This window comes from Chelon labrosus (genome assembly GCF_963514085.1).
Source record: "Chelon labrosus genome assembly, chromosome: 19".
In the NCBI taxonomy this organism is placed as follows: domain Eukaryota; kingdom Metazoa; phylum Chordata; class Actinopteri; order Mugiliformes; family Mugilidae; genus Chelon; species Chelon labrosus.
The window spans coordinates 7,462,086-7,534,174 of record NC_140352.1 but is presented as its reverse complement, the minus strand read 5'-3'; the positions used below and the strand labels follow the sequence as shown (position 1 = coordinate 7,534,174).

The following is a 72,089-nucleotide window of genomic DNA, read 5'->3' as shown; positions in this document are numbered from 1 at the left end:
ATCCGCAGACTGACTGAGGTGATCCCGTGGCTCTCCCCGGCAATGCAGCAGGCTTCCCTATTGTCAGCGGCGCTCAAAGAGGAGAGGGAGGCGGAGGTGGGGAGGCAGCGAGGCAACGGGGAGGTGGTGTCCTTTTCTCAGCCCGGCCTTATGAGAGCTCCCCCCGCCATTGTCCAAAAATTACAATTGCACTTTTCTGATCTTTTGTCCACTCCTGTTGACAGTGGTTATTGACTAAGCGGTTGGACATGGAAAGGATATGACCCCCACCCTCGCCCTCCCTTTCGTCTTTTGGGGGGCCGCCGCGGACAAGAGAGGAAGCAGGTTCGAGGTTTACATGTAGCATTAGACTTAAAAAGGGTTTGAGGAGGCTTATGCGAGAAAAGGGAAGACAGAGAGGGGGCGGGAGGCTTCGGCTCTGACAAAGACAGCGGAAGACACAATGAGCAAGAGAGAAAGTTGGAAGAAGAAGAAGAAAGAACAGACTTTTTCCCTTCAATGTGAAGATTTTTTTTCCCCCTTCCACTCAAACAGATGCTAAGGCAGATGGCGGTGAATTAGCAGAAAATGGGCAAAAAAAAAAAGAAAAAAGGAATGAGACGGTATATTAGAGGTCCGCGGAGGACGGACATGACGAAATAAAGATTAAACCGCCGCTGCAGAGGGGAGGAAATCTCACCCAGGGGTTGTGGGAGGTCTGAGGTGTCAGCTCGGAAGCATAATGTACAATGGCTTTGGTGATGAGCGATATGCTCTGGGCCTCGTGTTGCAAAAGACCCATCATAGGGCAGCAGCAGCAGCAGGACGTCGTGTTTCTCAGTGTGGGGTTCTCCGGGTGGGGAAAAAAACATCTTATTAATATAATAGTGGGGTTGAATTAGATCGTCTACATTTGGACTCCAAGCACAAGATGGATTTAACACACTAGCAGCCTCGAAGCAACAAAAAACACCCAGTTAAACGCTTTTAATTAAAGGTAAAATCCCGTTTTGCAGACTTCAAAAACAAAAAGGTACTTTTATTCTTAACCTCTTTTTGGCACTACATTCAATAAATCTATAAATAGAAAGCCGTCCCCAGCTATTTCCGCAGAGCATCCATTAGTTTGAGAGATTGACGGAAATAAAAATAGTGAGAGAGCAGACTAGGTTAAGACTACACAACATTACAACCAGTAATTCTGGCTGCCTATTAGATTTATCTGTTGCAGGCTGAGGGAAAACATGCACTTTGTCTTCAGACATGAAAACAGCATCTCAAGTGTTACAATTCCAGAGGGGGTAAAGTGGAATTGCTGTTTTTACATTTCTGTACCATTTTTTTTTTTTGCCCATAAGGAATATGGATAACAAATGAAATATTCAGCCACATTGTCTGATTTATCTCTTTTATTATCTGCAAATATCACCCCGGCAATTTAAAGGATAGCTCGCCTCGTTCGGGGCCTTTTCGCTGGGGGCCTGACAACCTATCAACTTTATACCGCATAAACAGGTCAGGACTGTGTGAGCGTTCCTATATGTTAAGGTTTTGAGCTCGCAGAATTTCTAAATAGAAATTGAAAAAAGGAAAAAAGGAAAAGAAAGGGTCCTTAAGGGGATGCTACAGAGCCTCTTGCACGGGAAATGATAAATTCGCAGTGTGTCCGCGTTTGAAACGGGGGAACAAAATGTTATTAATTTGAAACCAACTGGAGACCCTCCTATCACAATTTCTCTGTCTGTAAGTAATATGGCTCTCCTGGAGAGGATGATTGACTGACAGGCGCTCCAGTCTGTGGCTTTTTTGTGCCGGGCCTGAGTGTCTCGGAGCATCCCAGCGCCCCAGTTTGTCTTGAAGCAGTCAAATTATATAACAAGCCCTTGTCCTCTTAAAGGGCTCTGACTTTACAAAAAAGACTAATACTATTTCCTAACAGACCGACGATACTCAATTAGGAGCCTGAATCCAGACCTCAGGATAAAAAAAAAAAAGGAGGGATTTGATTAGTAGAATTGGCCAAACCAAGGCCATGTGAAGTGGCAGTCTGCTATATTTATATAGAAGACCTTGCTTGAGACGGTCAAAGCCGGAGCTTATAGTCTGCTAGTTAGCTGTCACTTATACTCAATTCACTTTGTGTTAAACGAGATGATTGGATTGGATAATTAGAGCACTGTTGATTTTTATAAGGTCAGTTTTGTCCTTTCCTTTAGAAAGTATAGTAGACGATACTTACCCTTAATAGTATTTAAAACGAATGTTCAGTTTGAAGACTGCATGAAACCAACAACTATACGTACTTCTTTTCAACTTTGTTTCTACGCGACCTTTTCTAATACTTCTAATCAGGTCTTAAATATAATTTTGAACTGACGTCATTTGATGTCTGTGAAAACATGCATTTGCTCCTTCTTTTTTTTTTTTAAATTCTTAACCAATGCTGCACAGCATTATCCTTTAAAATGCCAATTGAGATAATCTTTTTTGTGAATGGCCTTTTGTAATGGTAACATCCATATTTAGACAAACATACTGCCAACGTCTGTGCATGTCTGGTGCACCCAAAGGGATGCTCGGCCCACATAGCAGATAGATGGTTGTATTTTTGACCCCTTCATTAAGTGTGGTCCCAACTTTATGTTTAAAAGGGTAACAAAAAATTGCAATTATTAATTTTACTCATGAATTAGTAGGTCCATGAAATTCTAATCCATGAGAAAGTAAAGCCCCCTTTCTTTTTGACATATGAAAAGCTGCTCTGAAAGCCAAATAAAACCAGTTTCATTGTTGTTGACCAATAACTGAGATAAATTTATAGGACAATGGCCAGCCTTATAAACATAACCAGCATGCAGTCGGTTAAAAGAAAAAAAAAAAAGATGTATCATAAACTTGGCTGAGAGGAAAAGGTCTGCCCTATGACCTTGAGAGAAACACTCTGCTGCAGGTTGCTTTGCGTCTCTGTTCCTTCCAGGTACTGTCTGCATTTCCAAACACGCTGCATGGCTAAAGATAGTTATTCCACCTTGAACCGATCTACATCACCTCCCCCGAGAGCACAAGTCCCTCTTGTGAAACCTTACACGGTATAGCATTTCTCACTTCCTAAAAGGGGAATAGGATGGCAGGGGTGTGTGTTGTGGGGGGGGGGGGAGAATATTCAGCAAGCCTCACTTTAAATCAAGATAAAAGACTGAAATGGAAAATAATAGGGGGAACAAACCCCTGGATAGCCCAGGGCCCCTAATGGAAACACATGGTTGAAGGCTGAGGTGTTGTCAGCAGCCAACACTGTGACATTCCTTTTTGATAATCTGGCCTGCCATAAAATTAGAATAGCAAATACCTCCTGACAAAGATGCATGTTCCTCCTCTATTGTGCCATCATAAAATAAAAAAATAAAAAAGAGGATAAAAAAAAAAAAACTCCACTGGTGACTCTGAATGCCACAAACTTCAATTTAAATTTACAGCGCTGCGAAAAGAGAAGTGATATGCACTCAAAAATTTTAATAACCTATTAAGTTACGACTTCAATTTCATTTTATGAATATTTTCCTTGGGGAGCGCAGCCATCACCAGAGAAAGATCGAAATTTAAAAAAGATAAATAGTGCCATTAATCTACAACATTTCTCTTCCATTATCCCTGAAAATGAGGAGTTATTTTTGCTCAGATCCTCACGTAATTAGCTCCTTACACTTGATTCACTAGCCAGAAAATGACCATGTTCAGAAAATTAAAAATTTGTCATTAAGTGGAATTTAACATAATATCATTTATCTTTATATATTCCTCGGCTGACAAGCGGCAGCCTTGGATGTTGATCAGGCTTTTGTGTCAGAGGACTTAGCACTGCGTGAGGAGCAGGACTGTTAATGTGTGCTGGGCTACCAGGTGGATATTGGTGATTTTAGCTGCTCTCATTCAGAGTATTTATCCTACTAATGGTGCTGTCATTTGAAAGAGGGAGTTGCCATTTGTGCTAAAATGAGAATAGGACGGCAACACCATGTTATACTGTTTCACTCTATTATGAAGACAGATGTTAACATCTAGTTAGCTGTCCATGTTAGTCTGAAGAGGAAAGCTGTGCACTTACTTTTCACGTGTAAGATATTTAAATTGTGCAGCTTAATGTTTAATTTTAAGTAATAATATATCATTAAACCAAATAATTTTAGGTTGAAACTGAAAATGGATTCAAAGAATAAAGCAGGGAAATGGATTTTTCTTTTGAAATTATAAGTATATTTTGCCTTCAGTGAGTCTGTGGTTGTATCTTACTGTAATTTCATTGGTTCAGTATAGTATGGGGTGGGAAGGCACTAAACATTTGTACAGAATATCACTTTACAAAGGATATACAGGCAGGAAAATCCCAGTTTACACATTGGTGTTGAGGTTACAGGACTTATTTGCCATCATTACAACTGGACCCATGAAAAAGAAGCAGCTAATGCTAAGGCCTCCTTTCCATAGGACAGGATAGATGCAACTTTCAGTGTGCAGGAGCAATTCGTCCTAGAAATTACATTTATGTACAAATAATTTGCAGTAATTTGGTTTTAAACAATGTGAAAGTACCATATATGGCAAGTCACAGAAATTACAATAAAGCCTCTGTCTACTTGTATTTATCCAAAATGTGCCCAGTCTTGACAATTTTTATAGTTACCTTCAAACCCATCAATTTAATCCACGTAAAATCCCCAGTTACTTGAAATGTTACAATAAATGTTGAACTGAAGCCAATCCTAACCAAATGTAGGATTTACATCCAAACAAATAGTGACCTGGATGTAAACCTCAGTCTCTCTGGAGCCAAAACCCGAACGTTGCTCACACTGCCTTGAAATGCTAGGCATCTGTCTCCAGAGGCCAAATAGGTTAATATTTTACCAAGCTAATGAGCTAGTGTATCGTAAGAATTGCAAAAGAATAAAAAAAAAAAAGATACATACTGTATAACATTACACAGAAAAACAACGCGACTACATTAAAATGGATTAGCCATTTATGATTTGCTAAAAATGGCCACTGCCACTTCTGGAAACGTTAGCAAACACGTCACCACTAGCATAGCTTTCAGACAATTTTAACTGTCGAGCTTGAAAATACCACAAGAGGGCGACACTTCAACGAAAATTTATTTTCAATTAACTAAAACTATGAAAAAAAAAAAAAGTCAATCTGCACGTAATTCATCCACTGATTACATCTACCTAAACATTGTAATTTGAAAAACTCTTTAGTGTTGCATAATTGTCCTTTTCTGGCAACATAGTTGGATGTAGGCTTATATGTTAAAATATCACAAACCAAAGACGGAATCAAGCATTTAAGCAACCTTTACTTTTCTGGGTGAGGGCGAGTTAGCTTAGCTTGCTACTTTATGAAAGAGTCGAATTTTTGGATGTAATATAAGAGCAGATGTCCTAAATCAACAAAGGCAACTTCAAAAAGGAGAAATCAAACTGTAGACATGAAACCGTTGAGGTCGACAGGACATCTCTCAGCAACAGAGTTCTGCACCGTTTCAATAAATACATCCAAAAACAATATTAATATACTACGAAAAACTGAAAATGGTGAATGTAGTGTGCAGAAGCAAATAGGGATGAATTCAACTCTCAGTTCGTCTTTGAAGAAAGAGCCGGAAAGGATTTACTGGTGGAGAAACTTTCATTAAACACCAGCAGCGTAAACAAATGATTTGAAAATACTAAAGCAAATCCACTGACGGCACATTTAAAAATGATGTAATCAAGGACTGAAACATACAGATGCCGGGTTTGAACGGGGAGGTGCAGTTGCGTGCTGCTGTGTATGTTTCTGTCATTTACTTAGTTCAACACAAAAACATGTTGGTCATCATCTCACAGCACAGCAGGCTATCCATTAAGATCTAATTGATCATCAGAAGGAATGGAAGGAAGAAATGGAGTTGATAATGGCGAGGGAAACCATTTTGTCTCACTCCCATTACAGAGTAACAACATTCTTGTTTAGTTATTATTCTCCTGTGACTATGAAAACAAGAGGTGAGGGGCCGCATGCTGCACTTTCCTATTGGAAAACTTTTGCTTCTTAGAACAAATTTCGTCAACGTTTAAATGCCTGTAGATAAAGATGTTGAAGAATTTGTCTCTAAAAACGTCTAATAACAAAAGAAACGCGTGTAATTGTGACAGAAGACGGTGTGAGATTCACAATCATTCACTATTCCGACCACTGCTGAATTATTTTGTTCATGCTGTCTGAACCAAATTGGGGGATACGTGTAGCACAATGGAGCCTTCACGTCAAGTGGTTAATGCAGGCTCTCGTCACCCATGCCTGCTCCCCTAAAGCAAAAGCACATTACTGCAAGCTTTAAAACTAATAAACTCATTTCATAATAATATGTGCAGCTGGGCTGGTAATAAATCATTATGGGACTTCTTGTTCCCCTGATGCAGTATTGAGGCATTGACCCCAATCAAGTGCTTGCAACAAATATTTGGAATTACAGGCTGGAGCTGATTAATTTCACAAGATTTGGAGATACTTTGAGGAGATACGCTGGGAATGGGTCTGTCCTTAGAAGAGTAAGTGGGCGCAAATGTTTAGGAACACATCTATACATGCAAAATATGTTGCTTTTTAAGGCAGACAACCTGTAATTTATAACAATAATAATTACCTTACAGAGAGAACTTCAAGCCTAACCTCAAGAATTTAACTTCTTCTTCTTCTTCGAAATGTTCTAACCTATACTGAAGCTGAATAAATTCATTTAAATGAGTTTATTTACGTTTGGGTATCGTTCATTTCTGAACTTTTTCTATTTTACATTAAATACACCAATCAGGCATAACATTATGACCACTGACAGTAGAAGTAAATAACATTGACCATCTTGTGACAATTCAGTGTTCTGCTGGGAAACTTTTGGACCTGGCATTCATTCATGCGGATGTTACTTAGACATGTAGCACCCACCTAGACCAGACCAGGCACCCCACCCCACCCCATAGCAATGACACTCCTTGATGGCAGCAGCCATCCCCAGCAGGATGACACAGCCACACACACAAAAATGCTTTAGGAACAACTCAAACAGACATGAAGAACAGCACAAGGTGTTGACCTGGCCTCCAAAATTCACAAGATCCCAAACTGATCAAGTATATGTGGCCAAACACCACAGAAGGCCCATGTCCATTCTCTGATAAGTCACAACTGTTTTGGAGGCACAAGCGAGACCTACGCAATATTAGAAAGATGATTATAATGTTATGCCTGATCGGTGTATCTCAAGAGTTACAGAACACACAAGTCGTAAAATCTCTGCTACATGAACAGATTGTATTCTGAGCTATTTAAGGAAATATACATTTTAACTTGAATATTACCTACCTATCTAGTTTTAAAGAGAAATCAGAGTTGTCGTGTTTTAAGTCTTGTGCCATATGTAAGAAGCAGCAAAGATTAACCTCAGACTGCATGAAGCTAAAAAAAAGGAAAAGTATTAAAGCTGACATCTTAAGTATAGGAGCAGGGAGGCTGCTTGACACACATTAGGGAAGTGTGAACATGGTAGTCAATCACTTGTAATGGCAGAGGAACAAAAGTGCGTTCCGAGGATGCGCCAAACTCCACTACACACATTTTTCACCAGCCCCTCCCTCTAAAACAAAACCAGGCAACCTTACATGCAAGTCACACATCCATTCAGCTCCCTGGGGTTCAAACCAATCTCTCTTGTCTCCAGCCAGTCTCTCTGCTTCAACCTGCAACAGCCATCAAACCCATTAATCCATCCGCCGAACATGACTATGACTGATCTGGCCGCCAAACAATCAATTTGTACCTCTCTCTCTCTCTTCTGGTGTGGATGTACAAAATATCATGAAAAAGTATCAGCGGTAGTTCCAGCAGAGTGAAATAATAGAGTAACAAGACAATCAGCGTTTGACCTTGGAGGACAGCTAATTCATCTGCCCATCTGTCTTAATTATTTCATCTGAAATGGATACAGAAGACAGCCTGAACATTTCATTTGTTCTCATATGACAATTTCATTTTTTATCTGTCTGCTACGCCTCCATTTTTCTTTCATGATGCAGCATTTCTTTCTCGTGAATTCTAGGAATTGGCCAACAAACCCTACGCCAGTGCAGTAGTTTGCAGTTCAAGGCCAGGACCTTGACTTCTAGGAATACTGTGACAGTTTGGTCAGACTGAGCGGGATTTGGGGAAAAAATAAATTTTTTCATAGTTGTATAATCAAATCATCAGTGTATGATCAAAAAATAAGATGCTTTTCCTCTTCCATGGAATCCACCCTGATAGTCCAATGTGTTTCTACAATAGCCCAGAGTGGACAAACCAAAGGCCTTTTATGTTTTTCAGCAGCCATCATAGGTTCACCTATACACTTGAATGGGGAGGGTATTCAGCTGGCTGTAATCGCACACAGTGGCCCTTTGAATTAACCTTGATAATTGACCCTTTGTTGGCCTTTAGATTGGTCTGCTGATCACCAACAACAGGGCTCCTACTCATTGTCAAGTCCTGACTTAGGCTAGGTTAGACAAACTACAGCAATGCAGGGGGTCCATTCCCATTGGGGAAAAAAAAGGTTGAAAACTTGCAGCCTTGGTTTGAAGCTCTTTATTGCAAATCTTCAAATTAAACGTACATAAAAACGGAAAACTGCTGAAAAGAGAAATTTTTCCAATGTCTGTTAACATTAGCACGCTTGCTAATGTTAGCTGTCTTCTCTCCAGGTTACTTCTAGCCACTATTGTTGCATGTTTGAATTCAGAATCAAAGCCAATGTCATACGTAGTTCAAGATTACATTGCTTGTAAATTGCTTAGCAAGAGGAAGAAACCTTAGTAAGAGCAATGACGAGGTTCGTTTTTTGCCACAGAAGTATTAAAGCAAATAAGCGGGTAATAAATTCTCTGTATATAAAATTAACAGTACTGGATAGATATAATTCTGCATTCAGTCTTTAATAAAGATGTCTCTTGTTACTAAAATGCTGGATAACGTTACCTGCACCTTATGTAACAACCAGGATGTATCTCGCAAGCAGTTTAACATTATGCCCTTCAAATCTAGCACAGTACAAGAAAAGTTATTGAGCTCTATGCTTTTCTTTATTTATAGATCTGGCCCTAAAAAGTTCATATATTCCTTATATTTCATACATTAAATAGTGAAGTAATAATTACTGAGAACAAACTCCCGACCCTGTTCTGTTTTGATGAACTGATTATTTTAGTGGATCTGAAGGCTTTTATGACGGATATGACTGAGGTGTCCTGCTTTTAAGTTTACTGGGGCAATAACTGCGGCTCTGCCCGTCCTTCAGCACTGAATCACTCGAGGCTGAAACTGTCTGCTGTCAGCTACAAAGAGCCGCTGAGCAGCAGTGGGAAGCACTTGTAGCTTGTCATTCTCACTTGGTCTCCATCGGCGTGAGCTTTTGAGGGTCTGACAGATGATTCGACGCGTAGGTTTCGGCGCTGGCTGTCGGTCAGCTGAGGGCGGAGGCAGGTCGGGGGGCTCAGAGGGACTAAGATTTTCTTCAACTAGAATAGAATAGAATAGAATAAAACTTTATTGTCCACCAAGGTCGAAATTTGGCTTCGGCTTACCAACACAGAAGACATACAGTACTAAAATACAAAAGTTGACAAATACAGGCACACAGCATTACTAGTAGATATTTGGTTAACCGTTATGTTTCCTTTATTTGTTCCAACATATCGACCTACCTATTATCTTGAGAAGCCCGTAACTCCTCTTGTTGTCCCATTTGATTTAGCTAAACCTGCTGTATTATTTATTTATTATTTGAACAGCAGTTAGATTGTACATTAATTCAGCAAATTTAAGAAGAAACATGAATGCTGTAGAGGTGAATGCATTTGTTTTTCATGGCGAAAATGATCCTAATCGGATTTCATTTGTAAAATGGTAAAATGATTATATTTATTCTCAGCTGATTATGATTTTATTTTTATTTTATTTTCATGTGTACTCCTGAAAGACTTAAAACCAACAACAATAATAATAAAAAAAGATAAAACAAAAAAAAAAACGCTTAGTGGAAGTCAATGGGTACATCAAGGGAAGAAAAACAAATGTCCTTGTCTTCCAAAAATTAACTAGATAACTAAATTCTTTGATATGACTTTATGAAATTATTTCCTCAACTTTAAATTTGGTTAAAAATCCTCCTTAAAATTCTCAATTGTGCCACATTTATATTTCCAGAACAGATAATAGTTCCCGTTCCTTTAAATCTAGCATAGTTTTTTGTAGCATCAGAGTTGACTAACTGTATATAAATTACAGTACATTTTCTCAACCTGTTACAGATATTTCACTGCAAATGCTGAGACCTTTCACACACACACTGTAATAAAGCCTTAACCGAGAAAACAGCAGGAAGACTTTTGTATAATAATGCCAAAGAGGTAAAAAAAAAAAAAGATATTCGGCAGTTTGGACACAGACCATAACTGTGAGTTTGATATAACCCCGTCTGATGCTGGGCTTCCAGCAGTCGTGGCGATAAAGCCGCTCACAGTGAGCCATGCGAGAATGCAAAGCAGGCCATCTGATAGCAGCGAGCAGAAGGTAGGAAGGAGGCATGTGTCTGGGAGAGGCAGCCGAGGAGCATTTGTCAAGAGACAGTGACAAAAGGGGGTTGAAGGGGCCTTGCTCGACGCTATTCAGAGACAATTTGTAAGCCCGGCTGTTGAAGCCAGGCCAAAGACTCGCGAACAGCTGGAGCCCTGCCGTGATTGATAAATGCGGGCCTCCAAGAACTTCATTTTGATATGAATGAAGACAAAAGCGCGACAACATTCTGTGAGTGTTTAATATTACCGTCATTAAGTGGCGACAGTGGACAAACGCCCTGTCCTCAGCTGGGGATACACAACGCCAAAAGGGAGGTCAGTACCCCCTGGTAATTAACATTTTTATGACAAAATACCCTTTCTGTTGCGGATTTGTAATTAATTCAGGCTTCAAGCTGAGTGATTAAAAGAGCATTTAATCTGGATTTAAAGGTTTGGATTACACCAAGGAATAATTAATAAAAAAACAAACCCTAATGTTAGCCATTTGATGCTAGAACATTATTTAAGCCAGTATTATAAGTTAGCTTTTTTTAGCTTCACAAAATAGTGTTTTTGGATCTTAAGCGCCTACAAACAAAGAGAAAGGCCTGTTTTTTTATGTTAACACTAATCTAATAACACTGCAGGCAGTTTGTCATGCTAATCATGCAATAACCAAATTTCAGCATGTATCGACAGCGCTCCATAAAAAGAGTTTCACAGCTTCCCTGTCACAGCCTTTTGCAGACGTTGTGACCCATGCTCACGTGGGTCACTGAGAGCGAGGTTGACCAGCCATGATCCGTTCACTTAGCGGGTTCACTGACTTTTAAACCTCTTTATCAACAGCTGATTTATATTTTATCACGCTGACAAGAGGACTTTTCTTTTTTCTTTTTTTAAATACAGGAAACAATAAAACAGGAAGGAGGCAGATGAAATTCAACGAGGCAATCCTTTTTTTTTTCTTATTATTGATTATGCTTTTTCAAATAAGCTGTTTTATCAACATAACACAGGATTTCCCATCTCTGTTATAGGACTGAGAGTAAACTATGCACATTCATCCCTGACCTATTTAATGGCTGGATAGTGCCAGAGACCTACACAGGAAAATTGAAAAGTTTTCCATCATTAAGTGATATATATGGCTGTGACCGAAGTCCATAAAAATTGGGAATTGTTCTATTCTAATTTAAAATTCCATTTCAGACACTCCTCACGGTGACAACGGGGGGAACATCCATCCAGTAATACAGTCGAGAATTCGCTGCCAGGATTCACGATGAATGAGTGAATATTGATGAAGTTGAAAAACTCCACCGGGTCCCTGTTTCTACATCACGCCAGCGGAGGATTGGATGTGTATGTGTGGGATAAGGAGGGGGTGGGGGGCGAGCTTTATACTGGGTTTCCATGAAAAGAGGCACCTTTCTCAATATTCAGAATCTCGGTGTTCTGAGCCGAGCCTCAAAAGGAGATCAATCTCACTTTGAGGCACTGGGGGCTTCATTTGTTTGTGAAGGATGTGAGGTGCTGCCTAAATGACTATGCCAATTCTTCAAAACCCACTTGCAGTTGACACTCGGTGCCTCTGCATTCATTGTTTTTTGGGGGGCTCAAGTTCACCGACACATGATTGAATCCAGCCCACTTTAGAGAGGCTTTGCTCACAATAAAGATTTAGACACTTGGCGGACATATTTGTTACTTTATCGAGCTCTAGCAGTGCAGAGATCTCAAAAGTGAAAGAGAATGAAAATGATTTTGGTTTTAAAACAAAAGATTACTACATAAGTATATTTACTACAATAGTAAAGAAGATTTTTCTTGTGTGAGTCCTTTAACATCTTATTTGTGGCTTTCGGAGCATCTAGATGCACAACACGAATATACATACATGTTAAATAAAAATACAGAAACACTGGGATTAATGCAAAATAGTCACCTTTAAAAAAAACTCCAATGCAGTTAAAGTTAAAATCTTATTTTAATCACCATTCAACCGATGGGAAAACACTGAAAACCACACAAATATAACAGTTTTTACTGTCGATACATGATTTATTATTATTTTTTTTTTATGGATTATCACAAAAATGACCATGAATACAAACACAAAGGAAATTGGTTGTTTTCTTACACAGTTAATTTGTCATGTTTTCCAATATGTTTAGCTATTCTTCGTATTGTAGTCCAGCCAATGTGGAAAATGTTCTATTCCACATTTCACTTCTTTTGTGTAAATATCTGTATGTGAAAACATCAGATTTTTTGATTTAATGTTAGTGTAAGTCAGTGATCAAAAAGGCTAAGTCTTTCTGTATTCACCGTGCTTTTAGTGTAATTTATCCTCTATATTTTCCTGCAGGTTTGGATGCCTGTGTTTTGTGACAAAAGTACTCTTAAAACTAATCAGAATGTAGGCTACAAAGCAGAAAAATACTATAATATAATGGTGTTTATGTATTATTTCCAGTAGGATAGGTGGAATTTCTGCAGCCCAGTTTGCGGAAGTGTTTTCACAACAGTGTGAGTCTGCCCAACATAAATAAGTACTCCCTGAGTCGCCAGTGCTTAAGTAACAGCGCGTCAAGCCATTCTTCTTCCAGTTTTAGCAGTGCAATGGCCCATGCGGTTCCCTCACAGTGTGTTTAGAAGAGGACCCTCCATGTCTGCTCAGTTGTGCCTGGTTTACCAACACTATTGATTGCAGGTGATGTTCTGGACAGAGTCCATCTGACCTCTGTTGGGGCTTAAATACATCATTGTCCGGCGAGAGGCCCTCCTGAGACTCTGGTTATACTGTGTGTGCAGCCCTGCGCCTCACTCCCAGACACACTGATGAAGTGGCAACAAAAAAAGTCAACAGGACACATGGATAAGCACTTCTTACTCCTTTTCACTGCTCTGCAAAATCTAAAAATACAGCCAGAGGACAGAAAACAGTGCGGCTTTATAGTGTACTCAACAGTGAAGCAGTTAAGTGTCTTGAGTTTGCCTACTTTCGACCTCTGGACATAGAAAATGTGATAAATAAACGCCTAGTTTATGTACATTGTGATTCACCATCTCTCTTCCTCTCGTCACGACCGAGCCGATGTGCTCTTCCCGTTGCCTTGCTGCGAATTCTAATTGGCGTTATTAATCAGCAATCATGTTAACACTCTCCCTAATCTGTGTGGCAAGCTTTTGTTCCATACACACCTCAGAGCCATTGATGGAAATCCAATGAGACATAGGTTTACCTGCCATGAAAGTAGCTCAGCAGCAGCAGTCATCAACACATTGCGGGGAGTGAGGGGGGAAGTACGCTTTAAATTAATTAACATCAGGCCTCTTGTAGCACTTCATTTCTGTAAACAAACGTTCTAATATGTGGTAATTAATTAAATATGCCAAGCTTCCTCTCTGTTCACGTTGATCTTTCTTTCAGTAGTTTTTTTTTTTGGGTTAAACTAGGAGGCCTATAGAAATGTCAGTCCTATTTAAAGACATGCAAGACTCTCTGTCTTCTTTTTTTTTATTGTTTGTTATGGAGTTAATGCACAGCGTCCTTCCTCAGGTGTAAATTCAGATGTACTTCTTGACATAGATAATGTACAAGAATGGCAGAAAAATACCATCACCTAGCATTATTAAACAATTAACATGCCCCAATTGTCAATCAGGGTACTAATCCTTAGGAGACTAGCAGCGTTGTGTTGATAAGATACCATGAAGTATTCTCCAAAAAGTGGGCGGGTACCAAGTTGAACAGCTTTGAGACAATGACCAATGGGAGCAACTGACACAACTGATTGAAAATTTACTTTCTAGGAAATGCCATTCAAGACTTTGGTTCCTACCGCCAAACTGACCATGCTGACAGCAGGCCTAAATTGTCGAGCGAACCTAGATGGAGCGGCAGTGTCGTGGAGAGTAGCGACGGCAAGAAGAGCTAGCTCTGTTGATACACTAGCAATATTTATTCCTTCTGTTCGTTTCTCTTGGAAATATATTTGGTGGGACATTTACAAGCAACCACAACCGGGAAAGTTCACTTGCAACCAAGTGTCGGCTACAAAGCGAGACAAGCAAATCACTCTATATGCCGATGATACTCTAGTGCATCTTTGACTATACACGTTTAAGTTTAGTGATTAGAATTTTAAATGAATTGTTAACAATCCTTTGTCGGCTTCCGGAATCATTCATAACTTTGTGTTATAGTAATTCCTTTGTTTGGACTTGTATCTGTCAATTTAAGGTTGAGAATAGGTCGTATTCATTTTGCTTGTGTGGTGACCCTTTTGTTCACATTTGGTCTCGGATTGCGTTTTTAACGTGGAAGCATCATTTCTTTTTTAACCATTAAAACTTAGCACCGAGTTGTTCCAAAAACGGCCCCCCCTCCCCTTCTACTTTATGTTGTCCTTGATTTCCATTTCATATCTGCAACACTCATGCACCCGGCTCTGCACGAGAGCTGCTCATGGGTGATGATTTTTGAATCGATTTGCCATTCTCACAAACGAAGGGCACAAAAGGCTGAGCAATCAGTCCAAGGCTGGCTGCCTTTGGCCCAGAGAGAGAGGAGAGATACTCTGTGAGTGGAGGGCAAGCATGGCTGATCTGAATCATGAAGAATAATGTTTAGCCTGGCAGATGATTAGGGATGTTAATTTTTTCTTTTTGGGGGGAGGGGGGGTTGGGGTGCGAGCGGGGTTGGGGCAAAAGGGGGGCTGGCACTCGGTGATGTCACTTTGGCTATCCGAACAATCTGGCAGGGCCGATGCTGGCGAAACGCTGCTCAATTTGCTGGGGCTCCTGCTCCATTTGCCTGTTAATGAGCACTGTTGTTGGAGGTACCCATGTGTACCATGTCATGAGGCTAGCAGGCAGCACCTTCACCTGACGCTCTGACCACAGAGGAAAATGGCAGCCGCCGTGACAGATGTTTTCACAGTCCTGGGGAGAGAGCCATGGGAGACCTGTGCAGTCAGAGGGCCTGGATATATCGCTGGCAACAACTGCCACAACATGTGTCTGCTCGGTGTACATCCGGCACTGAAATGAACAAGTCAGCTTTTTTTTTTTTTTTTTTCTTCCTCTGTATGAAGACATCATTACGATAAAGACTTCCAACAACAACAACAACATTTTTATGTCATAATAACAAGAGTGGAGAAACAGAATCAGTTCAAATATTTATAGTAAATGTTTGAATTTTCCTGGTGTGTGTGATTCAGTGGGAGGAGGTCTTGGTGGATGGATGGCCGCGTTAAACTCATTAAGTAAATGCATGACAACAGTGCTTCATTTACAATGAAAGGCTGGGCTTTCTACAGTCCACTTATCGTCTAGAAGCCTAAATTCCACTAAAGAAATCATTGCAAATTTTGAATAGCCAATGTACTGACAGACAGCAAAGGCGAAAGGATGTGCACGTATCGGATGACGAGGCTGCCAGGATGCCTTCTTAATGACAAAAGCATTGGACTGAGATTAATATTGTAATGGTTTCCAAGCATTTGGAGTTGTGAGCCATGAGAAGAATATTTGTCTTTGCTTTACCTCAAAGGATGATTCTTTTGTGTTAGCCAAAACATTAGTTAGTCTAAGAACTTGATCCATATCCTACAAGGTTTGCAAGAGTTTTAACCGACTTCATATTTGTTCCCCTCCAACGTCCACCTTCGAGACTAGGAAACAAACCTTGGAAGTTGTGCCGTGGTTCAGTTTAATCAAAGAGCGATTATATGTTCCTCGTTTACCTGAAAATGTTCAATTTAACAGAAGGTTTAGGAAAATTTGTTGAAAGTTTTTTTTATTCTTTTAATAAATCGAAATCTGTTTGTCCGCTTTTCCGTCACGGTGGTCAACCCGCCGGACCGCTCACGCTTGTCGTAGAATTCCACGTCCAGGACCCGTCGCCGAAGGCAACCATTGGTTTCCATTAATTTCCATATGGCATAAAAATCAATCAGCAGACGATTGAAACTTGCTTGAGTTTTGTAATTCATCATTGTGAGCTTCTGTCAAATCAAATATAATGCGGTGAAAGATTTTATATAAATAAATAAAGTAAAAAAAAAAAAAAAAGCCTGCCGATTGATTTTAATACCGTTTGGAAATGAATGGAAATCAATGGCCGCCTGCTTGGAAGTGAAACGAATCAAAACATCTCTAGCTGCAGTTTGGAAATTGATCAGCGATACTATGGAGCACAGTGGTGGAACATATACCGTACATTAACTCAACTAATGTAATTTCAAATATTTTACTGTGTATTTCACTACTTATACACAAAATATGAGAGGCTTCTAGTGTAAACCGTAGCACTCTTTATTTGATCCATTCCTACCTGAAGTAAGACTTGTTTGTTAAATGTAAACAGAACAAAATGGATTCAGTCTGCATGAGTATGTTGACTTCTGATGCTTGTAGTACAGATTTCCGATAATATTTACTGTATTTCAACAAATTTTGAATGTAGAACCTTTTCTTAAAATGCAGTAATAGATTGGAACAGAGTACTTCTAAACCCTTAATGAAGTATTTTGCATGTTACTTGTTAAAGGTTGTCATGGTTATTTATGAAAGCCACTGAGTATACTGTGCCAATGCCTGAGCTATGCATTGTGAGACTATCACACAGTGCAACATCGAACGGATCCATAAAACAGACGGGGAGACCGGACCGAATTTTAACGACAAAAGCGCCGATCTGAGATAGGTATAAATACGGCATAATTCAGCGAGGTTTCATGCCTGGTTAAGCATGTACATCTTTCGGTTGCCCGCTAACTGATATTACTTCGGTGCTATATTTCAGAGCACATCAACATCCCGGTGAAATTAACTCTGATGTGTGAGCAGACCCGGGTCCCACTCTAAACTGTCTCGTGATTATATCGAGATAGATAGAGCAAGTTGTGCACAAAACTCCCCACAGTCAACAAGCTGTCCTGGCAAATTTAAATGCACCTCTGGAAAGAATGGCAGAATCAGTCTCTAATGTTTGCGCTGCTGGAAAATAGGTAATAGATGCAATGCCCTGAGAGTGTTTTTGGAGGCAGTTGGTTTTTCCTCTGTCTGATTACTAAATCCAGGGTTGATATACAGATGTAAATACGCTGCTTAGCAGCTCCCTCCTCCTCATCTCGCCCTCCCTCCCTCTTCGCTTCCATCTGGCAGACAATAGTTTAAAATTCTTAATCCATGAGCAACCATTGAACATTAGTGAATTGCAAATTACAGATGTTTTACTGTCTCTCCCCCTTCTTTTTTCCTGTTTTGATCTGTGCATCCCACTGTCACTCAGTGTCGCATACGCATCCCTCGCTCCTCTGCATTCATTAGACACCCTGTGCCATCATGGCACCATATGACACTGTCATCATTTGGTAATTAAACCTTTGCTCGTTTAAATATGAAAAGCTGGCAAGGGTGTGATCATAAACAATGTTTCGCAAACCAGATTTTCCAGACTAAATGAGAATTCGAGCAGCATCATGCCAGAGATGGATTTATTTATTTATTTTTTATTTTTTTCCCCCTCCCCGTCTTCACTTGGAGCAAAACAGGAATGAAAAACAAATGCAGCAAAAAGTTGCCTTCGTGCCAAACAAATCAGACTCTCACTCATTAACAATCACGTAAAAACATACTTTATTTAAAACGCAAAAAAAATACACTTCGGAAAACAAACTGCAGATCTGTGTCTGGTGTGACTGAAACCATAAAAGTGTGTGTTTTTTTTTTTTTTTTATGGTCATAGCCACAGATTACAGCTCTCCTCTCTCAGTCCAGAAGTAAACAATGACAATAAACCAATAGATGACAACACAACACCATGTGCACAATAACATTAGGATGGGAGAGGGATTTTTAAAATCTGTCCTTAAATGATAAGTATAGGACATAACATCAGTGTCGCACCCTTCTATTCCCTAAACACAGTTATGTGCTTGATCATGTTGGACCACCAGACAATAAAATCTCCTGTGTGCCTGAGGACAAAGCGTCAGCATCTCCCAGATTTTCATCTACATTCGCGGAGGCCTCCATCACTGAAGATTTAGCCAAATGGCTGCGAAGAGGAGGAATGCCCGAACCATTACAAGCCAAACTACTGGCTTTTTATTACCACTAAACAATCTTCCTCAGAGCCGTCCTTTAGCGTACCTCTGAGCTCGGAGCCGGGCGAGAAAGTGCGTGGGAGGAGGCCATTCAGTCACATTATGGCTTTCCATAGATCAAGGTCACAATTTTCATGATCATTACACCACTGAAGGTGACAGGAAGCATTTACAGAAGTGATCAGGAGCTTATGTGGGAGCTGCTCATCCGTAGATTTCTGGGGAGAGGAATATATGTGTATACACAGCGTCTCTCACACACACACACACACAGAGACACACACAAACTAATCAGCAAATCACACTGCGCGGCCATCATTCCTCATATTATCACGCCATCATCACACGGAGGAGGAAGGACAAAGACGGAAAGGGAGCAAAAACAAAGAGGGGGGGAAAAAAACTAAAGAAATTCTGAGTTCAAAGCCTGCCACCAGGAGGTGACTGCTACATTATGCATTCACATGCCATAGGCTAACACATGTCAGCGGCCCACTGGACAGAAGCTCTGTTTCCCATATTGCTGACATGTGATTGGAAGCTGTTGGCTGTCTGGTTGGGACAGAGGCAGCTGGCGGGACACCTCTGAGCCGCCTCGGGCTGATCTCTGCTGCACACACGGAGAAAGACAGAGAGAGAGAGAGAGACAGAGGCTGATCCACTGAAGGATCCTGCCTTCTCCCACAGCGATGAACCCAGGGCCTTATGGGAAGGCTGGCTAATGTGTGCCGCCTTTATCCACTGAAAGACTGGCTTTCTGTGCAGCTCTGGTGGTTGTTGTAGGTTGCAGATTGCAGATCGCGAGGTTTTATATTTGTGTCAAAATAAATAAATAAATAAAAGTGAATACTTTGGGAACAGTTGGACATCGGTGATAATTAACTTTTGCAGGTAAAACAATATTCCTGACTCGGATTCCTGATGCCCTTCGTTAAGTTACAACCAGAGGGGCGCACATTTAACTATTCATGTGGAAACTTTGATGGGGAAGAGAAGGGATTTAGCCCTCGTTCCCAGTACAATAAATGCAACACGGAGGATACTTTTTTCCTTTCTGAAAATGACAAGATACAGTCCTATTTTTAATCCGGCACTGCAGGGCACATTTAACAGTTACTGGCAAATCTGCATAATGAATGAAGAGCCGGCGCTTTATCCCCCCCCCCAATTTAAGAGTCTTAAAAGCATGGGAGACACAAAGACATAAAGTGAAATTAGTTTGAAATGTTTATAATAATATTAATCGTCATTATTATTCTTTTTCTGATAATAATAATAGTAAATTTGGTTTTTCCTTCACGTTTAAATGCAAATGAGATGTTAATTTTTCTTAATGATCTGCTCTACCTGAGGCATGGAAAAGCTCAGAAACTCAAGAGTCTGACTGCTTTTGTGCTCAGGGTATGAAAAGTAATTTAACAAAGTAAGTGTTTTCTAATCAAAGTAGTAACCTGATCTGCCTCCTCCAGTTGGGATCTTTAATGCTTTAATATCAACCACTGATATTGCAATGCGTGTGTGAGTTGAGGACTAATGACGGGACAGACCATCAGCTGAACAGCCAACCTGAAAAAGGCTGCAGAAATAAGGAGAGTTTAATTGGACGCAGGTAACAGTTTTTGTTGGTTTATTTATTTTTACTATTATTGTTATTTTTAAAATCTGGGCTTTTACAGCGACAGTAGAGACTCAGAGCTGCAGAAAAGTTCCTCCTGTGTGGGTTTTATCATCTGAAATACGACCCCCCTGGCAGCTGGGAACTTTCGCATTGACTTTTACGCCCGTTCTCAATTTTTGATGATTCGCCATCAAGCTGTTCGAATGACACATTTACTTTAAGCGCAAAGCAGCGATGTTATGACTTCACTCGAGCAAATAATAAAATAAAATGTCACACTATCGCGATATTTTATTCTTTTTTTCTGTGGCTCCTAATTTCGATTTCAACCCAAATTCTCCATTATCCAAACTTCTGACATCCCTGAAGTCGACGCAGAAATTATTTCACTTAATTATTAATCGTGTTGCAAGGTGCAGAAGTGGAGTAACAGCTGATTCTGCAAAATTAAACCCAATTAAGGGTCGTTTTGTTCGTGCACTGAATGTATTATTAGTTTATTTTCAGAGCTGCTTGGTTGCATTCATGTGGAGTCTGACAGCTTGTTACAGTTAGAAATGACAATATTAATAATATAATAAAATGGGAATTATACTGTATATATATTACAGAACCATTATAGGGACCTTTTGGGATTTTAAATATAGTAAATACTAGAAAATCCTAAAAACTATTTTCGTTAAGAGATGCTGGAGAGAACCAGGATGTGTATGTGTGTGCTAGAATCAATATTAACACATAATATAATATAATATAATACACATAATATAAATTCATAATTATATGTGAGTATCTAAAATGATTATTGCTTTTGTTCAGTAGGATTTCCTTCAACAAAACATAATTAAATATGTATATTTAAATAAATAATAATAATAATAATATTAGGTCTCGTTCTGATTTTTAACTGGGGGATCAATGGAAAACGGTTGTAACGATCCAATTAATTACGGGGCAAAATTAAAAGCAAGTGCAAAATCAATCTTTCACGGTGTCCGGGATGGAATCAAATTGATGCTCCATCTGTTCACGCCAGCGAGAGTTGCTGTAGCCCCGGAGTAAGTGAACGGGCTCCAGGCTGGAGCTGCTGGAGCTGCTGGAGCCCAGGACGCACCGAGCACCGAGCAGCACACACACTTTAACAGCGTGGAGAGCTATTTTTATTTTCTATGTAAAGATGGAGAACTGTGAGGATAATCTACTCATCTTTAAAAGAAAAAAAAAAACAGTAGATTATTATAATTATTGCTCATTTTCATGTATTTTAAGAGCAAACTTTCGGTGCGTATTTTGGAGAGGATGTGTCAAATCAAAAGCCTGGTTATATTTATTTATAACTTAATCAAGCATGCAGAAAATCAACTGTACTTTTGGGGCAGTATTTATTTTTTATTTATTTTTTTTGCAGAATGTGCAGACCTTTCGCAACGAATTTATCCAAATCGCCAACAAACTCCTCCCTTAAAGCCAAAAAGGATTAATATTCAACTTACAACCAGTGGTGTCAGCTCCACTCTGCAGGGATCGATTGGTGACGTTGGAGTAACGCGAGACAAGCAGCCTGCACGGGAGAAAGAAAAGAGGGGTTGGGTGGGGGGGCTGAGGGCTGATATGACACATGTATAGAGATAAAAGTTCTTTACCACCAGCATCACCACCTCCACCACCTCCTCCTCCTCCTCCTCCTCCTCCTCCTCTCGGGCGCCTCCATCATCGTCCCCACAGTTGCCTGAAAGTGTGAGCTCATGCTCGGCGCACGGAGCTGCCTGGACCCATCGGTTCTCCTTCTTCCCTCTCCTCCTCCTCCTCCTCCCGCGCACCCTCCTCCTCCTCCTCCTCCTCCATGCCACCTCTCCTCTCTGCACAGGCCATTAGGAAGCGGGGCAAAAGATAAATTGCTCTCTGTCAATACATTACACCTCTCCTAATGGGTGCACGCAGGCTCCAAAAACATTTTCCAAACTCTTGACATGCAGTGGCAACGTCTTAAATGCTGCAGCCGTGCGTCACAGTGGAAACGAGTCGCTAATTTCATTTCCCCTCAATCGCAATTTTTTTTGGCTTTAACGATCAGATGTGTAACTAATAAAGGGTTTTGTTTTTTAAATAAAATAAAATAAAAATAAAGGAGCAGTCTGTCATTGGCTTGTTCTGTTTAATTTTTCCTGAATGGCTTTTTAGGAGCTCCATGACCCCGAGTTGTAGCTGCTGAATGGAGCAGGGGAGGCCCCCCTTCCCTAAAAGGAGAGGGGTTATAACACACGTGCTGTTCAAACACGAGCCAAACAAAAAGTAAACACACACACAAAAAAAACGGATGTATTCATTTGTGTGTGTTGTTGTTTTTTTTTTTAAATAAATAAATTTTGCATCACCCCCCTCGTCTCCCTCCTCCTGTTTTAATTTTTGCAGAGAGGAGATCAAATCGTGAGGAGCAGGAGGGCAAGAGAGAGAGAGGAGAAAAACTGAGGGAGGGGGTGACGATGGTGATGGTGTTGGTGGGGGTCTTATAGGAGGAGGAGGAGGAGGAGTGGGAGAAAAAAAAAAAAAAAAGAATGTAGCTTTAAGGGAAATGTGCAGCCGGGTGTGAAATTACAGCCTATAGTGCTACATATTGTACCAGAAGCTCTCTCCAAAAACAGTAACAAAAAGAGAAATCATCCTCTAACCTGACCAGGAGGCAGAGCGCGAGATGTGGCCGTCTGCCCCTAAGAGGTGACCCCCCCACCCCCCACCCCCAACCCACCCATCCAAAAAAACAAAAAACAAAAAAACACAGACCCCCCAACAAGGCGAAATATCTGGCAATGTTTAAAAATGATGATTATTATCCATTTATTATTATTTTTATTTATTTATTTTTATTTTTATTTATTATAGCACTTTACTGACATTTGGATTTTTTATGTGAAATTTATTTATTTTTTATTATTTTTTTGCATTTTATATTAATAATGTTTTGTCTTATCTTTTACCTGAATTAACTTTATTTATTTATTATATTATTACTGTAAAATATTTGCATAATGAACCTAAATATGCATGGAAAAATTTAGTGAAAAAAATATTTTTTTAATTATTATTTGATAAAAAATATATATTTATGGACTTTTTTTTATTTATTTTTTAAAATAGGATAATATTATTATTTTTAAAAATTAAAAATTTACGTTTATATCATGTATAAAGTTTAATTTCCTGTTTTCGATTTTGCTTCATACTACGGGTGAAACCATCAGCTGTTTGCATGAGTCTTTAATGCATTTCTGAAGAATATTTTGACTTCTCAGTTTGCAGCCATACGCCCCAAAGTTTTACTTTTTTGGGGGGTGTGTAGAGAGGGGGGGGGGGGGCACCTTGACGACGCCTTTAAATTTGGGAAACTATACAGCGCCATCTACAGAAGCAGAGCGGCACTGCTGCGTTCAGAGCATCTTCACCTCCAGCCACCATCACCACCACCTTCACTCTTCCTCCTCCTCCTCCTCCTGCTGCTGCTCCTACTTCTCCTACTCCTACTGCTCCCAGTCCGGACCACTGCAATCATCACCCCATCAGCTGACTGTAATAAAGGTCAGTACATCTGCATTTACATGAAAGGAAGAAATGTGAGCAAATTATTCTGGGGCCTGTACTCGGGTTCGAGACCTGACATAAATACAAGACGATCTAATGTGAATGATGATGTTAAAAAAAAAATAGAAAATTGAATGAAGAGTCGAACTAAATCTTAGCTTTGAGGAGGAGAGGTGTGGGCGCACAGAGATCCTTTATATTCCCAGAGATGGTCCGTGAAATAAAAGGCAAAAAGATCAAGACAGAAACACAAATTTAAAAAAGGAAAAAAAATAAAAATCTATTTCAATTATTCAAAACTTCCAGTAAGCGAGCATATGATTCACAGCTGTTGTAACGTCTAATAAACTCTGATATTTGTAACTCCAATCCGTTCCTTATTTATCTCCCTCCCCTTCCTGCCGGTGTGTCAGACCCAGAGACCTCCTCATTTGGACCCCCGGTTTTTTGCGTTGGCGAATCACAAAGTGTTGGCATCTATTGCCTTTGTCTGACAAGTCATCCATATAAGCAAAAGGGGGGTCCGCGGAGGGGAGGAGAGGGGGGGAGGAGGAGGAGGAGGAGGAGGGAAGGGTTGCAGCTTTTAGAACCACAGACACAGAGAGAGGCTTCATTCCCAGCCCAAAGATCCAGCCTTACGCATCCAGCGCGAAAGAGAAGCCCCCGAAGTGTGCGCGCGTGTGTGTGTGTGTGTGCACGTTTTCTCCGCCGTTTCGACGCGTGAATCAAGGCCACCAGGACTGAGGAGATAACCGGGCCCTGCACGCTGGAACCTGAACGCTTCGTTTCTGTTAAAAAGAGACGCTGGTTTGCTTCGCTGGCTGGCGTGCTGTGAGAATTACCTCTGGGTCCCCGCAGGCTCTGAAAAATACCGATAAACTGAGCACAGGTCGCGCTACTGAAACAATCCTTCGGTCATGCTGCGCACCTGCCAGACCTCCGCTGCCGGACCGGACTGCTAAAGAAAAGAGGGGCAACTTTGGGGGAAGAAGTTGCCATCCGATCGGTTGCTGAACCGGGGGTGGAGGGGCAAACTAAGTCCCTCCATCGAGTCGAGTCACATTTTTTTCTTCACATTTTCATCCTTGATAGGAAGGCGAAACGGCGACTTCAGTTGATTATCTCTCTTTCCTTTGCTATCCAATGGATATTCACTGCAAAGCAGACCCCTTTACAGCGATGCACCGTAAGTAGCACAACCTGAGTTTCTTTGCCACTGCAGCCTTTTTTTTTTGCGTGCATGCGGATAAAAGCAGTACGAGGAATTATATTATTTCTGCACAGTGCCAAGCTGAGCGGCTCACAGAAGCAATTTGTGGTATGGAACCAGCATCTTTTCGCATATATATATATATAAAAAAAAAAAGACAAAGTGACAAACGCGCAAAGGGAGCCAAGCGACTGTTCCATATTTCATATTTTCCACCTTATGTGTTGCACGCTTTAACTGAATCTACCTTTAAATAAAAGCTGCTCCACGCACGCACACACACGCACAGCAGTCAGAAATTAAACTTGTAAACAAAGAACATGCAGGTGCTCCGTAATTTACACGTGTTATCGCCCTTCCCGCGCAGCGAATAGCGTGTGCAGGCCTAATAAGTCAGGACACATTAGTTACACATCTATTATTCAAATTATCCCACTAACAGCAAGCTGTGTTAAGTCCAACTTAAGTCCACGCGCAGTGTGCTTTACGCGTAATTCGGCGACCGCGCCGTGAATAATGGATGACCTCTTCGTTTACTAAATAATATGTAATATGAGTGATCAAAGCTCGTTCAATTATTTAAAATAAGCATGCAGGGAAAATGAAGGAGCTCGTAACTTAATAGCCAACATGAGCCGTGGAGCTGCGTAGAAAATACCACCTCTTGTGTTTTGACTGTGAGAAACTTTAATCCACTGGAGAGGCACTGTTTTTTTTTTTTTTGTTTTTTTTTAAATTCATATCAGGATGTGAATGAATCTCTCTTATATAAAAAACAAACAAACTCAGAGACCGGTGAGTCAAATTTATCTGAATTAAAGAAGCAAACTGAGGTGACCAGTTAATAAAAATCATACAAAATATCTATAAATATGCTGATTTTTTTTTTAAAAAAGAGCATTTAAATAAAACATTGCATTTCATTTTTGTTTAAAATATCATTATAAATGCATTAAAGCTATCAGTTTACCATTTTAAATATTATTTGGGATATTTGCTTTGTTTTAAACACAGGAGGAGGAGGAGCATGCACAAAAAGATCGCATCTTCAGCTGCAACGTGCATGTGGATAAAAATTATTTTCTTAAATTATACACTAATGCTCCTCTGGCTGGTTGGTTTGCTGTGTTGTGATTGTGTCTAAAACGTCTCCAAGACAAACTGAAACCTTTACTTATTTAGAGAAATGACAGATGACTGAAATCTCACTATTTGGACATTGTGGTGTATTTCTGAAATGCGCCTCTATGTTGGCAGTAAACAACGTTCTAGATGCATAAGATAAAATTTAAAAAATAGATAAATGAAACAGGAATTTTATGTGAGGCAATTTTTGCAACATTTCAGGTTTTTACATAATAACATAAACACGCGTAAAGACCACCTGCTCCATGGATAGAAGTTAAGAAATCTGAACTCAGTTGTTGATATATTATGGAAACTATTTCCCTCCTCCCTCTTTCTCTCTTTCTCTCTTTCTCTCTCTCTCTCCCCCTCTCTCCCTCTCTAATATTATTATAAACACACTCTCACCTGCGCCCTCCTGCTTCCTCGCGCCTTACGACCTTATGTAATGTTACGTCTGTGTGTGTGCTGCTGTTGTATCCCACGTAGGGCACGGAGGTGTGAACCAGCTCGGCGGGGTGTTTGTGAACGGCAGACCCCTCCCGGACGTGGTGAGGCAGCGGATAGTGGAGCTGGCCCACCAGGGCGTCCGGCCGTGCGACATCTCCAGACAGCTGCGGGTCAGCCACGGCTGCGTCAGTAAGATCCTTGGCAGGTAAGGTGGAAGCTGTCCAGGAGCCAGGCGGGCACTGCGAGGAAGGAGGTGTCCCAAAATATATATATACAGCAGACAGTGCAGTGCTAAACTCATATTTTGATCTGAGAAACGGGGTTAATTCTATTTTAGTCGTGCTAACATATAGATTGACTCTAGTGATGATTATAAGCAGCGGTAGTGCGAGTTTAGGCGAGTTAGCCGTGTGCGTAATTGCGCACAAAAAGATTCAAAAGCAGAATTAGGCTTTTCTTTTGTTTTTTAGCATTTTAATGTGTTTTTATTTCAAAATAATTTTGTTCTTAGGTGTCACGCCACTCCTAAAACCACCATTTTTAATTTTTGCCTTTGTATTTTAGACATTTCGAGTCCAAAACGTGGTTCTCTAGCTCTAACTCTTTTACATTTGTAGGATTATACGCGCATCTTTAGGAGGATAATAGCTATTTTCAGTATTTCAAAGCTACCAACCTCTCATTTTATTTTATTTTTTTTTGTGGCAGATACTACGAGACTGGCAGCATCAAACCAGGCGTGATTGGCGGGTCTAAGCCCAAAGTGGCCACGCCAAAGGTGGTGGAAAAAATCGCAGACTACAAGAGACAAAACCCGACCATGTTTGCCTGGGAGATCAGAGACAGACTGCTGGCAGAGGGCGTGTGCGACAACGACACTGTCCCCAGCGTCTCATCAATAAACAGGTAGGGGGGAAATGCAAAAATATCACCAAAAAAAATAAAAAAAAATCCAAATTTTGTATATCATGTTTTTGCGCGAATGTAGTTTAGTCAAACAACCGTCTAGCCCAGTGTAAACACTTGTAATGAAGAGGGCCGGCGGAGCGCAAATTGGAAATCATTTATCACGGCGTATCTGTGGCTGAGCGCACCAACCACAGCAGAATATTGTTTGACCAACTTTGTGCTGCCCGGCACGCCGAGCGAGGCTGCCTGCGGTCTCAGAGGTGCAATTCAATCTTTCAGACCAAACTCCCTCAACAATCAGCAGTACATCCAGGACTGAGTGAATCTGTCGAGATGAAAACCGATCAATATTCGGTGACCAGATCCCGTGGCGCTATAAAGCAGGCCAATTTTCTTTAGCACATCTAATGTGCTGGAGCTGCTGCGCACACACACACACACACACACACACACACACACACACACACACACACACACACACACAGAGAGACAGAAAGAGAGAGAGAGAGAGCAACCCTGGCGTTTTCTGCAAGATGTTCTTTTGTAAAATGTTGGAAAAATAAAATATTAGGAGACTTCTGATTTAAATAATCCAAATTCTAGATGTCTTACTAAAATGAATACTGATAAAATATTAAAATGATGCATTCAAGTGCTGTATTAATCATGCCTTGATTGTGGGGTTAAAATGCAACTCCTTATCACACAGAATGAGCATCCTCATCCGTTTCTTGCTAAAAATAAAACATAATATTAGTTCTCCCTTGTCAGAAATTGCTCTAGTTTAAGAATGGCAGCTACAAGAGGACTCAGGACAGCCCCCCACATCCCACCCCCACGCCGCCCCTCCATCCACACTACCACCTCACCCCTCCTCGCCCCCTCCACCACCAGAGATCCCTGGTGATGAACTTTGGTTAAGAGGCACTGTTCCATAGAGCCAGCATCAGCATTACATTTTAATGAGCTGATGGGAGAGCATGGACAGCTCCACACAAGACATCTTTTAAATAGAGGAGAAAAAAAAGGCTGAAGAAAATTCATTTCATGCTTCGTGGCTGCTTAAAAAGCCCCATTTAAGGAGGCTCAGACACATGTATGTGATAAATTCAAAATGTACATTAATATCATTAAAGGAGCCCCTATAAAGTTTTTTTTTTTCTTTCAATTCCAATTAAAGCTTTTCTATTTTCAGAAGGGAAGCCTTATGTGTCTTTGTTTGTGCTGGAAATTAAATTGTGAATACAAAGAGCTGTAATTCTATCAGCCAAATATGAGAGCTACTTTGAATTTCTATTATGGCTTAATGCTGAATATTCTTTTTTTTTTTTCAAGCTGGAGGAGGAATGTAAGATTTCAGTGTCTCCCTCTGTAATCCAGAGCCACACACTCTCAAGACATTTGTTTTGATTGAGATAAATATTTCAATCTGAAAATATATATATACAAAAATGAGAGGTGAAATCACTTGCAGATAATCCGATATTAGAATAAAATAAATTTCCCTCCAGGTTCTTCTTAAACAGGGCTCTCCCAATCAGCACACACTTAAACGCCGGAGCCAAAGTCTTTTCCACTTGGATGAGTCTGACTGAGGCCCGGTTGTGGGTTTCTGTGGCAGACGGTCTGACCCCGGGACTGTTGACAAAAGAGGACGCTCGATTTAAACACCTTTCGCCCGCATGCATTATTAAAAGCTACAGCAGAGATAGTGTTGTGGCGCGCGTCAGGGCCACCGCCACCAACAAGTAACGTTACCTAGCCGCTGCTAGACGCACACAAACACACACACAACAAAAAAAAAAGAAAGAAAGAAAAGGAGGGGGGGGTCCTCAATGGCGCTCGATATTATTGATTCAGAAGTAAAGCAATTTTAATATCTCTTCGGGGGATTTTCAGCAACAGCCAGGTCATTAATTCATTCTCCCAAATTGCTTATTCAATATCAAGAACATGGATATCAAATAAAGTCTTTGGATTTATGTAGCACACACAAGTCAAGGGGTCGAATAACTGTTATGGGGAGAAGTGAAAAAAATTAAAACATCAATATGCGCTCTCTGGAAAGGCTTGTTGTTTGGCAGCCTTGCCTCCAAGGGGAAGTTTCTTTCTTGTCTTTTCTTTTTTTTTATTATTCGTGACAGTGTCAGATTTATTCCTCTGAAGCCTTCTGGCTCCAACAGTAACATCAATATCAAAAAACACTGGATGTGTTTCTGGATATTATTGAAGGACAAAAATAAAAAAGGAGTCCTCTATTTTTTATTTTTTTTTATTTGGCACAGAATTATAAAATCCACATTAAATATTTTCATCCATCTGAACAAAAAGAACTAAATCTGATCCTGACCTTTCTTTTTTTCCCTCTCCTGCTCTTAATGGCTCTCGTGGCATACATGATGAATAGTTTTAAAGTTTACAAATTATTGTGACAGCTCCCTTTTTCCCCCAAGTGCCATTCAGATTAAAGGAATCTAATGCTGGCGTAAGCTTGTGCAAGGCAATAAGGAACTATTGCTTTCCTGTCACATATAATTTATAGCTTTCTATTTGCATCTGTTTGCCCGTGTGACTAATCCCCAACTTTTTCTTCCCCGAGCCCCGATCAATACAACCTCATCCGCATTGGCACATGGTGGTGGTTGGTGGGGAAGGGGGGGGGGGGTTTGGCTGCCGGTGCTACGGAGATGTTTGATCTGGGAAGAAGCAAAGGGCTGCTATAGGGCTGGCGATCGGCCACTCTGAAAGCCCCCCCCCCCCCCCCCCTCACACATTGAGGTGGGGGGGGGGGGAGTGTGAGGGAGCTGATTAGTGTGGGCCAGGTAGAGTCAGTGAAGCTGATCATTGAGGTGAATTGATGTGATTTCATGCTTTGTTTGCAAGATCACTCAGACCAAAAGTGCAATGAAGACTTTTCTCCAGGCCTCACCTTTAAGGTAGAACCAGACCCCCCCCCCCCCCCCCCCACCACACACACACTCCCCAACCCTAACTCGCGTATGACTTACAGTTTGATATCTCAATCGCGCTGGCGTCTCCGCGCCAGCTGCCGTGAGCGAACGGCGCGCTCGGTTTTAAGCGAAATGATCACGAAAGACATCGGCCTTTTTCCTTTGTTTCTTCAGGATCATCCGAACAAAAGTCCAGCAGCCTTTCCATCCGTCCCCTGATGGGTCATCTCTGTCGACACCAGGCCATACAATTGGTAAAAGCACACATGTCACCCTTTCATAGTATCAGCATACACATGCATGCATTCATTGCAATATAAGAGCTGGATGTTGATTTCTTTTTTATTTCTTTCTAGTACCAAGCACAGCCTCTCCACCTGTCACCAGCGCCTCCAACGACCCTGCAGGATCCTACTCCATCAACGGGATTCTGGGTATCCCACGATCCAACGGCGAAAAGAGGAAAAGAGACGAAGGTAAGAGACCCCCTTCTTCTTTTTTTTTTTCTCTCTCTCTCTGACAAAAAAAAATACACAAGCTCAGGAGAAAACATCTTAAAAGATTCTTTATGCTATAAAACCCTCTTTGCTGAACTTGCAATTACGGCATTAAAACCTGCTTCGGTTCCAGTAGATGACCCTTGTAAAACACCTAAGTCTGAACTCTGCTACACCGCTGTGTCAACCTGCCAAGGAGTCTTTTGATTTGAAGACACGACCTCCGCTGTTGTCTCCTGCAATTAATCTTTATGGAAGTGATTAAAGGGCTTTAGATAATTACATGTCAAGATGATGTAGCCAACCACCCAGGTCAGTCAAGAAAGAAAGCCGCTGTAGCTCTGTGGAGGGCTTTGTCTTTCCTTTTCTCTCTTTTTTTTTTCTTTTAACAAAAGTGGCTCCACTTCTGCTGCTGAAGTCCCAGGTTAGTGGATATAAGGGAGCCTGAGGCGATATAGATTATTGGTTCTGTAAGCAATAGGCTTCCTTAATGTCACTACATAAGAGCCTGATGAGAATAGCTAAACAGATGCACTCACGTTACAAGGCGGGTAACGGAGGGATGATGATGTGGATGACGAGAAAAGAAAAAAGAAAAAAGAAAGGGGGCAGTTATCTCAAACGGGGTGGGGAGCGAGCGCCTTATTTCTGCAGTGCTCCGGAATGAGAGCTAATCAGAGCACGGCGGCAGTTTACATAGCGTCTTCTTTGTTCTGGCGTTTGTTGAGAAGCGCAGGGGTTTGCGGGATATTGAGTGGAATTGATGTTTTATGTGCGTGCGGGGAGGGGAGGGATGACTAATGGCCTGTCAGAGGTAGATTTCCTGGCAAAGATATAAAAACCAGCATGACGTGGACATGGCAAATGACATAATCAAGTCTTTCTCTGTAAGAGAGGCAATCGCAGAGGCATAATGCACACGTCTGGTATTTTCAAGGGTTCATTTTCAGCCGTTCGAGGACCTCTCATATTAGCCAGGGCGTAATGTCTAGTCACTGAGTGATAGAATGCACACATTTCTATGCAGATTGCTACTGAAGGGCAAAGAGGTATTAAAGGGCACGGTGAGGAGTAAGGTGCGCGTGTGTGTGTGCGCGTGAGCGGGAGAGCCGGGCTGTTTTGTGGAGGTCTTCCAGGTGACAGCGCCATGTTTCTATGGCTATTCAGTCTCAAATGATTCCCCTGATGTGCTGCCATTTCTGTGATTTAGGTGCTCGGCCGGCATTACGGTGAAAGAGAAGAAAGCTGCGTGTGTGTGTGTGTGTGTGTGGACGTGTGCGGCTTATGTGTGTGTGTAGGGCTTGTACCGAGAGTGACGGGGTAGAGTGAGAGAGAGGGGGTTTGGTTCTTATATACTCTGTCAACGGGCCAGCTGGTGCCTACCTGGAACCACAGGGTCACGGATACTTTATCTTTCCAAAACATAAACCTCAGGCCTTGGCCACACACACACACTCAGCCGCAGAAGCAATGTCTTGCCTCAAGCCACGGTTTGTAAGAATAGTATATTACATACGATGTTACCCTGTAGACACAATTGTCCTGTTTGCTGTCTTCTCTTAAAGTGCACTTTACCAAACAAAAAGACCTTAAAGATTTTTGCTAGCGCTGGGGTTGAAATGTCCACTGAATCAGCGACGTGGCCACGTGTGAGCTAAGTCCTGTGCATATTGAGGAATAGAGCGGGTCTTGCAGCCGCGTGAAGCCTCATTTTAATTGAATTTGAGTGCATTACGTCGAAAGTGAGCGCTTTTATTTTGAAATTTCGCCTGCAGCTTCCCTCTGTCATCACCTGTGGTGCATGGAGCTACATTGCCGCATATTACTATTATTTTTTGTGCATTTTGTGCAAAAGTAAACTAAATCGACACCGTATTTGCTATCTTTTCTTAAAAAACTCCTTTCTTTGCATCCATCTAAGCCGCTTTTTAACGATTTGCGTGAAAATAAAATGCTTTTGCCACCTGCTACACTTGCAAACCCGCCGGTTAGTCGTTTTTCTACGCAAACAAGCAAATAAACACTCGTTCTCATTCGCATACATGTGTTAAACCTCGATATTTGAAAGATCCTGGCTCTGAAATCAATCCTTTAAGAAGCAAGAACCATGTGTTTTGGTGTTGCCTTATTTACGATCCAGACGTATTTCGCTTCGCTCGGCAGTCTATAGCCAGTTAATGCTTGGATTAAATTTCCCCACAGCACAGTAGCTTGCCTGAGCCCTATTTAACTTGGTAAGCCTCATGATTATTATGGCACAAGCAGTCATTATCAGGGGTTGAAAACACGAACAAAAATGAGAGAAAGGAAGGAGGGGAAGGGGTGAGAGAGAGAGAGAGAGAGAGAGAGGGAGAGGGGGGGCGGCGAGCAACACAAGCCCCAGTGAAATGGATTGGCCGTGCAGCGCGGAGTATTTGTTTTAGGCAGTAGCTGTGGCTTTCTGCCAAGCAGGCAGACAGCTCCTAAGTTTCCAAGTCAGCAGTGCCCTTAAAAAACGGGTCCCCCATTACAGGAGGGATGTAGAGATAATGTAGTGTGACACACGTTATGTACACTGGGTCTCGGCAAGAGGAGCTTCAGGGACACAGGTGTCATAAGAGCCATTAATCTGCTATTGTCACGTGTTATTGCAAATTAAAAGTAGCATGTTACACTTGGCAGCCATTGTTGCAGACGGACAGAGTGTGGGAGAGAGGGGGGGGGAGCAGAGCGAGACCCCTGGAGATGGTGTCTTCGGTGACCACGGCTGTCCGCGCGTTTTACAAATTGACATATATTAGAATTTGCAATTCTGCAGAGAAAAGCTATTACCTCACAGATTAACATCCAAGCGCCCCGCCACCCGCCCTCACCCCTGCATCCCAGCTCCACCACCACCCCCCGCTGCGTCTGACACTGTAGGCTTCAGAAAAGACAAAAGAGCTTAGCCTGATCACCCACGGTGAAATAAAAACGGTATATTTAAGCACGAATTTGCTCTCGTGGATGTTTTTTTTTTTTTTTACATTATTAAGAGCTGGATTGACCTGAGCAGACAGCCAGGAGGTCTGTTGATAACATCCGGCGTCCGTGAACTGTGTCCGGGCCCTCAAAGTCGTACCACGCGTCCTTTCAGGGCGACTCACAAATTGCACAATCAGGCCGGGAGACGACTCGTAATTTCAGCCACTCTGAACCCTTTCTTGCTTTTTTTTGTCGGGGCTTTCTTTATGATTTATGAGAGAAACACCGAGAGAGAAATTTCATGATAAGATGATCATCATACATTTCAAAAGCCAACAACAATAGCCAGTGGCAGTGAGAATGGATGTGATTCTTTGCTTCAGTAGCTGTTGAATTAATTATTTCTCATCTCTGAGCGTCATGAGGACTGAACCGATGCGTGTGGATGGAGATGAGTGATGGAGCGGGCCGCCGTCACAGCCCTGCTCTGTGTATCAGCATCTGTTTTGGGGGAGAGGAGGAATCAACACAGGAACTCGGAGTGCAGTGAAATGCCGGCACCGAAGTGCAACCTCCAAATTAGATTAATAAAGCCTTTAAAAGCTCGGGAACATCCTGACAAATTAATGGCCAACAGAATCCTTTGTTTTAGGATTAATCACAGTTTTTGCAAGAAATGAATAGTTTCGTTAGTAAAAAGTCAAATAATGCGAGAAAAAAGTCTAATTTTTAGATCTGTGGAGCTGCAAATGAACAATATTTGGGATTTCTTCCAATCTAATTCGTTGTCCAGTCCCTTTCGACACTTCTCGTCAAACTCTGACGATGCAGAACAAACACATTGCATCCAAAGACAGATTTCATTGACGCTGGCGTAATCAAAACATTCAATTTGAGAAACCAAAATGCATCTGAGTTCATCCAATTTGATGCAAATGAGTTTTAATTTGATTCCATTTAGCCCAGAATCGAATCAGGCGGGAAATTATGGAGCCGTATTATTGTGAAATACATAACAATGTGTTAAGGGAACGAGAGTGTATGTATGTTGACATGTTATTTAAACAAGGAGCAGACTGGGTGGGAGTGAAGGGAGGCGAGGGGAAGGGAAGGGAGGGTGAAGCTCATTCATCTGAGGGGGGGGGGCTTTCGTGACCTCAAGGTGCCAGCTCGAACTCCCCTGCGCCACTAACAAGAACTCAGAAACTCAATTTTCTTTTATTGCGTGAAAGAGTTTTTAAACTTTTATTCTGAAACTGCTCTCTTCCTCTAGTTGAGGTTCAAAAAAACAACTGCGACTAATACTCAGGCTGCGCTTCATTCATGATAATTGTTCCGTTGTTGTTTGGAAGGGCCAGCGGCTCAGACTCGCTGCAGCCCCCGGAGTTGCGTTGGCTAAAGCCTCCCGCCGGGGGTCGTGACCTCTGGGTGCCAAACCCGCAGAGAGGAGTCTGCTTCACAGAGCTGGTTATCTGATCTGATGGAGGCGGCTCCCTCGTTACCAGAGTGTTAATACAGACCGATGTCAAGATGAATACACTCGGTGCCAGCAGTGATCAATAAGTGACCATGGAGTGGGACAAGCATGTAACAAAGCCGCCGTGGTCAAGAAGGTATTATCGCTGCTGCATAATGGCTAAATAATGGGTGACGATAAGTGACCTCATAGGCGTTTGGCTTATTTAGTGACATCAATTTCTCAGTTGGTGTCAAACTTTAAAGGGGAATTACCGTTTTTTACAACCTGGACCTTATTTCTGGCATAAAATGCGATCGTTTACTCACCCATATAACTTTTGTGTAATTTGTAGTCCTCCGGTTTAGATCCGAGTATATCCATATAGTGGGAGTGAATGGGGCACCGAAACGCAGCCTCTAAATAACACATTATCTGCCGTGAAACTCGTTCATTTCACCAATATTTTGTTATGATACGCTAGTGCTATTCCCTGTTGAGTCCGGAGTTACCTGTTATCATCATCCGGGGTCTGTAGATTGACCTACAAACTTGTTTTTCGGTGCCCCAGTCACTCCCACTATATGGATATACGCAGCGCTCCAGTGGATCTAAATATCTTCAGAACGACTCCAAGTAACACCAAAGTTATATGGGTGAGTAAACGATCGTATTTTATGCCAGAAATAAGTTCCCCTTTAAGTTGAAGTTGCAAAAGTGATAATATAAAATATTCACTATTTGCAATTTGTCAAATTATTAATAAAAATACCAAAGAAATCTCTCATATATATCGTGGCTCTTGTTATCCTGGGCTCTCTTGTGCTTCTTCATTTTAAGAGATTGTGGTTTAAGTTTAAATAGCTGAAGTAAGAGGACGCTTAGTGATGGTTTGAATAATTAACACATAGTTTAATTGAGACGAAATCAACTGTTCATAGAAAACCAGAGGCAAAAAGTTGACTCCTGCCTTTAAAATCATAAGTTGTTTTGACCCTTTTGAACCTTTAATAACTTTCTTCTTATGCACAGGACTCATCATTTCCATAATTAACTAAAGAGCTCCATCAAACTGAGTGTGAACAAATAATGTTCTGGGGCATTTCGCGGAAACAACCGTTGCCCTCCCAACTACTTGGGGATGCATAAACCCAATCTACGCTTGCCTAATCGTAATCACACGGCTTCATACATGTTCCAATTGTCACCGGAGTCGTCTTCATCACCACAACACCCGCGAGCCGCTTGTCAGATGAGAATTGAGAGGCAGATGGGGGACTGTCCTTTAGCTTGAGTGGGAGGACGAGTGCGTAGGTTGACCCAGGATGGTTTGTCTTGTGTGTGGGAAGTGTATTCCTCGGTGGTGAATGACAAATATGGTGGTGGTGGGGTGGTGGTGGTGGTGGCGGTGGTGGGGGTATTGATCAGGTGTTGTGGCTCAGGCCGGCTGATGGAAAGTAATTAATGACTCCATTTGCTTTGGTAGCAAAGAGAACAATTGAGTTTGATAAAGTGACACGGAGCAGCAGCAGCAGCAGTAGTAGTAGGTGAGGGGCTTCACTGTGGCTGAGTGCAGAAAACACACCGAGTATTCACCTGAGTGTGTCCAACTGTAGCTACAGAAATTTAAAAAAAAATCATCTTTCTTTCTTGTGTAGCAGGTGTGTTGTTCTCTTAAATGAATAATTTTTGGAAAAGGTGTTAATTCACTTTCTTTCTGGGTGTGAAATGAGTCGTAGCGTTTCTGTTTTTGGACAGAATAAATGTTACTTCTGATTTTACTGTTGGACAAAGCCAGGCCTGATGTTTCCTTCTGCTAGCTTAACCATACTGAGCATAAGCTAACTGTCTCCTCCTTACACCGATCAGCCACAACATTAAAACCACTGACAGGAGAAGTGAATAACATTGACCATGTTGTGACAATTCAGTGTTCTGCTGGGAAACTGTTGGACCTGGCATTCATTGGTGTGGCTGTAACTTAGACATGTAGCACCCACCTAGACCAGACCAGACACCCCCACCCCATAGCAATGTCACTCTTTGATGGCAGCAGCCACCCCCAGCAGGATGCATTCTGACAAAACGGTTTAGGAGCTACTCAAAAACACATGAAGAACAGCACAAGGTGTTGACCTGGCCTCCAAATTCACTAGATCCCAAACTGATCAAGTATCTGTGGGATGATCTACAGAGGCCCCTCCCCTCAAAGGCCCCCACTAACAACATTCTGTTGCCAGACACCACAGGACACCCTCAGAAGGCCCATGTCCATTCTCTGATAAGTCACAACTGTTTTGGAGGCACCTACACAATATTAGGAAGGTGGTCATAATGTTATGCCTGATCGGTGTGTATTAAACATACAATTTTAGGATTGGTATGGACTGTGTCATTTATCTCATTCATGAAGCACTTTTCTTCACGCCGTTGACTGTTTGGAACTGAAAACAAACACCAGTCATTCTTCCACCTTGGTCTTCCTCCTAGACAGACTTTGTTGCTGCATAATACGTCAACAGATTTTCTCCTTTACCGCTGTCACAATCGTGGGAACCCATTGGCCATCGTCTGATGACTAATGATATGTTCAAAAGTCACAAAATGGCCCGTTGCCTCCAAGTCGCCCTTGAAGAGTTGCTCAAGTGCTCATTGGCGCCGTTGGATGTCATTGGCAAGTTGGTTCTTCACTGGTTGGTTTTTAGCTTCATATCTCTGGCTTCCTTTGAGAATTACTTAAAGAATGGAGCTTTTCTTGCTGGTACTAGCCTACGAGGTCAACGGACAAAGTTTCCGGTGTAGCTAGCGGATACCTGGCTAACAGATAGCGGATATCTGGGCCAAGACTTCCCGCGCTGTCATAGTTAAAAGTCTAAACACCAATTTAAGAAGTGAGAATGAAGCTGGACTTGAGAGACAACATCTATGATCGGACATTTACACTACAAAAGCTTTCTTTAAGGTATTAGCTTCACAAACACGACGTGTTAGCTTGCTTACCGACAGCATACGACAGGGTAATCTGAATCTTTTCACTTTCCACGCGGATTATTTATCACCATGCAACCAAATCCCGCTCAAACGTGACGGGTGAATGCTGTATTCGGGACTACAAACAGAAACCAGAAAGCTTCCGGTACCCACATCCAGTCCCTCGCCGACAGATTTGGCATATTCACATGCGATTGTACAATGCCATTTTAAGGCGAAAACTGTGGCGGTTACGCTGGCGTGGATAGACTCAACATGACGGGTGAAAAATGCACCAATGCAGCTTTGTCTCTCCAAAATCTGACACCTGACCGTCCTCCAATTTACCAATTTCCTATCTGTTTGTAGCCCTTTGGAATTACTGTATAAACAAAATCCTAATGCATTTATTTGTGCGGTGAAAAATCGTTAACACGAACGTGTAACTTCAATATCGCGTGATATTTTTTGCAGCTATCGGTGCAAATTCAGGTTGTACACGCTTGCACAGCATGGCCAGACATGCACACACACTTAACTCACACTCTCCGTTATAGCTCCTCCGGCTCTACTTTGGAGAGTCGGGTTCATCCTCTGGCCTCAGCCGGTGAAAAAAGGTCAAGCAGCAGAGTAGAATGGCAATAACCCTCCCAAATGGTACTATCACACAGACATGATTGATCAATTGAATTCCATGGCAGAGAAAAATGTGGGATTAAGTAGAGTATTATACGCACAATGAGTTGAGGCATGATGTTCATTTCAAGTTCATTTCAGCTCCCTCTTGCCACCAGATCAGGCAATCAATAGCGGCCTTGCATATCATATATCACCACTCTCCCACCGAGGGGAGAACATAATCTGCCGCAAATTTAGAATGACAGATTTGTAAGGGAGCTGAAGCTTTCTGGGATCCGGGGAGGAGACCTACAGACACAGCCACTGCAGCCAGGAGAAGAGGAGGAGGAGGAGGAGGGGGGTGGTTGTAGGAGAAGAGGGAGGGAGCTATGGAAGGATGGTCTGTAAAGGTTTAGGCATTGCACACACACAAAAATAAATAAATAAATAAATAAAAAGCTAAGGCATCCTTCTCCCAACAGCAGAGTAATCAGGTCAGGAGTCGGGAGAAAATTCCTGTTTGGAGAGCAGGATGAATGAACTAGACTGTACAATTTTATTCGGCTTCTTGTCGTCCGCCGTTGCCTCCAAATGGAACTGCACGCTCACAGAGAATGAAAGCAGCATTGAATTGTGAAAGGGAAATTGTGCTTTTTCTTAAAAAAAAAAAAAAAAAAAAAAAGCTCTGCTTTTTGGAGAGGAAAGAACGAAGGAAAAAAAACACAATAATAGGCTAGCTGCTGCTTTCATTAGCGCACACGCTCGCCACAACATGTATATATTTGCAAGTGACGGTAATCCATCAATTACCAGAGGGCTTTCAGATCATGATGGTGTTAATACTGTGTGGGGGGATGCAGGGGAGCAGCCTGTGTGATGTAGCCAGTGGCTCACTACAGGCATTAAGGTGCAGAAAAACCTGCACTCCATCCCTTTTTGTCCCCCCACAGAGGTGGTGCAAGAGAAAAAAAAAACAAAAAAAAATAAAACATGAGGAGAATATAAAGTGCATAGCTTGAAGTTAAGGCCAGCTTCCCGGGGTCAGTATCTCGAATGTTGCTCTTTCTTCTTGTAGATGGTTCAGATGGTTCTGGCCCAAACAGTGATTCTCAGGGTAGTGTGGAGAGTTTACGGAAACACCTGAGGGCAGATGCCTTTACCCAGCAGCAGCTGGAAGCGCTGGACCGGGTCTTTGAACGCCCCTCGTACCCTGACGTCTTCCCTACGTCGGAGCATATCAAACCTGAACAGGTGAGTTGCACTACGACTTCTTTATATACACTCACACACAACACTATAGTAGGGCATCCACTGCTGAATCACAAACACAAACACAAAAAAAAACCTCTGTCACAAATATTCCCAAACCATTACCAGGGAGCTAATTAAACAAACGTCCGAGATGGCCGCTGGATTACAGTCGTAGCATGTATAAAGCTGGAGGGATCACTAGGAAAACTCCCACACGTTATTGATTTTGTGATGAAAAACACATTCCCTGTACCCCCTGTAATTGAGAATAACAGTAAGGCAACATGAAATTAATCGATACCTAGATTTTTCTTCATCTTCGACTGCTGCTTCTCGCCTGCTCTGTTTATTTCCCGCCTCTGCGACACGTCTCGACGCGAAATCACTGCTTTTATCGCGGCGTGCATTGCAAACAGTCCTTATTTTAAAAAACCCACACTTGCCATCCATCCTCATTTTAAAAATTAAGAGGCATTTGGGGGAAACAGCCACCCCCCCCTCCCCATATCACGCCAAAACGACAGCCAGAAACCAAAGCTTATTAACAGCTCTGGGCTCATTACAATGGATAACCTTTATTTACTTTCATTATACTATTAAACAACAAGAGACTATTAATTTCTCCCACCCAAACTACAAGTCGGACCCATAAAGCAAAAGCAGTCACCTAATTGAGTTCATTTTAATTTCTCTCCAATCGGGGCGAATTACGCAGGTGATAAATCAGTGGGACAGGCCTCACCTCCAGAAGAGGGCCTAATTTGCAGCTAATTACAAAACTGATTTCTACTGGAAGATCAATACCAAAACGAATTGGAAATGACTTGCAATCACAAAGAGCGTCAGGGAGAGTATTAAAAGGCAAAGGGAAAAGGGGTTGGACCAGAAAAAAACAGGGGGGGCGAGTAAGTAAGAAAAAAGAAACGAGGCCACGAACAGTCCAGAAAAATCAGCTTTAATTTAATGCAATATTAATCAGAGCTCTGTCCCTTTTATGGGTGCCTCATGTTTTTTTGTTTTTTTTCCCCCCTCTCTCTGCAAAATGTGCCCCTATTAGCCAGTGTCTGGGCTCTGTAGCGAGGCATTAAAAGCCCATTCTGGAGATGCAAAACCGAATGGATTCACCCCTCCCACACTTCTGCTAGCCATTTGGTCATCCCTTTCAGACCTATCTTTTCAGCGTTCCCCCTCCTGCCCTTTATCTGCATGATAAAACGTCTGTTTGGCGTCTGAGGCCGGCGAGAATAGAGGAAAACATCCGACATTGTGCCAGTGAACAGTTGTAGCAGACAATTAGAGTTTATCTGCGATAGTGGCAGACAAGAGCGGGGTCACGGGCGTCCCCCCTGTGGGAGCGCGCGGCCCACTGAGCCACTCACAGTGGGCTCTGGACGAACATTGTCAACACTCAGACTCCGGAAGTCTCATCTCATTAAAAAAAAAAAAGAAAAACTGCTAACATCTGCCGTCGGTGTCTTCGAGCATTTTTACAAAAGCAAACATGGCGATGAAGGAGAAAGTTGGGAAGAGATTTTATTCACGCTACAAATACAATTATTTGAAACAGTAATTCTTTGTATTGTACAGAAGATGTAATTAATATTTTTCCACCACAATATACTGATATCAAATAGTCTCAGTTGCTTAAAGTTAGTATTAAATGTCCGGCCAGTAATTCTTTAATCGTATATTTAATGATATGCTGCGATTTTGCTAATTAAGAGTTATTTATTTTGTTATTTAACAAATAAAAAAGAGTTTTTGTAAAAAGAATCATATTAAAAAAAGACCAAAATCATCTCATATTTGTAATGGCTTTGGTGTAACTTTGGTGTTTTTGGCTCGAGCAAACTTTTAAAACAACTTTTGTTGTTTATTTCGTCAAAAAAAAGTTGGCGTTTGCAGAAAAATCAAGGCAACGTTCCCTGTTTCGTTTAGAAGAAAGTCTCAGAAGTGCACGTCGCTGTGTTCTTTTTCTTTTTGTGTGTGTGATTTGGGTGAACCATCCCTTCAAGCCTACACCTTTACACAAACAACCCTTAAAAGGGCTTTGACGGGACAAAACGTGCAAGTTGTACAAGTGATTCCATTCAGAGATAAGAGGTAATGAAATTTAAAGGTGGTTTAGACTGTAAGTTAAAAGCAAAAAGCAAAAAAAAAAAAAAAAGGCAAAGCAAAAAAGAAAGTGAATGGTGTTTCTCAAACAGGGCCACATGGTGTGTCTGTAACAAAGCAGAACTGCTTTCTCCCTTGGCTGATCAGGGGTAGGACTGCAGTCAAGCACAAAGGGCCAGCTGACGCCTTGGCTTTTCACTCATCTCAAAATCCCACTTCCTCTCAGACAATACCAAAATACATTCATGATATGCTTGAACTGCCACCCTGCAGCATGAGCACACACACAATGCGCTCATACAAATTTATACTCGCACAGGCCTGTGTGGAGCGCTTAATGGAGGAGAAGAAAGGAGGATTTCCATCTAGGTATTGTTTGGTTGTGTAATGATTCAACTGTCCTTTTCCCAGGCTAATGAGTACTCGCTCCCTGCCCTGAATTCCAGCCTGGACGAAGTCAAGCCCAGTTTATCCTCTAGCGCCAACCCAGACCTGGGCCCCAGCGTGTCGCAAAGCTACCCTGTAGGTAAGATCAAGTGCCGTACAGTACGCCTTTACGCTGCCGGGCCACAGCTTCAGCTGAGGGGGTTTTGAACCGTGTGAAAGGACGAGAAAAGTCGACGCCAAACGTGCTTGTGCAATTGACAAAGGCAAAATGAAATGTGTGACACAATAAAGGCAAACCAAAAAGTTAAGTGTGAAGACTTTTTTAATAACGCCGTTTCACTCTGAGCTGAAAAGGTGGTACAACCGATGCGATAAAAAAGCTTAGCAGCCGTCCTCCGTTTTGCTGCTGTGTGTTTTTTTGCTGAGCGGGCAGGTTGATAAGAGATATTGGGAGGGGAGGGGAGCTGTTCAGTCACCGCTGGACAAGGACCTTTGGGTGTCAGCACATCAGAACTATGACTGTGTATCAGAGCAAGGTCTCGGGGTATTAAAAGAGAAAAAAAAAAAAAGAAAAAGAAAAAGGCCACCGTGCAGGCTTGTTGGCTGCTGCTGTATTGCTCTTGCGATTTGTTCACCAGGAGACAGTTTGTGTGTCTGGAAGCACGAGTAATGTGCCTCTGTAAATACGCTCTGGCATTTCTGCCGCCTTACTCTAACACCATGATCATTTATTTCACCCCTCCTATCTCTCTCTCTCTCCCTCCCTCTCCCCCTCTTTGTTTCTCCCCCCTAGTTGTCTCCTCTCCTTGTCACAGTTAATGACTGCCTGGCTAATTGAAATATTGTCCCGTTGTTGCGGCGTTATTACCAAGAAGAAGGTTAAGTTTACTGAAAGTTTACGATGACTGTCGGGGGCCTGAGATTAATATACAGAGCTTTTATTAAAATTCATATAATTATGCAGCAGCCATCAAAGGCAACGAGTTCGGCGTTGGGGGGGAGGACAGGGTGATTGAAAATTGCAGCAGCCCTCCTTCTCAAATGATAGCCAAGCAGTCTTATGAGAAAAGAAAGGGCCCTTTTCTCATTAATATGTGGGAGGTAGATTTCCCCTGTAAGGCAGGCCTCCTGAGAAGAAAGGTGTGTGTTTGTCCTTTGTGCACTGATGGCCCCTGCAGAAAGCAGCAGCCCCCGGCTCTGCGGGGCAGCTTTGTTTGCACCTGGGATATTTTAGATGGTCTCTGCAAGGAGGGCTCTCCTTACCTGCCTTACAGGTGCAAAGAGACACGCGGAGGAAGAAAGATGGGATTGTGAGCACATCAGAACGGCGTGTTTGCACGTAAAAAAAAAACATTTGGCTTTTGTGCATAAAGTTATTCCACCACGAATAACCGATGCATGATCTCACTGGAGGCAGGGAAATAAAGCGTGCAGAGGTCAAACTAATGGAACAAACATTGCTCTTACTTCCACTTGGTAATTGCTATTTGGTTAGTGGCTCCTCTGCTTGGTTTTCCCCCCCAGTGCCCCGCCTGTGTGGATAATAGGTGATATTCAGGTGTGTGGTCTCTCTCTAATGGCTGAGTATTACAGTTTACTTGCCAGCGATAAGCTTAGCAGAGGAATTTTAAGCCGTGCAAAAAAAAAAAAAAAAAGCAGTAAATTATCTGCAGCATTTAGGCCGAGATCCAATTTCAAATTAATTGTGTCTTTACGGGCTAAAAGAACTGGAGATTATGTTCATCCTTAAAATGTTTTTCGAACACCCAATTAAAACGCCGGCGGTTATTGATCTTGTTGATTTTTATGTGACGGAATTTGCATAATCTATTAAAAATGAATGATTCATGATTCGAGATTCGCTCATTGGCAGAGATCGGGATTCTCGGCGAGCTGACAGACTTGAGAGATAGAAATCTTTTGTGTCCTCTGCTTATCCTATTAAGGCTCAAAAGTACCTGCAAAGCAGCCTCAAATAAGAAAGGGATTTAAGGGCATTGTGCACATCATCGAAATTCAGAGGCAAGAAGCCACTTCCATTAAAACTGTTTTCTCGCTCTCTCTCTATCTCTCTTTCTCCCTTTCCTCCACATTAACGCTGTATAACCTGCTAAATAGTCCCTCTTACCCCATAAAAACACCAAAGGGTTCCATGAATATGTGGATAGGACAATTGCATATTGTGAGGTAATTTCTATTGTTGATATGGGAAGTAATTTCTTTGATGAATTCCCTTCGAGAGATGGATTTCATCTCAAGTGCTTCTTATTCTTGTTCATTCGAACCGCTTAAAATTCAAATGGTGTGAGCCGTGGGTGAATTTATGAATAGCAGAGGGAGGAGCTCAGAACTTTTCTTTTTTTTTTTTTTTTTTTTTTAAATGTGTATTTTTGAGAAATAAATGGAAGAGATGGCCTCGATACGGCCGATTGTCCACTATTTTCTATAGAGGGTTTCTGTATTTCCTGAAATTAGTCAGGGCCCACCTGTTTTCTCGACGGCTCTTCGGATTTAAGGGCCCCAATCTTCGAGCGTAGTGGAGGAGATTCCCCTTGAGCATTCAGTGGGAGTTTTACACACCTCCACTCGTTGACTGCATACTGAAGACTCTAAACATATTCCCCGCTGGGCCTGTTAATGGAGGCCTCTACAGGCTTAAGAACCCCCCGCGTCAATGACCTCTCCTCCTCGAGCAGCTCCTTCTGTGCACTCTTTTTTAACTTCCACCCAGCGAGTAGCACTTCAATTAAGCCGAGCGAGTGCTCTCGGAGACCCGCCGTTGACCAGTGAGCAGCGAGCAACGATCAGACGGTGAACCTGCCACCGGATGATGTGTGGCCTCGCGACAAACCGGGCCCCGCGTGTCTTCCCACAGGGGGAAACGCAGGCTCCGAAAATTAATGCTTATTTCGTCTTCACAAAAGCAAACTAACCTTTGAGCACACATTTGATAATGAATGACTTTCAGTCGGCGTTCGGGGAATTAAAGCAATTTGGCTCTCCAAACATTCTTTACTTAGTTGTAATTAATTAGGGCGCAGAGATTTTTTGGCTTGTGATAAATTGCCCCATTCCGCGCATATAGCCTAGAAAATGGAGGTCAGAGATTTTTCGGTTGTTGTTGTAGCAAACATGAAGGTGTCCCTGTCATGCTAAATTTAATACTCTTGCAAGCAAAAGAGTCATTCGCAAATGACTTTGTTCGTGTGCCAGATAAAGGAGAAGGTCACCCCGCGCTTTTCAGTTTGAGTTTTAAGAAGCGGGGTTGATGTTAATGTAAAAGCCGTGCATAATGTTTCCCGCCACGTTGCTCAAGTGAGGACTCTACGACCTAATGCCGTCGTTCGTTTTTACCTTTTGTCAAATATCTGCTGAAGTCAGACGTTTAGTTGCACCAAGAGCAAAAAAAAAAAAAGAAATAACTAAATCCTGTATTCCCAGCTCGGCGGCCACTTCTCAAATTAAGACAGAAATCAACAGGCTTTTGTAGCAGCAAACCAAAAAATCTTTGAATTGATTTTCCAAAGGGGAAAGAGAGAAAAGAGGGGAAAAATAAATACCTTGATTCGCTGGCGTTCAATCTAAGGGGACTGTCAGAGGGAGCGGACAATGCGAAGAAGCCCGTCTTTTAATGAGAATCTGGACACACATATCTCTGTTGTAAAAACAACAAAGGCTAGGAAGCAGCTAATGAGGCTATCATCGCCGCACAGAGAGTTCTCCCCGATCGGCGCCTCTCTGAAAGAGGGCTTTAAAGGGGGACATAAAGCAACGGTCACAGGGCTGCTGGCAGACGCTGCCAACTGCATCCTGGAATATACAAAAACAAGACTCTGTTACGACGGCAAACTCTCAAGGATGCAATCTCCAGTCTGTGTTTTATTTTATTTTTTTCATATCTCTGCTCTAAACACTGAGCATATAAAGAAAAGAAAAGGTATTTAAGGTCAGTATAGAGGTTGGAGACGCCAGCGAGAGTCAAGTATTGATCTCTGACCTGATGCTCTGGATCGGTATCAGGGATAATAGCGATGCCCGGCCCACGTTAAATACAGTACTGATGATATATACGAGTCTGAGAATGCTGTTTCAGAAACTTTCCGTGTCGTGTAGTGTCAAGATTTTCAGTTCGGTTGGTGAAACTTGGACAAAAATCCCAGAACCGGCGTCCGATCTGCGTTTGCCAATCCGGATTAGAACCAAACGAAATCAGAAGGACTAAGTGTGAGCGATTCACGCTTAGCTACACAACGTCAGCTTTCAGTAAATTGCGTTTCTTGCACTGAAATTGCAAATTCCATATTTTGAAAAATAAATAAAATAAATTAAATTGCCCTGAGACTGTGCAGCAAAGCCAGGTTTCCAGTTGTCATTATGTTCGTCACAAGTCAAAGAAGAGATAAGAGTATTTAGTTTTTATTAAACACGCCGTAGCTGCTGTGGTAATAATGAAGAAAACAGTTAGACAATAGTTACCCCTGTCTACACACACACACACACACTCTCACACACACACAATACCCTCACCCCCCCTGCTGGACCCCCCACCTACAGTACTCCCACGGCTCCCTTTGACTTATGTGCACTGGCTTGGATCTAACTAATTCTTATTACAAATGAAAGGTCCGGCATGACCTCACTCTTCTTCTCTGTAAAGCTCTTTACCTCCGCGAGCCCCTCGTGTCTCGGCGCTTCAACCAAAAAGATCACATCTCGCCAGGCCTCCGCACAATTACAGCAATCAGTGCCGAGGTTTCACAAAACAATGGGGAGCGGTTGTTCGACATGCGATTGAATCGTTTCTTTAGCGGGAAGAATCACGGTCATGACCGTCAAAGACGTCCTTTACGAGAGAAATCACCTCCGCTTTGATTTTTCGAACATTTATTTTGGAACATTTTGCATAAATCTTAGACTTCATTCATTAATTCATTCATTCATCTTCTGTAACCGCTTGTCCTGTGAAGGGTCGCAGGAGGGGCTGGAGCCTACCCCACGCGGGGTCCACCCTGGACAGGTCTCCAGTCTATCACAGGGCTAACACTAGAGAGACAGACAACCATTCACACTCACACCTACGGCCAGTTTACTTTGGGCGGTGAGAGGAAGCCGGAGAACCCACGCAGACACAGGGAGAACATGCAAACTCCACACAGAAAGGCACCTGGTTGGCCTGGATTCGAACCCAGAACCTTCTTGCTGTGAAGCATCAGTGCCAGCTGCTAGACTTTTGCAGTGCAATATTCTAAGTAGAGAAAAAATGAACAAAGTCCTGCAAGAAAAAGGTTGCCATGACACAGAAGCATCCAGTTTGGAGCATTATGATGTTATATATATTAAAATACATGTAACACATCCCATATTTAACATGTATACAGGATTTGAACAGTGTAGCAGGTCACTGGGTCAGTGAGGAGCTTTTAATACTGTAACTCGGTGAATCTGAAACTTAAAGCCCAGAAATTAGCAACACATTTGATTTCCATCCACCCATACTCATCTTCCATGGTTCCTCTCTCCTCTATACTTCCTCCTCCTCCTCCTTCTTCAGCAGCATGTCATCCTGCCTCTTCACCCTACAACCGGTATGCCTGCCAGTTTGTAGCTGCATCCTCAATTAAACTGTTCCTCGTAACACTGTCCACGTATAGACTTTTATCGTCTGCATATATACGGTGCGTGTACAGTTTTAGTTTGGGAGTGTGGTTCAGTTTTCCATATAGCTTCGAGGTTAACCTGTAGCGAAGAGGGTTGTATTCTCTTGACAGTACAAAGCATGTAGATTCAATTTTGTTTAACAGATTGCATTTGATTAATAGATTGACGTCTTTTTAGCAGTAATTTAGCCACTTTTACAGGCTGCCAAGCCCAAAACATCTAAAAAATGTAAACCCAGTAGACTGAAAACAAGGGATTAATCACAACAGCTCACATGCAGCAAAAAGTATCTCAACTATGAAAAAGTCTTCTCTAAGAAAATGCTTAACTGCAGGAAGTAGAGGAATGAACATGTTATATATTTTGGATTCTCGTAAAAAGAACGTTTTCCTTGCTCCGTTTCTCCCGACTGCCCTTTTTAGCGAAGGCGACAACATGGACAACTGTTGTCTTGCGGTGTTACGGCGCATTTCATCCGCTAGTTCCTCATTAAATCTCCATTGGGAGATGAGTGTCCCTTTGAGTCCGAGTGGCCCTCGCAGCCTGACAATATAGCGGGGGCCCTCTCTTTCCCCGGCCGCTGTGCAGATTGGGGTTACGTGCCGCGGTCCAAATGTCCCCGCGGCCCGGCGAGGACAGCCCAACCGTCACTCTCAATTACAGAGCTGAATATCTGCAGCCAGACGGGTGACGGGTCTGCAGAGAGGGAGTGGGGGAGGAGGAGGGGGGGGGGGGGGCAATAGAGGAGCCTTATGGGGTTCTGCCATATTTACAGTTTGAACTGTTTAATGAGGAGGCACATTTACCAGAATTCAGCTGCCGCCCTGAGCTGCGTCGGCTGTTTGTTTTTAGTTGACCGTTGGACAAGCGGACCGACGCCGCCCGGTGTTGAGTAACGCTGCTCTTTGAAACGTTTTACTCTGGCGGGTCGAGTGTCTACTACGGTGAAATCTGAGTTTGTGTGCTGACTGACTTGTGGTGGTGGCGGTGGTGGTGTTGAGTCACGATGCTGAAAGCAGCAGCATTTACAACAAATAGTGCAACGTCTGTTTGGTACGGTTGCAGGAACAGTTTTGCATTTTACCACAGGAGAGAAGTCACGTAGCATACTTGTTTAGAAAGCTTCTTAAACGACCTCTTTCTCTAGCTGCTACTACATATTTAAGTCGCTTATCGTCTCCAATTCTAAGCTAAAGATTGAAATATTTCTGCTGCTCTTGCATTTTGACGCAGCTTTGATCACAACGAAAGCATAAACGGGAACCAGCACCTTTTCACAGGCCTTCTGTGTGTTCTGTTTTGTCTCTGCAGGTCGGGATATGGCCAACACAACCTTACCTGGGTATCCCCCTCACGTTCCCCCCACGGGCCAGGGCAGCTACCCAACCTCCACGCTCGCTGGAATGGTTCCTGGTGAGTGAGAGATGGCGCCGCTTGCTTCGTAATGTCACCAGGGTCTATTTAACAGGTGCCGCTGCCCCCGAGAAGGGAACATGTGTAGAAGCTGTGCAGCAGAGTGAGGAGGCTTTAGTGCCAAATTATGCAGAAGCGATGAATATTGACCCGCAGAGTAAGAGGCACGCACATCCTTGTATTAGCTCCGTGTGTATGATTGGATTAGACAAGCCGAATAAGTGATCTTACTTCCTGCTTTCCCCCCCTCAGCCTTATTTGCTCATTATCTCCCCGAGTGGCCGTTCTCGCCGGCCTCGATAAACAGCACAACCGGGGGGCCCTCCCCAGCCTCTGCGCTCCAGAGCACATCCCTTTCCCCCTCCTCTACTTGACCTGCAGTTCAGGTTCACAGCAAACAGTTAAGGGTCAAAAGGCAGAGGCATGAGAGCTCCGGTAAATATTCAAATCGCCGTCTCTCCGAGGAGGCCGGGGCTCGTGTTGCACAGCCAAGACGAAACACGGGACAAAAGGATCCAGTTTTGGTTCTGGGGCTTAATGCGGCTCCCGAGCTACAGCGTTGGCCCACCAGACGCTTTTTGAGGAAAACACAGGCGGCGTGTTTTTTCACTTTGATGTGATTAAACCACACGGACGGGGCGGGGCGGGGCAGGGCATAGGGGAAGCAGTGGAGTGTGTGCTGTGTTAGCATATCATTTACCAATCACGCAAAAACCCGTCGCAGACTGTTCCTTTTTTTTTTTCTCCTACATTGTAAAGAGCTGCCATAACATGTTTCATAATCCTCTTAACCAGGGAGGTTTTATTTACATTCCTTTTTGTTTTTTTTGCCTGATGCCTAGCAAGAAATCTTAAAGGGAAGCGTCCAAATATATTGGAAGAAATGTTGTTTTTAAAAGGTTACAGGTCACTTCATCCAAATTACATTCCTCCCTTTTTCCAGCGGTGGCATCCTGCCATGCAAATAGTTATCTATCTTATTTTTTAACTCCCCCGCATCCTTACACTGGAGTTAAACTGAATTTCATGCTTTTTTTGTGCGTGTTATTTTGGTAAATTGACCGTTTACATGATTTTAACTTAATTTGTATTAAATATCTGCCGCGCATATCTCAAAATGCTTCATACTTTATAGGTTTTGATGCAAAAACTAAGAAAAATTCTTCATTAACTTCCGCAAAAGTCCATTTAGCTGCCAGCAAAAGCAAAGGGAGATGTCGGAGCGGCCCGGTGCCGTGCAGTCCAGACGTACTTTTGGATTTCAGCTAACAGAACTGTTAAATCACGCGAGTGGAAAGGAGTCAAGTCAAACATACTTTTACTTTCCATTTGTTCTTATGTGGCACACAGCGAAAGATGAGGACCTTAATCCCATGGCTTGTGGTTTTGTGCTACAACCGATTCATCCTATACACAACCGCTAAGATTTAGTGACAGGCGCAAAACACTGTTAGAGCAAAGCCATTCCTCACCGGCTTCATATAAAATCTAGCCTTTATTGTCTCGTAAAAAAAAGAAAGAAACGTGTTGAACCAACAGCGGTGCTCACTGACATGCTCCGAGTTACTTCCCCTGCAGTGCGAGGACGTTGCAGGAAGAGCTCGGGCCAGGGGGGGGGTGGTGGCTCTCAGATTGGAGACGTTAAAAAAAATTCCTCCAAGAAAGGGCTGCAGGATTTATTGCAGCGTATCAAAAATGTATGCATGAAACTGTTTATTACCGCGCCGTATTTATTAGGCTGGTTTGGAATATACTGGAGGAAGAAGAATGGGTAGATATCCATAAATGGGACAGGGAAAGCCGCCTTCAGTGTCACATCCCTGTATTGTTCAGTGTTGCATAACTTAAGTGAAATGAAAAAGAAATAAATTACTTGCTTGACTGGTCGCACATCGATGACTATCATTTCCACCCTCAAATTGCATCCTGTTTTGAATGACGAAAAATGACTGCATGTGAAGGAGAAGGGAGGGTGTAATGGTTTGACGCATTGAAATGCTAATTGATTTGTTGTTTTGTTTTGCAGGGAGTGAGTTTTCGGGGAACCCCTACAGTCATCCACAGTACACAACCTACAATGAAGCCTGGCGATTCAGCAACCCAGCGTTACTAAGTGAGTAGAGAGAAAGGAACTCGAAAGAGAACGATTAATTGAGCGTTTAATCCCTTCCCCTGAATTGTCCCATAGTAGCCAGGCATACGATCTAAAGATTTAGATTTTTGTAGATGGCAAAGAGATGTGAATGTAGTTTCGCTGGGGCAGCAAAGCCACAAGGATTGGAATAAACTATCTCCATCTGCTCTCTCATTAGCCTGGACTAGTAGCTTTAGCTAACTGTATGCTAACCAAGTGATTCCAGCAGGTTGCCGGATGCTGCCGCCTCAGTTTGACGGCAACATTAGCAGCTCTGTTAGTGAATTTGGTGACACTCAACACCAAATGTAGCCTTACACCTCTGATCTTGTGATCCAGGATAAGCTAAATGAAAACAAACCAGCAAATAGTCTGATCCCTCATATTCTGTAACTCAAGGACTATTAGCTTTATGCTAACGAAGAAAAAACAATGCACTGTGCCTCAAACAACGTACTTTTCATTCAATTTTCATTCAGTAAACTGTGTACACAGTGTACTTACTTACTTGCACAGTGCATGAATTTCGACATGGTAGTGTTGTCTCAGTTCAAAGGTTGCAAGCAACTTGGCAGCGCATAATTTTGACAGAATGCTAAAATCATTCAATAAAAAAACAACTTGCAGACAACTTTAACATTTTATAGCGCTGCGTTGGCCCTTATAACCATGGATGCTAGAGTTTTCTTGGTTGTCATTTTCACAAGTTTGAAACTCGGTTGGTTGCCCCTCCCCCCTCCGCTACGCTAGGCTAACGAGGATGGCGAAGGCGAGCTTCTAAAAACTAAATTTTTCACCACATTAAGTGCACTGTCCGAGTACACGTACTGCAGTGAACGTTGCCACATTTATCAGTGAGAATATATTCAAAATAAAAAAAGTAGTAGGGAAGGATTTGAGATGCGACAACAGACCTAGAATTAGCTTAATTTGTTAGCTAGCTATAGTGTTGCTGGCACAAGCTGATATAGTCATGATCATGGAAAACTGAAGTAAAAAAAATCTGCAATTTGTTGCTCAGAAATGTTAAATTCATAAAAAATTGGAAGCCTTGACAGGCAGAGAGGCACAGTAACTATGGGATACACCGCTCGGCAATGGCTAACAACTGAAATCTACTGTTCTGATAGTAAATTTGGTGAATGGTGATAAAAATTTGCAATTTGTTTGTTTCAAATGGTCCGTTCTTCTGTTAACTTTCAGGTTCCCCTTATTATTATAGTGCCGCATCGAGAGGCTCCGGCCCTCCCACTGCTGCCACTGCCTATGACCGTCACTAGTTACCACGGAAACCAAATCAACCTGCAGGACCACGGCCTCAGCCTCCATATTGCCCCGGTGTGAGCGGCGCGGTCCACTGGACACTGAGCAACGTTAAAAAAAAACAACAACAACAACAACAAAAAAAAAGAAAAAGAAAGACAAACGGCTCACTCAATAGGAACTTCTTTTTTTTTTTTTTTTGGGACACTCTCCAAGACATCATCACGGACACTGAAAGACGCTTCACGGACTTGATGAAACTTGTGGCTACTAATTGCAGTGGTTTAAAAGAAAAAACACACACAAAAAAAAAGACACTGAACAAAAATATCCAGAATTTATTTCCCCCCCTCTAGCAGCGTCACAGTTTCATCCCACCGTGGATCAATACTGTACATTCCTTTTCCTGATGGCTCTCAGCAGGGACACTGTCCAGAGCTTAAAAATGTAGCAGCAGCCCTTTTTTTTATTATTATTATTTTTATTTTCCCCCCCTTCATTTTTCCATTCGTCTCCCACTCGATTTTCAAACGGCAGCGCGGGAGGGAGATCAGACGGGATTAGCAGCAGCAGCAGCAGCAGCAGCACACGTGCAGACCGTGGCGGGCCTAAAGTTGTTTTCATCCACTCCGACAGTCACCGACCAAACGTCCAGCATGAGTAAATCGATATGCTTTTTGATGCCATGAGAAGATTAGGACACGTTCTCTGTGACACACAATCAAGATGTAAAAAAATGAAAATGAAATAAATAAAGAAACATTCGATGGAGGGAAAAAATAAAAATAAAAAAATAGAGGAGGCCGTGACGGTATAGCACCACGGCCCTCGCTATTTGCAAGATTTCAAGAAAATCTAGTAAATATATTCTTAAAAAAATGATTTTTTTATTTGTTTTTTTTATAATTCGTAACGACTAAACTGCAGACTGCTTGGCTAGCGTTTTACTATTACTTATTTGTCAGGATCCTTTAATTTTTTTTTTGTTTTTTCTGTTAATTTTGCACTATTTTTGGAGGTTTTTTGCAACACTGGAGCGTTATTATGCAGAAGAAGAAAAAAAAAAAAAGAAAAATATGTTGTGCATATATAAGTCTAATAAGTCTCGGTCTGAAAAGGCACTTACAGTTTCACAGTTCTAATTCAAGGCCCCATCATGTCACTTGCCTTGACGTGCACTATACTACGTTCTCACAGCTCACGTTGTTTCTATTTAAGTTAAGTCTTTGGCATCCCACCACAGAAAAAGGATCTAACAGCCATCCGACCAAGTCAAGCCCCCGCCATCATTATTTGCCGGCGGAAGCGTCCGGACTCGCTCCGATGTGACGTTTCTGGCGGCTCCGGTTCACATCGATTTCAGCTAAATGCCTTAAAACATGTCCCCTTCCTAACTTTAGCCCCCCCTCCTCACATGTTTCGGGCCCCGAGTCACTCCCTCGAATCAAGCTGGGACGATGGTTTTTCTCTTCATCTGTCAAGTGAATGTATTTGCATTTGCCAAAGACTTAGTTCTTGTTTATTTACAGGCCGCCTATATGCATCATGAGAGCAGTATTATTATTATTATTATTATTATTATTATTATTATTAGTATAATCCCACGTTGTTCATGAGGAAAAGTCTATGTATAAATTCTATGCAGTGCAGAGATGGTCATCATATGCATATTCAGCTGTAAACCTAAAGGTAGGTGGAGTTTATTTAATGTTATGTTATTATTGCAAATTGTTCATTTTGTAGGAGCATTATTATTATTATTATTATAATTTTATTTTTTTTGTGCGTGTGTGTGATGTGAAGACACTTCTCTGTAAATACAGTAAGAAAAAATGTCTTTCATGTTCATGGGTATTATCACTTTCATTATGCTGGTATCACTTGTACAATAATAAAAGTGTCTGAAATCTTTTACGCAAAAAACGTAAGAGCTGCACGTTTCTGACTGTCTGGGAGTTGAACGGTTTGTTCGCGGAAGGAAGAATAAACTGGAGTTGCTTCAAGTTACGCGTAAAATCATCCGGGTTTAGCGTCTCAGATAGGAAGAATTGCAAATCTCATCATTTTGTCAGACACATTGCGGTATATTTTTATATATGCGCAGTATAAACCTATAGGATTTAATTTAAAAAAGGAGTTCAACAAATCCTTACTTGCGTCACCTGACTTGGACTGAAAAACAAAACTTGCACTGGATTCATGTTAGGCTTCATCTGTGTTAGTCTTTTTATGAAATGCAAAAACTTCACAAGCGTTTTATTTATTTATTTTTGATTAAGGATAATATTTAAGTCAGTCCACTGTGCTTTAAATCAGGGCGTTTATCAAATATGTTCTGCTTTACGTGACCATCACATGTTGTCATTCAGTTTCTGAAATAGGGTGCACTGTTACAGATACAGACACCGATGAACTGCAGCACCAACAAATATCTATCTATCTATCTATCTATAGTATATTTCCTGGATTAGGGCGGCACAGTAGTGTGGTGGTTAGCACTGATGCCTCACAGCAAGAAGAAGGTTCTGGGTTCTAATCCACCGGCTGACTGGGTCCTTTCTGTGTGGAGTTTGCATGTTCTCCCTGTGCCTGCGTGGGTTCTCTCCAGGTACTCCGGCTTCCTCCCACCGTCCAAAGACATGCTGGTTAGGTTAACTGGTGATTCTAAATTGACTGTAGGTGTGAGTGTCTCTCTGTGTTAGACTAGAGACCTGTCCAAGGGTGTACCACACCTCTCGCCAATGACCTATCCAGGACAAGAGGTTACAGAAAATTAATGAATTCTACTTCTTGTATTTTACAGGCATTTTCTTGATTGCTATTCTGCTTACTTAATATTTTCAGTGTAGTAGTAGTAGTATTTTATACTCGTGTGAAGCGTCAGGATACCTCCTCCACCACTGTGTCCTGCATCCTAATCAGCATGTAAGCAGTAAGAACGTTCAAGTCCACGTAATTAGTGTTTAAACAGTATAATGATGGCAGTCAGTGATATATATCAAACCTGTGATCATACACTTCCTTAAAGCAGAGCGTCACGTGGCGCTATAAAACATTTATAAACTATTTAACGTTCATTATTGACCTCAGAGGGTTTGATTTAACTCTTTCAGGTTGAGGTTTCCTCCTGCAGATGATGATGTTCATCAGCTGAGGGAGTTTGCACCTGTCGCAAGACTGTAATCTACTCTGATAATACTAGCAACGAAAATGCATCGTTGTTCTTGCACATATAGAATCATTACAAATCATTTCATAGCAGAGGGTTTAACTGTAGTAAAGAAAACAAGTTATAAATCCTCATTTCATGGTCACAGGAGCAGACATTACATGACAGTATAGTATATATTCATGTGGGAAATAAAAATAAGCTAAATAATGAGAGTCTAAAAGTTGTAGGTCGACAATTTGTCCCACCTCCTGAACCACCTGTAAATCTACGGAGCGTGACCTTTTGTGACCTTTTATTGTTTCCTGTAAATCTGTAATCATCGCATAAAAATAACTGAAAAATACGTTATTTTAGATTAAATAATTAGAAATCTGTCTCATAACAGGAGTCTGGGGTATCGCTGAACCAAACTTTGACCCAAAATGGTTTGAATCCCGTAAACAAAAGGAAGAGTTTCCACTTCCAATCTGCAGAAGTTGCAGAAACCGCTGCCAAGTCTTTATTTTACAGCTTACACGTGGCAAATAAGGGGTTAAACACCATGGCAACTAAACATCTGATCTCTGTAAATTCCTTCAGACAGCAAATAATTTTTCTCCGAGTGTTGACGATTAAACGGCATTGATTAATTCGGGCCTTTAATGAGACTGTTCTGAGATAAATGTATTTACTCTTCAGGTATAAAGATCACACGGAGCACAAGAGACTACAGTGAGAATGCCTCTGAATGTTTTCCCCGGGATTTGGATCACTGAGCAGCACATAAAGTGTTTAACCTCTCCTCGCTTTGTAAAGCTGAATTAATTTTTCGAGCAGTGTGCCTGAATTCAATTTGTGCTAAGTTGCAGCGAGAGATTTATGCATGAAATCCCTCTTAGAGCTTATTTTCACTCTTTCTCCGCTCAGTAATCCCTCCGCCGCCACGGCTGCAGCCGCCGCCGCCACTGCCGCCGCCTTGTATGATTTAGTTATATCATTATTGATTTACAAGAAGTGGACACTGTCCTGATTAGCGCCGTGCGATTTGCAGAGGATTTGGGGCTGCGAGAGTGCGCGATAAAGCAGAATACATTTGAAATGGTGTCAGCCAGAATGGGACTGTATAATACGGTAATTCAGACATCCCATTTTCCCTCTGAATACTATTTTCAAACTTGTCTTAGCAGCACAAAAGTGAGTCTAACCATCTGTGCCGGCAAGTTGTATTATTATATTATTAACTTTCCACTCCCGCCTTGTCATATAACACCTTTTTCTGCAATTTCTAACATTGTAAAATATAGACTATAACTCTTGCGGTGCACCCTGATACCTCTGGGTCCTCGAGCAGAGACTTTTTGCTTTGTAATTCAATTTCTCTGCCTGTTGTTTATTTCATGGCTCCCCTGTGAAGCATCAGAAGCTGATGTTCTGTCAGCCCCTAACTGTCATATATGTTTGTCATTCACAGCCCTTGTTAAAGGAGGAGGAGGGAGGAGGAAAAAGAAAGAGGGGGAGCTTGACTCTTTTTCTGCTCCCAGCTGAGAATTCCCAGAAGCAGAATTATTCTATTTAAGATGGAAACTTTCTTTTTTTTGTGTGTCACTTCCTTGTTTAAATTGGCATATCTGGCTCTCTCTTCTGAAACCAATAAACTGTGAACCTGGATGTAGCTGTCAATCAAGCTCAAATTGACTGCAGCATGCCAGATGACAACAGCATCCTGCAGAATATAAATATAAATAAATATACATTATTAACCATATATAACTGGAGGGGTGATCTGATTGGCTGTGATCAGCGCCTGTCACTGCTCTGCCTCATCAAACGTCGGGCTAATGGTTTGTGCATTCATATCCGACAAGTTTAATAAAATATGATCTTTTAAAGTAAAAGTTCTAGTAAGAAGAAGTTTGGTTTTATTCAGATTAAAAAAAAAATAAAAATACTCCAGTAATCGTCTTAATGCACGAGCGCTGAAATCTTGATTTACTGCACATTTCATACCAGAAACGTTACTTTGCTTGAAAGAAGAACTACCTTCTGGCGCTCGTCTTTGTGCCCCTGCATCCAACGGTCGCATTAATGTTATTGCTCCTCATCGATAAGCAGTAATTACCTTAATATACCGAGCTCATTTCACAGATTGCTCTTTTGGGACGGGGGGGGGGAGATTGAATCATTACAGCCAGAAATGTTTGAATTTAGGCCGCAGCTAGCCAGACACGCGGCCTTGTACTTTCAGGTAGTGGTTGCAGCGAACCTCGTCGTGCACAACTTCAAACCGCACGTCTACTGTAGCTGTTGACCTTTGGAGCGTGGCTCGGCGCTGATACATGCCGCCTGAACGCTCCTTCTGCGCGATTTGTACAGAGCGTCTGAAGTATAATTTGGTTACTGGTGTGTCAAATGTACAATAAATCCTCAGGATGTTATCATTTGCAGTGACACGCAGAAAAGAAGAAGAAGAAGAAGGAGGAGGAGGAGGGGAGGGGAAAATATGAAAACGCGTCTTCATATCTGAGTTTGGACGCTATGAAAAGAGGGAATGGATCCGCTGCTTTATGTGCTGTGTCTAATTGGATGTGGCAATATATAACACGGCTCTCCGGTATCCATCAATTCCTGTGTTAGACCTGTTTGCACGGCCGTGTCAGTGGGGCAGCCTAGCTTGTTATGATGCCTGAGCAGCAATTATGAGGTAATTTTTTTGACTCTTGCTGCGCGAGGCCATCCAGAGGATACTTGAGGGGAGGTTCCTAATGAGTGAGCATTGATTGATTGGACATAATAAGTGCCCTGCTTGACTGAGAGCAGAGTGTGAGAAAAAAAAAAAGTGTGGTGGTGGTGGTGGAAGGGAGAAAGAGACGGCCGAGTTTGGACCGGAGCATATTTCCAAAATGAGGCAAATGACCACCTATTAAGACGTGTTAGCGTATAGGTGAGCGCCACCACCTCTGCCAAAACCGGGCTGCCTCAGGTTAGCGCCAAACCTCATTTACCCTTCACCAGTAAATAATTACCCTAATGGCTATTGTGTGATACATGATGCAATTAAAGCCTAATGCAATGCACCTCACTTAGTGGACGTGTCAGGTCCCACATAACAGGCGCCGGTGCCGGTCCTGGGCTAACGGCGCTAGCTACCTGACTGACCAGTAATGGGGGCGTGCAGGGGGGAGGGATGGGTGGGGGTATATACACTCCAAAGCAGGCAGAAGAGCTCCCTAATCAGCTGGATCTGTCAGCCAAGGCGTGTTTGTTTGCAGCCACTGGGAGCTGGGAAATATTCAGGAGGAGCGAAGTGAGGAGGGAAAGCAGAATTTGATGCAGGCTATTCCTGTTAGCAGAGGAGGGAATAATGGAAGAGAGGGCAGAATCATCAACCCCCATCCTTTCCCCCCCTGTAACCCCAGCTTCTCCTGCAGCTCCCTTCCTCCTCCTCCACCACCTCCACCACCACCGCCGCCGCCGCCGCACTCCCAACACCCCAGTCACTGTCAGGCCAAACACATGATGAATTGCCCTGTCAACAGAATTCATTCAGGGACCAATTAATTCAGCAGAAATGAACTAGAGCCATCAGTCGCTGAAAAACTCGGAGCAAAGAGAGCAAAGTAGCTCTCTTTGGAAGAAAGAGAGACAGAGTGTGTGTGTGTGTGAGGGGGAGAGAAGGGGAGAGAGAGAGAGTGAGAGAGGGAGAATGAGGGAGAGGGTGCCAAGGGAGTGCAGTGGAAGTTAGCCTGACAGGAATTGGTCATTTAATGCTTTAGCGCACTGGAGACAGCCCCTGTCATAGAGGAAGCCATGACAGGACTCCCCTGGTACTTTATTTATTAATTATCCAGAGCAGCAAGGGGCATTTAACTGTCTCACTCCAGGCCTGTCAACTCGACTTCTTGTCATTTCCCCTCCACAAACAGGTCTTTTAGCAGCGAACCCCCCGATCGAAGCGGGGAGCAAATGTAATTATTCACAGAGCAGATAAATGTTTGTGTTGTGACAGACGTTACGTAAAGCAAGAAAACTCCAAAAAAAACATTCACCTGTGAGACTTTAAACACCAGACTGGCAGTTGAGGAAACAGGATGCCACCTGATCAGGTTAGAATTAACCGATTCTTAATCTTTAATACAAAAGGAATTCCTCCTTGAGACGCTTTTCTGCAACTTTAGCTTCTCAGACGGTTTCTCTTTTTAGTCTCCAGCAGTAAAAAGTGACGAATACAAATACTTCTTCATATTTTCTGCATAAGTAATGAGCTTGTGACCCTTAAAAGTATCTTGCCATCACTTGTGGGAGTCCAAAAAAAGAAGTTTTGCAGCAATCCATAATACAATTTGTGGTGGGATTTACTACCAATTCATCTCCAGCAACCCATAAACACCTTTTTTTGAGGAGTTATATTACTTATAAATAAGCTTTGAGTAAAAACCAGTAAAGTTGACAAAGAAAATGAGGATATTTTCAAGATAATAATGAGTTTCTTAGCAAATTTCATGCATTTATTCGAGGATTGTTTGTAAATGTAAGGCTTTGTTGGCCTAAGATTTTAAAAGAACCAACATTTGGACACCCTACCATTGTCCCGCAAGTATCTGTTAGTGTTTTCATGATCAGAACATCCTGTTTAAACTTCATTTTAGAACTTTTCTGATGTTTCACTTTCTTTTACGTGATCCAATCTGCCTGTTTGCATCAAATGTGCACAAATTATAATCTGCAAAATGAGAGGAATCGATAAATTAAACTGGGAAGCTTCAAAACTTCCTCAAAACTTTTCTAAAAGAACACAAAATTATATCAACATGAAGATTATGCAAAGAGCGGAGACCACTGTGTTCCTAGAGCTGATAGGTTTCTGTTTTCTCTGCAGGAAACTCAATGAGTGTGTGGTTGACCTATTCAGTCAAAGGTTTGATCTTTCCCCATTGTGCTTGTGTTGATCGGGTGGTAAATATTTGATGGAACCTTTTCTTTGGCGCATTATGCATCCCCGGTGTAACAGGAGGATGAGGTAGCAGCTGGGAAGCTGCTTATGCTATCAGGTAGCTTATTCCTCACCGAGATCAAACAACAACTTCGACAACGGGCCCGGTGGCGTTACAAAGCACTTATATGAAACTGGGAATATGTAGCGAAGGAAAACGTTAAATGATGTGTCTTGGAAACACTTGTGGACCTCGCCGGGGAGTTATGCATCCGAAAAAACGTGATGAATCCTTACAGAGGCGTGAAAGTCACAACTGAACTGAGAGCCGATCAGTTCGAAAACAAAGGCGCTGAAATCTGAAGGAAGCCAGAAATAAGGAGATGTGCTGCAGTATATAATTAATTAAATGAGACTAATTAGGAACATGAGAGCAGGTGCCAGGCTATGGGCTGACAGCATAGACAGCCAGACAACAGGAAGGGGGGAGACGAAGAAGAAGGAAAAAAAAAACCTATGGGTAAGGGGTGTAACGTGACAAGAGGAGGGACAAAGCAACTTTCTGTGTTTTGTCACATGAAACCTCCAAGGAATATATGTGACAGAAATTGTAGACCCAGACACCATGGGGGTCTCTGCCTTTGTTTAAGACAGATTTTCATTTCGCCAATTTGAGGTTGATGCAAGCAAGAGATTTTCCTCCTCATTATTCCTGCATGTGGATTAAAATTGAAAAAAACAAAACAAAAATAAATATATAAATAAATAAAAGTGCTGAGAGACGACTGCATGAGCAGCTCCTCAGAAACACTCTAGAGATGTCACACCCTTGGAAAACTATAGTGTGCATCCTCTGATAATGCAGAAACACAGATCCCCACAGAACTTAATGCAAATTCTGGTCATTTTTAGATTATCATTTTAAATCCACCTTATTACTTCCAGTTTCAGAGTAATATCCGACCACATAACACCACAGTTATGGCTATCAAGCATTCTGGTGTATAAAACCTGCATTTTTGCAACAAAACGCATCCCCTACCCTCATCCTCTCTTCCACCAATGTGGTTCCCAGCATTATGGAAAGTCCGGCGTGTTCAGCCAGAGACGCTCAGAAGGGGCATCAGCCTATTTTATCACAATTTGCTCGCTAACCAGTTACAAATGTGGCATGTGATGACAATAATGAGGCTTGATGTCACTTAGCCTTTGGGCCGCGTGTGTGTGGAATAGCAAAGCAGGATGTCAGGGCGCTGCAGGTCCTCTACTCTGGCACCGAGAGGCCTCCTGCACACGAGGTGACAGACACCTCGGTTAGAGAGAGAGAGAGAGAGAGAGAGAGAGAGAGAGCCGCCTCTCTAACAGCATTATAAATTACTGTAGATCCTATTTGTGTCAGTGGAGGCAAGTGAGGGGAAAATTCAACATCAGCCTATTTATTCATTTACTTATTCCCCGGCTCGGCCAGGCTCAGCGGTGCCGGGGAGAGGAGCTCTGCACTGCCACTCTGCCTCAGAACAAATGCTGTGTGTTTACAGGGACACATGGGCATTTTCATTTTGGAAGCGCTGGCGATATCAGAGTCAATCAGGCCAGGAGAGGGAGAGGAGAGCATTACAGTGCAGCTGGAATTTCTTCTCACCGGCGCCTGCGATAGAGGCCGCGTAAATAAAATCCGCAAGCGTGGACAGCAGGGATGTAATAACGCATGAAAGGTAGCAGATACTTTGCAAAAAATGTTTAAATACCGTATTTGGGAACAAGTGTCATGCAAAAGGTTTTTTAAAGATGGATTTGCTTTAGTTTGATGTGTGTAGTAAAACTAATTTTAACTTGGTCCCTGGGGGAAATTCAGTGTCCTGTAGCTTTATCACATAGAAACAGATATGAAAGATATTTAAAGTTAAAAAATGCTGTCCAGACAGTTGGTTCCTCACAGGGAGGCGTTGCATAGTTATATGGCCTGGGGGACAAACGACCTCCTCAACCTGTCCGTGGTGCAGGACGGAGACAGCAGCCTGTCGCTGAATGAGCTTCTCTGCCTGACTATGGTGTCGTGTAGAGGGTGGAGGACATTGTTCGTGATGGACCTTCTTCTTAGTGTTGCCTCCCCAGCACACCACAGCGTAGAAGAGGGCACTGGCAACGATAGTCTGGTAGAACATATCCAGCAGCTTCCATAGCCGTGCAGTATGTGCATGGAAAATAAAGCCTGTCATGCATATTTATTAAACTTAAATAAAGAAAAGGCTGCAGAGGTCCTGTCCAATAATTTACAGACCAAATAAAACACAAAATCTGAACAAATTATCAAATAATAACATCAGCAGCTGGTTTGCGGGTAACTAGCATGGAGGCAGCTGAAGAACCGGCGATGAGTGCAAGAGTAGAAAGTCCTTAAGTAGCGTCCAGCTCGATTGGATGATGAGATGCAGGTGATATGGCAGCCCAGACCCAGCGCAAGTGCAATTAACTAATGAGATCATGAACACACACACACACACAGATTTCCAGCATTTCCAAGAAAAATATATAAATGAAAGTATCGGTAGGTCGGTAGATTATTTTTTTTGAGCGGACGCCGCGTGATCGATGAACAGGCTCACCTGGCCGAACGTTCAAAACGAGAGTGTTAACAGTTCTTACTTTGCCCGATCAATAACGAGTGACACAGAATGGATTCGGGGAGAAAAAAGTCATTTCCAAGCTAACAATGCTACGAGTGATTTAAAGGAACAAAGTGACCCCGGCTCGATATGTTTTTTTGCATGGGGTTGTTAATTCACACACACACACACACAGCTGGAAAAAAAAAAGGTAATACAGAAACAGAGATGGAGCTTTCATTTAATTATCAAGGGATGGCTTGGACTGTGCATCATCATTAGTTTGACTAAATAGCGTCGGTCAGTGACTCAGGTAGTGGTAAATGGCACAATTAGCAGGCTGAGCAGGGAGAGGTATATTCAATTTGAAAGCCTTCTTTCTTAATCCATCTCCCGTGATCATGAGAAACGCTGAGCTATGGGCTTTTATGCTCAATGACATTAATCAGGTTAATTCCGAGTAAAATGTCAACATTGTAATCAAGAACCAGCGCACCCCAGCAAAATGTAAATATCTACAGATGCTAAATTTAAATGTGCGGCGCCTTTTATCTTCCTACATCCACCTATATGTGGTTTTGTTTCTTTCCTGTGGTTTCTTTTGTTGGAAAATGGTCACATTTCCTCTTCAGCTGAGCATATTTGATTAACAGCTAAGAAAAAAAAAACACAGATTAGTTTGAAGCCTACGTAGCAACCGACAACAATGACTAGCTTAAGTACAGACAGCCACCAGGGAGGTGTTGACATGCTTCCTTAACATGAATCTGTTGTTCCTTGTTCTACTTCTCCCAGTGCCCCGGCGCTTAATCCCTCGGTGCACTTGCTCCGTAACCCCAGCAGGTGCAGTGGGAATCTATAAACACAGCTGGTGCGTCTCAGCGTCGAAAACCTTCAGATCCGCCGTCACCTCGAGCCTCACCCCGCCGAAGGAGAAAAAAAAAAAAAGGAATACCATGCATAACCCGAATTCATGATGCTAGCTGATTCTTTTATCAGGCCTGCAGGGAAGGCAAGGGTTTGTGTCAACTAATTACAAGCACTCAGTGTTCACGCTCAGGAGTTTTGGACATGTCGGGCCTAAAATGCCACAAAAAAAAAAAAAAGCTTATAGACCATTATGGGACGTTTAAGCTCTCTGGATTATTAAGATACGTCGCTGGTTAGGAAATCAAGATGCATTATCTTTTTAAGCAGCAAATAAATTAAAAGGGACAAGGCCATGACTCATATAATTTATTATCTTGCAGGGGTCTGGTACACCCTGGACAGGTTGCAAGTCCATCACAGGACAGAAACATCTCCTGCCAATTAAGAATCACCAGTTAACCTAACATGAATATCTTTAGGAGGGTAGGAAGTTGGGCAGAACATGCAGACAGAAAGATACTAGCCAGACAACCTCATATTGGTTTAAGACAACCGCTATGTTTCGGCATTTGTTGTAGTTGCAAGAGTTCTCATTTTAGTCTCCAGCATACCTTCAAGCAGCCCCAAATTAAATCCTAGGTTTGTCTGCGTCCTCTAGAATGACACAGTTCTCTAATACCATCATAACCAGGTAAAAATAAATACCCTGTACCTTATAGGGCAGTTTAGACAGCACGGACCCCTACGCAGACCCCAGCGCCGTAACTGACGTAACTGTACCTCCCCAGAAATGAGAATATGCGCAGTGGCGATTGGTTCGCTTGGTTGTTGCATGTTTCTGCTTTAGTATTTCCGGCTGCTTCTCCATCTACGCAACTTTCCAATTGATTGTTTTGGATCAATAAAGGTGGAACACCTTGAGAAAAGGTTAACTGAGGAGGTTCGGAGATACAAAGCAGGAAGTAGAAACAAAAATTAACCCGACTGGCGTTTTTACAGAGGCAGCCAGATTGGCAAGCGCACAAGTATAAATGGTAGGCTCCTACGTAAGTTACGGCGTCTACGTCCAGAAGTACTCTCAAAGAGCCTTTAGGGTTAGGTGGACCTTCACTGCTATATGCTTCCAATAAGTAACAGCCGGTTATGGTGCAGGGGCATGCTATTAAACTGTAAAATAGGACTTTGTCTCACTGCAACAATGCCAGACGACTTTTTTCTTTACTTCTGTCAATTACTGTTGACGCTTTGCCACGTCAGCATCAACATGTTGCTTTAGGGAAGATGTTGCTTTTGCTGAAACAACTGATGCTGCCGCTCTTATGCAGAACAAAGCACCTGCACGATTATAGGTTGTTTGTCAGTGCTCATTTGTGTGAGCTACTTCATTTTGCAATCACTGTTGAACTGGGCATTCCAGGTGAAGGATCTGTCTTCCAGGTTTCGTGCACACTAACATTCAGTTGGTTTTAGGACTGTTACAGAACAAAGTGCGCAGGATGAAGGTAAACAAAGTCGAACTAAGTAAAGAAAGTGTGAAAAGAAGTGGTCTGGATGCTTTTGATGTACAATTTAATGTTGCTGCATCTGGTTTTCTGTAGTGTTTTTATGTACAGACGTGTCACCGTCTCCACTCTCCACTCGGAACTTAATGATGACTCTGGGTAAGCGGTTCTCTCATTCAGTCTGATTTAATATTCTACTTGGCTTTGCATTTTTACTCGTTAAAGTGTCGTAGTCTATACCTGCCAAGGAATGTTAGTCCTGATTGCTTAGGAAATTCACCACTGCCTTCCTGTAATGAGAGTGGACAGAGGTTAGAACAGCTCAATAGAAGAGATAACCAGTCTTTGATCCAAACAGCCATGCAGAACATACAGGCAATACCATCAGAAAATGTACTGTCAGGAATTTTGGATTTTAAATTACACCTGATTAACCTGAAGTGAGGAGGAAGAAGAGTTTGTTGGACTTGGACAGGCTGAAAAGACACGTGCAGTCCGCCGGTCACAAATCACGTCAACTTTCCTGAAGACTATAGACAGGCCTTTGCACAACGAAGCAAATATCCTCCTAAACACATAACATCACTTGCCACATCAGAAAAAAGAAAGCAAGTTCTCGCTAATGATGGGTTTTATTTCATGCACCTGTCATTCACTTCGATCATGTGAGCCGCGGAAGTGTGAGAACAGCCCTCGCTGATCAAGATCAGTGAACAGTCTCATGTCTGCAGATGTCGGCTGTGCTACGATTTTTTAAAAACGCACGTCAAACTGCTGCCTGCAGACGTGCGTCTTGGAGAGGTTTGATTCGAACAAATTTATATTTGAAACATAAACTATGCTTCCTCTAAAACTGTTTTGGATATGACGGCAAGTCATAAACATCTGAAGGCTGCCACTGCAAGAAGAAGACTTACAAGATCTGATCTGCTGCATCCTACGAGCAGACACACGCTCCGTGGATGGTCTTATTTTCTGAGTTGGGAAGTATTTTATTAATGACTTTGGTGTGTTCAAGCCTGAATGTGGAAACAGCAGTATGTGTAGTATTTTTTGACTCCACACTGATTGCTGTTTCTGATATCTACGTAACAATGGAGAGCAAAGGAAACGGGTAAGGGGAGTTGTGACATTTTGTATAATTAATTTCCAATATACTCATGTATATATATATATATATATATATATATAATAATAATCAATTTTATTTGTATTGCACTTTACATTTAAAGCAATCTCAAAATGCTACAGGGTAAACAGTTTAAAAAATAAGTAAGTTAAAACAACCAGGGTCAAAAAAATTAAAATTAAGGTTAAAAAAAATACAAGAAAGAAAAAAAATACAATTTAGTTGTAGGCTCTTTTAAAAAGATATGTTTTTAAGTCCTTTTTAAAAGTATCTGTAGTCTGTGGGGCCCTCCAGCTTGTAGCAAGTTTTATTTTGACTTGAAAGTACAAATACGCTTATGTTAGCTTAAGTTTGGCTTAAGTCTAGCTTAAGTTTAGCATATGTTAGCTTAGCTTATGTCTAGCTTAAGTTTAGCTTATGTTAGCTTAGCTTACGTCTAGCTTAAGTTTAGCTTATGTTAGCTTAAGTCTAGCTTAAGTTTAGCTTAAGTTTCTCTATTTATTTAAAAAGTGGAGGATGAGAAGCAAGGCTAACTGGCCTGCGCTCTGAAAAGTGGAAGCTAATTAGGTTAGCTGCTAACGTTAGCCGCTGCGCCACTGTTGTAGCAGAGTCTTCAGTATTTTAGCTGGTAAAAGAGTAGTTTCTTTTACTTTGTAAATGCTGTAGAGTATTTTGTTGAACGCAGCACGTTAAGAGCTAGCTTGATTGTGATGCTAAGATATTTACCAGTTAAGTACGTGACGGCTACCAGGCCTCAAGTCCTACTTCCTGATTTAAAGGCGCATGGTTAGTGGTTCGTTAGGAGTGATGGCTGACACCTGGGTTGATGTGATTGCTAACCTATATCTACAGGTGACTGAGCACTCTCTGAGCAAGTCTCTGTTGCTTCTTGGGTTTGGTTTGGTTGAGTTTGGTTGAGTTGCGCTTTCTTTTGTTTGACCTTTGGTTTTTTCTTGTGTTCTTCTATTCTGTCCTCAGTTAAACACTTCAGGATCATCTTAGCTTTCTGTCACCTGCTATCTAATGACAACATACCTGCTGTGCTACCATTGCTTGCTTGGTTTTGTTTCTGTTGTTATTTCTTTTTACTGTTTAAGATTAATTGCTAATTATTTCGTGAGGCCAGTAATGTGTGATACCTGCCGTTCTGCTCATAGCAGAATTCATTGAACCGAAAGTGCCCATTTTAATACACTTGTGCATTTAGTTTGTCCTGTCTTACCGCCCACATGAGTAGGGTACTATACCAATAAAAATTAAATTCCTTTTTGCTTTAAGTAGCTTTCATTTCAAGTTTTCGCTTAACCAGAAACTCTACGTATGCACCGGTCTGATAATTAAAAAGTGATTTCTTTGTCATAAGACCTTGTGACCTTGTGTATTTCCCAGCAGACCGGTATGAAAAACATATCCTTTGACGAGATACGTCATTACCTCCCTGTAATTAATATTTTTATTCACTCAGGGCTTTGATTTGACAAATCTCCTTGTCTGACATTTATTAAAGCTGTAAATTGATTCTAAACATTGCCTCGAATCCCTCGGCTCTTGAATATTCACAGGGGTCAGCTGAAAACTGAATTTGATCAACCGGAGTTGCCGCCGCATTCACAGAACGTCTCTGCCTTTCAAAACACCTGAGGGGGAAAATGATTTCCTCATTGCCAGGCTAATGGTGTTCATTTCTGTTAATCTATAGCCCAGTGTTTTCCAATTTGGAGGGTGTATCCTCACTCTCCACTCTCTATTATGCTCCAGGGCCAGGGAGAGGCTACTCTCTCCCCATCTTGTGGCACTTGAATTAAATGGAAGCAACTCGATTGCTGGGAAGCACGAGGCTAAGTGAAAGCAATTAAGACACTCCAATTCTTAGCCAAAAGATGGGGCAGCGACGGCTCAGGAGAGAATTAATTTGTATATAATGATATCCTCTGGTCTTTTTATTCACATTTTGTTTCATGGCTCTTTTGGGCTCTTTTGTGTGGGGAGTCCACTCCTCTCTTGGCGTGTCAGGGAGATGAAAACAAATCTGTGGTTAATAGGCCCTCTGTGGACAGAAGAGGTCCATTAGAGGAATGAATGGGAGGACTGGCTGGAGGGAAACTGGAGAAAAGATTTAGACACACTGAGAACTGGGGGACGAACTGTCGGGCCTTTGATTAACTTCAGCTGGATTATTTTATTATCTTTGTTTGCAGATGCTGTGTTTTGGGGCTAATTTTGAAATTAAAACAGTGTCTTTTCAGTTTTTGTCACGTCTTAAAGGATCAGTTCAACCAATTTTTTATTTATTTTTTTGGGGGGGGCGGGGGATTAAGTTTGTTGTGGTGACTGCACTGAAACATGCTCCTCAACTTGCAGTTTTTGGAAACAAAAATGTGGTTTTGCATGCATTTTTTTTTTATAGTGCGTAAGGGTGATTAATGCAGAACACAAGTATGAATGAACAGCATGCAATGCATTGTTCACATAATGGCTAAGGTTACATGGACAAAATTTTCCAATCATTCTGATTCATTCGTTAATACACCGGATTAGATGTTACAATCTCTTGTGCCAAGATCCCAGGCAAAACACATTTAGAGGCCCTGTCCAACTGAGAAACCCTGACAAACCTACGGTCATGAGATATGATGATTAACCTACAATCTAAATGAACTAAGTAAAAACTGATCAGAGATTCTACACTGAGTAAAACAATCTGATAATATATAATCATGAGAAGCCAGGGTTCTTTTGCATAAAGGTGCCAGCATGTGTGCACCTATTTACGTACATATAGGAGCAAACGCGGGTGGATTGGCACTACCGTAGAAGAGGAACCACCTCTTGGACAAGTGGACAGGAGCTGAATTAAGGGGGAAATTCACAAAATAAATAAAAAATAAAAATGAAATAGAGCCCCACACTACTATAATATACCAAAGAGACTCTACAACCTACTCTGTTCATGTCTTTTTAATCTAGTCTTTATGGTTGTCTGTGCTATTCTTGTCCTTTTATATTATTAACAATCAAAATAAAATCAAAATATATGTATTTGCATTTACACGCCACAAAACAATCTTGACTTCTTTTTTTTTTATGTGCAAAGTGGTGAAATCTGTTGACAGTATAACAAAAGAAGAACCAGATGTTAATCCGAGGGCAAACATGCACAGGAAGAATGTATTCAGTCCTCTCAGGAAGAAATTGGATTAGGTGTTATTAGGTGCTAATATTTTCCCGTTAAACAGATTATCAGGGGTTTACGCCACCCCTCATCTCAATCCGACTGGAAATTCTTTAAGATCAGGCCGGCTTGTTCTGATAGAGGCATTTGTAGTCTGATCGGGCCATTGCTGTAAACAGGATTTTTATGTAAACACATCCAGTTGCTGCTTAAAGCGACAACTTTAAAACCTTGAACACAGCCGTCTGCATTCATCTGAGATTAGGAACGACGTAAAATAACCTCCACTTTGTCAAGGCAGTGCAGTCAATGTAGTGTTTGTGTGTGGATCTCCATGAGACATGATCAAGTATATCGAGGATGTCACACTTCCTGGTCAGAACAAAACATTCAGGTTCATTCCTTTTAGGAAATACACTATATTCATATTTATTCGCTTATTTGTGAAGGCAAATTAGTGCTACATGAGTATATCCGAAGGAGACGAGCTTAGTTAAACGCTCAAAGTGCCACAAATGAAATGCGTTTATCTCCATTTAGCGTGAAGTCATCCAAGAGATACATCTCCAAACCGTGGTCTGATATAACAGAGGGGAAATAAGAAAATCTGTTGATTTTTATTTATTTATTTATTGTAAATTGTGCTGAGTGACTCTTTTTATTTTTTTAACTTGATTGTAACCCATTCACTCTGTTTCGAGGCTGTAACTGGAGGATTGTTCCCGGGAAAAAATGTAAAGGAGTTCAAAGAGTCATAATCATTTTCTAATCACGAGTGTGATGGCTTATAGACACTAAATGTTTGAGAGCAAACAATTTTCTCTCCAGCTGGTCTCTTTTATAGATCATGAAAATATACTACTTAAATCAATGGGAGACATTCCACACACAATGGCAGCCCTGCTGTTCAATGATGGCTTTTGTATTGGGGATAATCTGCAGAGGTCATCAATCATGAAACGGAGCCTCCGCTGAAGAAAAAGCACTGGCTGATGTAATGGATTGAAACATACCTATTAATATAAAGCAACTTCTTTTATCCTCTAAATATCTGTAAGGAACTATATATATATATATGTTTAGCACCGTACTATGGAGGATACTTTACACAAAACATCAAGGGGAGTCAATAAGGCAAATTATTCCAAATTCACTGTCAGGCATGTGGTGAGACAGGCATTGTCACAGCAAAAGACTCCCTGGTTGAGCTGGAAATGTACAATTGACCCTGTCTGCCTTTTCAAAATGGTGCAACATTATAACCTGGGGGAACGTGTTGTCATCCAAATGAGATAAGTTTATTTTCTGCGATGTAGCATTTGTTCCATCAGGCGGGGAGGCTATAAAGCTAGAGGGATCAGTGGGGAGTCGAGCTCAGCACATGTGGCGCGAACGAGGAGCCCGACGACAAAAAAAAAAAAAGGCTTGGCCACCACCCAAATCTCTGCCTCT

At 42.0% G+C, this 72,089-nt stretch overlaps 1 protein-coding gene across 4 annotated transcripts; it reads left to right on the top strand.

Annotated features, from left to right (window-relative positions):
• Positions 1-25,064: 25,064 nt before the first annotated feature.
• Positions 25,065-53,358, top strand: pax2b (paired box 2b; the record flags this gene model as incomplete). 4 transcript variants are annotated; one of them, XM_084567534.1, is made up of 10 exons in its annotated part: positions 25,065-25,113; positions 26,752-26,917; positions 27,421-27,618; positions 30,747-30,826; positions 30,929-31,048; positions 40,132-40,307; positions 42,834-42,948; positions 49,779-49,880; positions 51,907-51,993; positions 53,218-53,294. In XM_084567534.1, 10 exons carry the CDS (start codon positions 25,071-25,073, stop codon positions 53,292-53,294), a joined length of 1,164 nt encoding a protein of 387 aa, XP_084423660.1. The 4 variants fall into 4 exon arrangements, with proteins under 4 accessions (XP_084423660.1, XP_084423659.1, XP_084423657.1 ...); XM_084567533.1 differs by having other exon boundaries at positions 25,071-25,113; positions 53,237-53,358; XM_084567531.1 differs by having other exon boundaries at positions 25,071-25,113; positions 40,078-40,307; positions 53,237-53,358.
• Between the last annotated feature and the right edge of the window lie 18,731 nt (positions 53,359-72,089).